The sequence below is a fragment of the Triturus cristatus genome, chromosome 3_1, assembly GCF_964204655.1.
Source record: "Triturus cristatus chromosome 3_1, aTriCri1.1, whole genome shotgun sequence".
Classification (NCBI taxonomy): domain Eukaryota; kingdom Metazoa; phylum Chordata; class Amphibia; order Caudata; family Salamandridae; genus Triturus; species Triturus cristatus.
Genome location: NC_140583.1, coordinates 474,045,797 through 474,117,885, shown reverse-complemented (window position 1 = coordinate 474,117,885; position 72,089 = coordinate 474,045,797).

The following is a 72,089-nucleotide window of genomic DNA, read 5'->3' as shown; positions in this document are numbered from 1 at the left end:
CTTGTCACAGGCACTAGGCCTACCCACACAAGTGAGGTACTATTTTTATCGGAAGACTTTGGGGAATGCGGGGTGGGTGTAATTTTGTGGATCCACGCAGATTCTAGAACTTTCCATCACAGGAATGGGAGAAAAATGTGCTTTTTTTGTTTGCATAGTTCGAGGTTTGCAAAGGATTCAGGGTAACAGAACCTAGTGAGAGCAACACAAGTCACCCCATCCTGGATTTCTCTGGGTGTCTCATTTTCAAAAATGTATAGGTTTGCTAGGCTTCCCTAGGTGCCGGCAGAGCTAGGGTTCAAAATCTACGCTAGGCACTTTGCAAAAAAAGGGTCAGTTTTCACAGTAAAAATGTGGTGTGTCCACGTTGCATTTTGAGCTATTTCCTGTCATGGGCACTAGGCCTACCCACACAAGTGAGGTACCATTTTTATCGGGAAACTTAGGGGAACTCGGAATTGTAGAGCAACTGTTATTACCTATTGAATTTCTATGCATTTCTGGCTTCCTAATGCAAGACAATGTGTAAAAAAATAAGTCACTTTGAAAAATGTCCTACAATTCACAGGCCAGTATGGGTAACCACACTTTTGGGGATGTGCACATTGCTACTGTTTATAAACTCTATATTTTTTTTTCTTTTCGGAAATACACAGGTGTCTTTGATACCTATTTTTCACTCTTTATATTTTACCAAATGAATTGCAATATACCAGGTACTTAAAGAAAAACCACTACAAGACGCTGGTCAGTTATTGGCGCTGGGTTCCTCGGGTTCTAGGTGAACCTACAAGTCCTATATATCCCACAACCAGAAGGGTCCAGCGGATGTAATGGTATGTTGCTTTTAAATATCTGCCATACTTAGAAGAAGTTACAGGTGAAAACGTTGGCATAAAAGGCTGTATTTTTTAAACTCATTTTCAAATTTTCTTTTTTTCCACTGTTAGTTTATATAGAAAAACCTTGAAGGATCTACAGAAATGACCCCTTGCTGAATTCAGAATTTTGTCTTCTTTTCAGAAATGTATAGCTTTACGGGATCCATTATTGCTTTCATACTGATTTCTACCACTAACTGAAAGGAGGTTAAAAGAATAAAAAATAGCCAAAATAGGCTATGTTCCATTAAAATGTTAAATTTGTGTAAAAAATATTGGTTTTCAAAAAAAAATTAGCTTGTCCCTGAAAGCTGGGAAGATGATGATTTCGGCATCAAAAACCCTTTGTACATACCATTTGCAGTGGAAAAACCAGACGCATTCTTCTGCAGCACTTTTTTCCCATTGCTGTATTTTGGCTATTTTCTGGGTCCTCTCCAGGGGAATCCACAAACCCTGGGTAATTGTAAAATCCCCATGATGTTTGAAGAAAAGGGCATACATTTTGGCATGGATACCTTATGTGGACAAAAAATTACAGGGGACTAAGTGCAAACTACCTCAAAAAGCCTAAAAAAGGCTTAGCATGGGGGGAAAAGACCTAACAGCTAAAGGGTTAATAACTTGGATTCCCCTTTTCTTAAATCCATTGCTACCCTCTATAGCTCATGTCACCCAAGTGTCCAGATGAGCCGAGCTGGGTGAGAAAAAGCATGTTGCCGAAGCCAGGCTTTCCATTTACTGACTCGCTGTGACCCATAGTATCTTATAACAACTAGGTTGTCTAATGTTTAGATACTATGATAATACAAAAATCCAATTGGGAAGCGAAAAATGTCTTCCTAATTTTACAGTGAAGAAGCTCAGAACGTAACTGTAGCTAGACAGAAATGAACTGGTATTACTCCTACTTGCAAATTATTCAAAACCTTTTGATGTGATACCTATAAATTACTTTGCAGCTCATAATCAACATGGACCTCAATTTTATACCAGAAATAATATGTATAAGATGGAGGAGGCACCACATGGGAGCAACTAAATGGGAACAGTAGTGTACTATCCACTGTACCATGGGCTTCTCATTATTGATGTGATGCTCCCTGATGTATGCAGGATTAGGCAGTGGTGAAGATGTCCTACAAACATCTCACTCTACACTAGCACTGTATGGACACCGTATATATACACTGTATATATAAATATATATATATATATATATATATATATATATATATATATATATATATATATATATATATATATATATATATATATATACACATATATCAATATCAATAAATTCCTCAGTGTGAACTACACACACACAAGCACATACTCCTTAATTTTCGGTGCTCGGTTATTTGAGTTTTATAATTGCATGTACAGCGTGTTGCCCATTACGCATTTCGGCCACTTCCTGTGGCCTTGATCACATGATCACCCTACAATCTGGTGCAGTATTTAAAGTGACAGTGCACCTCATGTTACCATGACACAACAACTAAAAGTGAAGAAATATTCATTCAATACGGGGAAATGAGCTATCAAAAAGTACACAGTTTTCACAAATTCATAAATGTGCATAAATGCTTTATCCATCTAACGGAAAAATAAAAGCAGATAAAAGTACTCATCTTACATGATGTATAACTTGTAAAGATAGATGTATACGCGTATAAAATATTATAGATCACTTGTACCTATTCAAAAAATACTTAAAAATATTGTCTTAAAAATTATTGGTAAATATTCAAACAATATTAAGAAGTATTGCGAAAAATCTTCCATAGATTCACAATGCATGAAGCCAACAATTCATCAATTATACAGGCATCCTATGTCAGTGGTCTCTGTTCAAAATTGCAGTTCAAGTATTGGTAAATTACTGTGCAAATACTGCTAAACATAGGATGTTGTTTTCATTCCCTTATCAAAGATGTATACCATAATAAAAGTGCAATCGTGTATGAAGTGCTGAGTAATTTTAAAGTGCCATGAATTCTAAAGTGCTATTGCAAAGAGTTACCAAAAATGTCCATTACAAACAATGGGGTACTATCTCATAAATATACATATATACAGTGAACCAATACAGTTTAGGGAATAATAAATATGCAGTTATTCATTGATGCACAAGGGACCCATTCTTAATATTCTACATGGCGATGTCAAAATTAATGAATGCTGTCAAGCTACTGGTCAACTGGGATCGCTCTCTACCAGTGTAGAAGAATATAAAAAGCTTATAAAAAGTTGTGCAAGTCATCACCAGTATTTAACCCCACCGGGGTTTTTGTATCGAGTAAAATAAATCTAGTTTCCAGCTGTCTGAGTGCTTTTTCATGGTTTCCTCCTCTTTTGTTGCCCTGCACAGCTTCTATGACAGAATATTGAATGCTGTTAAGATTGCTGTTGTGTACTGATTTAAAATGCCTAGCTACCTGATATTTGGGGTCCGAGTTTACAATACCTCGCAGGTGCTGCAATATTCTGTCATGCACCTGTATTTTCATACTCCCCACATATCATAGGCCACAACTGCACTGCAAGACATACACTGCATACTCACTTCTGCACGTGTAATGCCCCTTTAGATTGATGATGTAGGCGAGAATGCTGTGCAGTATGAGGAGGTATTAATACTAAATTTACAAGCAAGACATGTTCTGCACTTGAAAAAGCCATATTTAGGAGATAGCCAACTAGATTTCTTGTCAATCTCAGGACAGTTTTTTACTAATTCATTTCGCATTGAAAGTGCTGCGCGAAATGTGAACACTGGTCTGTCAGGTAACACTTGCCTAATTGTGGCATCCATATATATATATATATATATGTATATATATATATATTCACTGAAAAAACGAAGTTCACGGGCACTTTATAGCTAGGCTCAGATTTCACTCCTTCAAAACCATAGAAATTCATCAGCTTTATATACCTGAGCTAACTATAACATTCGCCCCCACAATCCACTGCTTATTACCTAGCATAGTACATCACTAGCGACATGGTCAGTGACATCACTGTTGAAATCACCAATGACTTCTCAAATGACATCACTGATGACATAATCCAGTAACTAAAAGTGTTTCGTAATTATTAATTAAAGATATATACTAACTGATACAGTTTCTAACCTATGTTATCTGAGTGTTTTTGTGACTGTCTGTATCCGTCTGTGAATGCATGTGTGAGTGGCTGTATGGCTGTGTGAGTGGGTATGTGAGTGGCTTTATGGATGAATAAGTAGGAGTGTGAGTATCTGTATGGGTGAGTGAGTGACTATGAGTGGCTGTATTGGTGAGTGGATAGGTGTGTGAGTGAGTGGCTCTATGGGTGAGTGGGTGGCTGTGTGAGTGGTTGTATGGGTGGATGAGTAGGTGTGTGAGTGGCTGTTTGAATGGGTTTTTGGTTAACTGAGTGGGTGTGTGAGTGGCTGTACTGGAGAGCAAGTGTCTGTGTGAGTATCTTTGTGGGTGAGTGAGTGGTCATCTCAGTGCTTGTAAGGATAAGTGAATGAGTATATAAGTGGTTGTGAGTAGGTGTGTGAGTAGTTGTATAGGTGTGTCAATGGGTCTGTTGAGAAGCTGCATCTGTGAGTAACTGGCTATTTGAGTGTTTTTATGATTGATTACGTGGGTGTGTGAGTAGATGTATGGGTGATTGTATGGCTGTGTAAGCTTTTGTATGGGTCAGTAAGTGGTTGTATAAGTAGCTGTATGAGTGAGGGAGTAGTTGTGTGAGTGGCTGTATGGGTGAGTGGGTATGTGAGTGATTACATGGATAACTGAGTTGGTGTGTGATCAGTTGCATGGATCTGTAAATAGGAATCTGAATGGTTCTGTGGGTGTGTGAGTGAGTGTATAAGAGACGGCATGGGGTTTAAGCGGGTGTGTGAGTGGTTATGTGGATGATATCATCAGTGATGTAATTTGAGATGTCATCATTCAAGTAATCAATAACCGTGGGCAGAGAGCTCCGCTCTGCCCATGGAGTGTGCAGAGATTTGCCTACTCTGAGTTCCGCGGAGAACGTGGAGTAGGCAAATCTCCGCACACTCTGCAGTGGAGCAGAGTTGACCCACCACCCAGCCTCCACCCCCTATTAAGATATAAGTACAGTAATTTAAAAAAACTAAAAAACACTTACCTCTTTACCGCGGCGTTCTCGGGCTGCCCTCCTCCTCTTCCACGCCATACGGGTACTGCTTGAGAAATGCACATGCATTTCTCAAGCAGGGGGGTGGAGGGGTTGAGGGGTGGAGGCGGGTGGTGTAGCGGAGCTCCACAGAGTTTGTTTCCAACTCCGTGGCCCTCCGCGAAGCCCCGCTATGCACACTACGCCCAGGGTTAGCCATAAGTGATATCAATGACCATGTCATCAGTGATGTAATATGTGGGGTCATAAGTAGTGCATTGTGGGGTGGTAGTTATAGATAGCTCAAGTAACTATAACTGGTGAATTTCTATACTATTGTACCAGTGAAATCTGAGACTAAGAATAACGTCCCTGTAATCTTTGGTTTTCAGTGATTTTCTAAGGTTTTTTGCATTCTATTTCCTAACTATAACATCCCTATACCTTTTCAGTGAATATCTGAGGTTTTTCACATTGCATTTCTAAAATATTATGTCATTCTAATGTTAACTTTTTTAGTTAATTGGTAGGGTTTATTTTTATTACAAATAATTTTTTTAAATATTTTTCACACTGTAGATATTTTTTTACTAAAAAATGTTTTCTGTTTTAAAATATAAAAATCACATATGTTCTTATTGTAAAGTAGATGAAATGATTTAATAAAATTAAAAGAAAATTTATTTTTAAAAATATTTTTGAGATACCGCAGTATCTTAGCGGGTCCGGAAATATAGACAGGCTGGTATTCTATGATTTTTACTCCCGAACAGAAAAAAATCAGTGAAACTGAAACCGCAGATTCCGTAAAAAAAATTGAAATTACTGCACAGATGTACACCCCTCCATTGTCATTAATAACATCATTGTGAACATATTTACAGATATATATATAAACCACCTTAGATCTGCTTTTCAAACAAGTTAGCCATTTTCCCAATTTTGTGAATCTATGAATTTAAGGGATTGCATTCGCAAATTCACACGGAAACACACTCAAACCATGCCTTCTGATTGGATACAATACCATACCCCAACCTTCCACATGGAAAACCACACCCAAAGGCAATAATTACTTGTCCAGTAAAGCCTCTAGAAGGAGGATTGAGAAGCAACAAATCTGTGCTTTTAGACAATGACTGAAGCTACATCATCCGTCCAAGATAAGGATCCACAACTTCTTGTGGATGAAGAAGACACACCACCTTGCAGTAAAAAAATGATGTTTGAAAGCACTTTACTATACCTGCTGGGGAAAAGATGGTATCACCAAAATAAGGCAAGTACACCATTTGTGACAAGCAGTTACCAAGAGGCACTGCAAAGAAATATTTGCATGGGACAAGTTCAATTTGGAAGCACCTAAAAACAATTCATCACAGGATCTACAACCAGATGTTGCAAGAAAAAGCAGGTGCAATAGGGCAGTCAACCTCTACAGTAGCCTTGGGAGAACCTTCTTCATCGGTTGTCCTTACAATACCAGCTGAATGTGAGGAATTGAGTGGCATGGTTATTCACTGCACAAAATGCCACATGCTTGTTCCTGTAAAAATGTCCTCTGTGGGTGCATTCTTGGATACAGTGAAGAAGCATCCCTGTTAGGTCTTTTTTGCATCAAAGACTGCATAATGTATTTTGAAGAGAGAAGTCAGTTGTTTCTTTGCATTTCCCCATCCTTACCATTTTGCAACCTTGTTCCCACATTTTGTACAAAAAAAACTGTTAAAATTCCTTGCTAGAAAAAAATGCTTCTTGTTAGAATCACCATCTACTCAAGCAAAGAGCTAACTCTATGTTTCTAATGTGTCAGTGACTATATCAGTGTGAGAGTGGGTGTATCAGTATGTGCATGAGTATATGCCTAGGTTTGTTAGTGTATGCATTAATGATTGCCTGGGTGTGTTAGTGTAAGTATCAGTATGTGCCTCGTTGTGTTAGCTTATGCATTAGTTTTGCACGAGTGTGCTAGTGTCTGCATTGCTGTATGCCTGGGTGTGTCAATGTCTGCATTACTATGTTCCTGGGTGTGTCAGTGTATGCATTAGTGTATGCCTGGGTATGTTATTGGATGCATTCATGTTTGCTGGCTGTGTCCGTCTCTGAATTGCTGTATGCCTAGGTGTGTCAGTGTCTACAGAGGTAAGTCTCTGGGTGTGTCAGTATAAGCCTGGGTGAGTTATTGGATGCATTAATGTTTACTGGTTGTGTCACTGTCTGCATTGCTGTATGCCTGGGTGTATGCCTGGATGTGTCAGCGTCTGTATTGCTATGTCCCTCAGTATGTCAGTGTATGCGCCAGTGTATGCCTGGGTGTTCTATTGAATGCAACAATGTTTGCCTGGCTGTATCGGTGTCTGCATTGATGCTTGCCTGGGTGTGTCAGTGTCTGCATTAATAATTCACTAGGTGTGTCAAAGCATGCCTGGGTGTCTTATTGAATTCATTAGTGTTTGGATGGATATGTTGCTGTCTGCAATGTTGTATGCACGAATGTGACAGTGTCTGAATTTGTAAGTCTCTGGGTGTCTCAGTGTGTGCATCAGACTGCACCTGGGTGTGTATTGGATACATGACTGTTTGGCTGGGGTTGTCAGTGTCTGCATTGCTGTAGGCATGTGTATACTAGTGTCTGCATTTAAAAGTATGTCTCAGTGTGTGTCTGAGTGTATTATTGGATGAATTACTGTTTGGATGCCTGTGTCAGTATCTGCCTGGCTGTATTCCTGGTTGTGTGAGTGTCTGCATTAGTAAATCCCGCTTAGTGTCAGTATGTACCTGTGTGTGTGTTATTGGATGCATTAGAATTTGGCTGGATGTGTCAGTGGCTGTATCAGTGTGTAGTTGGGTGTGTTAGTGACTGTATCAATGTGTGTCTATGTGTGTCACTGGCTCTACAAGTGTGAGCCTGTATCTGTTAGTACATTTGTCTTTGTGTAGCTGGATGTGTGAGTTGTTGTACTCATGTGTACCTAGGTGTGTTAGTAACTGTAGCAATCTGTCCTTGGGTGTGCATCCTCAAAATGTAAAGCTATGGAACATCACTGAAAGCACTAAATAGTAAAGTGCATTACTCCAATAGATGGTGCCATTGCTCTGCATAAAAGGCACAACATAGAAGTATGTATTAGATTACAATTTATAGAATGCAAAAGTATCTTACAATTTTAACAATGTAGAAAGACATAATTTAAGAAATAACTTGCTTCCCTTTTTTACTGTTCTCTGCTTGTTTACTCATACACCATAAACGATGTACTTTTTAAGCACACATCATTGAACAGTGGGGAAAAGCAATCATAAAGATTTTAGAAAAATAAACAAATCTGTCTTATTGCAATTAAGTAACACTGTGGATTGCACTCACTGCAAAGAAACAAATAAGCATAGCTATTATTAACCCTTATTAGCTATTTACCAATATAGTTTTCTACACAATCACTTCAAACACATGAATGTATATCTCTACAACAGCACAAAAGAAAGGGATGTTTGGAAGCAGTTTACTATACCTTCTGGGGAAAAAGGTAACAACTAAATATGTGCAGTGGAATATTTGTGGCATTCAGTTACCCAGCAGCCCTTGCAAGAAGTATTCAACTCTGCTAGATGTGATAGTGCAGAGCTCTCTCCTCCATCCTTATTTCCTTGTAGTAGGGGACTTTAACATCCATATGGATATAGAGGACTGCACTCCGGCTGAGACACTACGGACCACTCTGAATGCTGCCAATCTCAGATTAATCAATGAGGGTCCCACACATAGAGCGGGTCATACACTTGATTTAATCCTTTCCAATATTGAAAATGTGACGATGGAAGTGGCGCTGCCTTTACTTTGGTCTGACCACTTGCTTATTCCATTTATAATAAAATTGGCGGTTGACAGACCAGCACCAAGCAAGCATGTTTTTATGAGAAGACAATGGAGGAAACTAGTCCCTACCAATATGGGCCCAGTATTGGCTCAGAACTTACCAACTTTAACCTTGAATGCCAATACTGATGCACAGCGGTTTCATGACTGGATTGGGAACATGGTATCATCTATCGCTCCAGCAAAACGCGCTATGTCCAAGAGGGAATCCCCCTCTGCTCCTTGGTTCTCACAGGACCTTAGAATAGAGAAGGCAACATGTAAAAGGTTGGAGAGGCTGTGTAGGGTAAATTATGGGACCTTGGAAAAAGCTCAATATAAGGAAGCCTCTCATAAATTTCAGAAGGCTGTTAGAAAGGCAAAAAAACAGTTCTTTGCGGCTTCTATTCAACAGGCAGAACACTCAAGCAAAGAAGTCTTTAAGGTGGTTCAGTCCTTTTTCAAACCTAGATGTATTGAAAGGGAGATACCACCATCGGTTACTTTTTGTAATAAAATCTCTGACTTCTTTGACCAAAAAATTAAACGCGTCTATGACTCATTCGGCCCAGAGGAAAAGACTGTGAAGACTGATCAGACTGTCAAGGAGATGACAGGTGGTTCTATGGCTCATTTTCAGCCGATAACTCTGACTTTGGTCATGAAGGAATTAAGCTGCTGTAAGTCAGGATCTCCGAACGACCCATGCCCCACCAAGTTGTGGAGCATTATGGTGGATTTTGTGGCTCCCTCCCTAGAGCACATCTGGAATACGTCCATTTCTTCTGGGGTGTTTCCGGAGATATGGAAACACGCCACCCTCCTCCCACTAAAGAAAAAACCCAATGGGGATCCCACGGATCTTAGCAACCTTCGTCCAATTTCCCTGCTGGCTGCCCCGGGCAAAATGCTTGAGAAAGTTATCCAGCGGCAGCTCAGTAAATTCATAGAGGATAATAAGATTCTGCATGAGACACAGTCAGGTTTTAGACCTGGCTTTAGCACTGAGACAGCACTGATTGAGGTGGCAGAGTCAATAAGATGGTCGCTGGATTCGGGAGACTCAGCTATGCTGGTGCTCCTGGATCTTTCGGCAGCTTTCGATACTGTCGACCACGCAAGGCTGTTGAAGCGACTGGCAGAAGTGGGCCTGCAGGATCTAGCGCTGGACTGGATACAGTCGTACCTGTCCCAGAGAACCCAGAAGGTGGCACTGGGAACTGTTTCCTCAACACCCAAGGCTCTAAGCTGTGGCGTTCCGCAGGGTTCTGCACTTAGTCCATTATTATTTAATATTTACCTGGCCCCGCTTTTTACGCTAATTGCCAATTGGGGGGTCAAGGCAATATCGTATGCCGATGACACCCAACTGGTTTTTCCATATGCAGAGGTGTCAGAGGCGGCCTTGTCAAGCTTCAAGGGCTGTCTTCAAGATGTTGCGCGTTGGATGAACACCAACAAACTAAAACTAAACGCAGACAAGACGGAGGTGTTCTTCTTTGGTAAAGGCCCCCCTCTGAGTATGGTGGCCGATAGCAATGGGCCCGGCCCCTTCTCCTAGCCAATCGGCAAAAAATCTGGGGGTATGCTGGGACAACAATCTGTCATTTGTTCTCGCACACCCAACAGCTGGTTGGTGGCTGTCTAGGTAAGCTGAGGAATCTCCGAAAGATTCTGCGACTTCTACCAGTGAGTTGCAGGAAAACTGTAACATGCGACAGCAACTTCAAGACTGGACTCCGCGAATGGCCTGTATCTGGGTTTGCCTAAATATCTAATTCAACGTCTACAATTGGTCCAGAATGCGGCTGCGAGACTGTTAATGCATATTCCATTCAAGCATTCTGTCTCTCCGCACCTTCTCTTCTTGCATTGGTTACCAGTAGCCAATAGGATCAAATTCAAGGCACTCACGCTGGCCTTTAGATGTTTGTTTGGCACGTGTCCAAAATACTTGAGAGATCGGCTGCCGAGATACACTCAGTCCCGCTCCCTCCGCTCTAACTGCCGGATTCAGCTAGCAGTTCCGCGAATAAAAAAGGCACGGCTAGGAGGAAGAACTTTCTCGGCCAATGTGGCTACATTATGGAATTCACTACCCCCTGAGCTTCAGCAGGCCCCTTCTGAACCCCGCTTTAAACAAATGTTGAAGACTTGGCTCTTCTCCCAACCACGCTAACTGTTTGATTCGGTATATGTATCCCTGCCTGTGTTCTAGCACCGGGACACCTCCGTGTGAGGTAGCTGTTCGCGCTCTACAAAATTCTGTATTATTATTATTATTATTATTCACATGGGACAAGTTCCAATTGGAAGCACTTAAAGGCAAGTCATGAAAGGGAGTACAACTGAATGATGCATGAGAACCTAAATGCAGTAGAATAGTCCACCACTAGGGCACCCTTGGGAGAATGTTCTTCAGCTGCGGTCATCAGAATACCAGCAGTCTGTGAATATTTGAGTGAGATGATTACTTACTGTGCGAAATGCCACATGTTTGCTGCTGTAAAAATGTCTTATGGAGCTCCATTTTCCCTACTACTGGAGGAGTGTGAAGAATTGTAAAGTTGTGTGGATGTGTTTGTGACCCTTACAGTAACTTCATAATAATAAATATATTTATAACTTTACAAGTATATTTTTTAACATATTACAATACAATTTAAAACTAACAATTAACAAACAAACAGAACATAACTTATTGAACTATTCACAAATACAGAAACACACTGAAATTTGAATTTTTACAACAAAAAGTAGCACCATAGGTAAAGATGAGGTGATTCCTAGAACTGTAGAGGAAAAAGAGGTACAAGGCAGGTGTAGACATACTCCTGTGTATATATGGGAGTGTAGCCGTTTTTGTATTAATTGCCAAGATTACATTGATACAATAGGACTCCACACATGTGTTTGTAGTGCTGTTGTCTATTTACATTTGCTCTGCAAATATTGGGACGAATGAGCACTGGTATTGTCATGTTGAACTTAAGTACATGTTGTAGAATTTAGGAAAACTAGCTTGGTTTCTAACTCTAAGTTGTGCAGAATATCCATGGGATCATTAACATTGCTTTCTAAGAGAAGCAAACTCTAACATTAAAGGTATCCTGCACTGAGCTTCTGAAATGGTCCAATTGTGTACTTTCCTTTAGATGTGAAACACTATATTGAAACTGTGGGTGTAGTGACAGATTTGGAAGAACCACTTGCTATTCTAGTGAATGGTGACCCCACGAAAAACAACAAAATCTGTCAGAAACTAGTGGCTGTATTAAGTTGAAGAAAGCTACATTATATCTTAAACACAATAATGTGTACAACGAAGATGTAGATGTTCTCTAACATTGAAGTGGCATGATGGAAGAAATTTTGCCTACAAATGGACAGTTTGAAAAAGTAGAGGAAGAAATGTATGAACTTTGCCATATCAATCTACTACATTTAAAGGAGATTGTAGGGATGTCATTGCCCTGTATCAGATGAATCAAGCTGAAAGAACTCCAGTAAGTGTCTGGAGAAAAGTTTCCTCAAGTTGCTTCTTCTCTGTTCTCTTTAAAAAAAAAAGTATAAAACTGTTAGAAACACCTTATTAAAAACCAACAGTACATTTAACAAACATTTCAAAACTACCCCAAGAAATGCTCTCAGCAGTAGTGACACAGTTTCTGACTAACCCTGAATTTCCTCTCTGGGGTTAATTCATACTTACTGATAAGAACCTCCTTTACAGTGGGATACATCAACCTCTTCCCCTTCAATAGAACCAGAACCTTGTCCCTTCTATCACCACAAATATGACTCCAAAACCATCTCTTCAATCCTCCTCAGAGATCTGCTGCACCTCTACTTCTGATGCCAGATATAACCTGCCTATATCAACTCTCTCCTCAAAGTGAGGGGCCAAGTCTCTGAATATATGAACTCTTTCTTCGGCACTGGACATAGTAGTGGAGATCATATCTTTTCAGCTACAGTCTAACATCTATTTGGCCTTCAAGTGGACCTCCTTAGCACTCCAGCCAGCACAACACTTTTCTACTCCAAGGTTCTCTTAACCTCACCTATTCTCTCCTCTGCACCCTGCTGGCCCAACTGTGGCCTCAGCCTGTCTGTCCTAGAGGTCCTCAGGGGACTGAGTTCGGGAGGAGACAGTACTTCCTTCACCATATCCAATAGAGAAACTTTTCGCTGGGGATCTACTCTGTCCTCTGGAAACTACCCCCTTATTTCTCCACTGCGCTTCCTCCTTCTGAAACCCACTACCCTTTGGACCCTGATTCTGAGATTAACTACAATAAGGGTTCTCCCTTTCCAAGAGTGCTGAAGAAGTCCTCTTCAAACTCTTCATGTGGTGCAGATTGCATCCTACGCATGTCCTCCCAGGTTCTAAGGACAAATTAGTACTCAAACTTGGATGTAAAGGTGAGTAAATGGGTGTGTGTATGATGCTATGGTTGTGTGACTGAAGTCACTATCTGGCTATATGAGTGGTGGATACATAAGTGCTTTTGTGGGAGTGAAACTGTATATGTGTGCCTGCCTGACTGTGTAAGCATGTGCAAATTGCAAACTATCAAATTACATACTGTAAGCAAACACCCAAATCTAATTTGAAACACATTCATTTATTCATTCATTCATTCATTCATTCATTCATACTGGCTTAATAAAATCAATATGCTTTCAATATACCAATTTTTCTTTCTCATCCCTGCTAACTGTATTTTGACTTAATGTTCTTATCTTAGCTCCTATATATTTGCCCTTGTAGTATAGTCTCTAGAAGGTACACATTGTCTTTTACATGCACTCACAATTTTTTTTCTACATATCCTTTTATATACTACAAACTAATTAACATACATGTAAAAGCTCTTTGCTGTTCTTCCAGTTTTATTTCAATCTCCGATCCCATCTGTTTTCACTCCAAATGTCCATTCAGAACTCCAGCAAATCACCTCCTCTCTCAGTAGTAAAGCAGGTACAATGGCTACTCCTCACCATGTGCTCTTACTTATGCTGCTCTAGTTAACAAATCGCAAGATTCCTTTCATCTTTCTTTTTTGCTATACCGCTTCCAAATGGTCAGTACTTCTTTAACCCTTTCCATGCTTCCTTTGAATTTGGTTGGGTTTTTCTGTGAATCTACAAATCCTCAGTGACATTCAGCGCTGCCCACGGGTAACATTGCGTCACGGTTTGCAAATTTACATGCGGGACCCACTGTGACCCATGACGGCTCAGCAGATTTTGCAAGTGACTAAAAGAAATGTTTTTGGACATATTATTTTGCATTAAACATGCTTTCACCTCAATTAGGACACACCCATAGGGTCTGGGTACCTCTTCCCCGACCCCTTTATCTGTTTTACATGCTTCTTTTCAGCTCCGGGCTCCGTTTCTCGAAACATAAAATGGCAGCGACAACCTTTATCTCAGTTTGCAGCCAACTAATCAGGGCTCTGCTGTGACGCATAGCCGTGGATACACCACCATAGGGTCCTTGTCCCAAGATATACAAATGTGATTTTCAGTTGATATCTCTAAAACTGCTGAACAGATTTACACTAAATAACAAAAAGCTAGCTTTTTGCCAAATTTGTTGTAATTCTGTTCAGTGGCTCGGGCTGCAGTTGTGTCCAAAATCTCTATGGGAATTAACTTGGAGAAAATTAGTTTTGGGACCCCCCCTTTTTCTCTGCCCCACTTGATGGATCGCCTAAAACTTTTCATACAGCATTAAAGATAGTATCAAATTTATTTGGAAACATTTGTGAAGGTTCGTCAAATTGCACCAAAGATATAGGCAACTAAAAAAAATGCTTTCCTTATGGAGAATAGGTACTATCTATAACTACCTACTGGCAACTGTCAGTAGGTGATATATACATATATTGATTTGCCCAGGGCCTCATGGCCTGAAGTGATATATCTGAGGAAGGAACCAGTGGCCCATCAGATAGTAGTGCAAAAAAGACAACACATTTTTAGGAGGAGCTCAGACTGATTGGATAAGAAGAAGCTAGCAGTACTGGAAGAAGGACAGAGGGAGAGGAAGAAGAAGAGGCAAGGGCTCAAGAAGACCAGGAGAGGAAGACAAAAAAAGAACATTGTCCCCATATTGGTATTGTAACAAGGGGAAAGAAGGCAAGTCAGTGATGAAAGACACTACAAATGTGGTAAATCTCTCTACCCATACTCTTAATGCTACCAAAGTGGAGGTATTAAAATTTGGATTATCATTTTGTCTAGCCACCAAGCTCAACTATGCCCACAGCTGTATTGATCTATTTCATGTTATAAGGAAACTGAAGTTACATAAATGGTTCTTTCTAAATGGAAACTCCAAGTCTAAACTTTTCAAATAAAATAAAGTTGTTAACTTCACTATTAGTGGCAGTGACACACTGTTCACATTAGCAGAACTTGATTCCGAATCCACTCACAAAGGTAACAAATTCATGAACCTTGCTGACATGGGAAGTGATCTGCCCATATGACTTCAAAGTCAAATCCATTTTCAGCCCCAATCTCAACCATGATGCCATTGATACATTTGAGTTCATGGTAACAGAATACCTCAAGAAACTAGCTAGAAAAAACACCATTGGTACTCTGAGAACTTCAAAATGATATTAATATAATAATCTGACAATCAACAAGAGAGGCAATTTAGTTGCCTTAGCAAAAGATCTATAACTCAAAGAAGGTTATGGCCAACTCAATGACACCGAATGTTATGAGACTACCAATCAGAACAATATATATGACTCTAGTGTACTTTCCATGATAAACTGGTCGAATGGAGGGAGAAGGGGCTAATTGAATTGGATGAATTTAAATGTCTGTACTGTGAGCACCCCAAAATACCTATTCTCTCTTTATTGCCTAAAATGCATAAGAACCCCACTAATCCACCAGGGAGATTGATTGTGTCCTCCATAAGCTCCCCCTTGGAAAACATGTCTCGATATGAAGACTATTTTTTACACCCTTTTGTGACGGGTCTACCATCTTATATTCAGGATAGTAGGGAGTTCCTGAATAGCATAGAAAACGTAATGTGGGTATATTACTTTTTAGAGGTATATAGTCTTTACAAAAGTATGAGACATTTGGATGACATTGTAGCATGTAAGCAGTTCTTGAGAGCAAGATCCCCATCATTCTGCCTAGAAAATAATTCCTTTATTTTTTAGAACAAACTCTTCAGGCAGAAACAGGGCACAGCAATGGGTACCTTCTTTGCTCCCAGCTACACTAGTCTCTTCATAGGATGGTGGGAGCAGCAGGTAGCCGAGTCACTAGAGGGATTCAACACCAAGTAATCATGTGTATTCACTACATAGACCATCTTTTCATGATATGGAAAGGGACCACTGTAGAAGCGAAGGATTTGTGGGTAGATTGAACAGTAACCCTTTCAACATAGGCTTAAAATCACAAATACATGACAGTAAATTTTAATTCCTACTGCGGGAAACACCTTACAACATGCATCCAACAGTCAACCTAGAGCTATGATTGAAAGTATCCCCTATGGCGAACTCCTCAGAGCCCGCAGAAACTGTAGCACAGAAACAACTTTTCAACACAAGAGCACTGTCATGCTGCAATGATTTGAACAAGGAGGGACAAACCAGCAATTTTAAAAACTGCGTTACAAAGGGATCAAAAAGTGAGGAGAAGAGCTTTAGATCCCGAAGAAAAAGCATGAAAATGAATCTGGTGTTAAAAGCAGGTTCATTACTACATATACCAAAAAAGGCAGGTGACTTGAAAAAGATCCTGCACAAACATTGGCCCATACTATCGAATATATGACTTTACAACGCAAACAATTATAATGAATGCTTTTACAACGCGGTTTTTACATCGCAACTACCATTGCATCACATGATTTTACGACGCATTTTTAAAAGCTACCATTAGAATGCATTCCATTACAACACATACCATTACAAAACATACCATTACAATGCATAATACTTTTAGGGCAATAGTAGGGTAAGTGTTGGATAGTGTAGGGGTAAAAATAACTATTCCCACTCCAGTGAGTGCAACAGTAGGGTAAGAGTTGGATTGTGTAGGGGTAAACATTACTGTTCCTACTCCAGTGAGTGCAACAGTAGGGAAAGTATTGGATAGTTTAGGGGTAAAAATTACTATTCCCATCTACCCCAAAACCCATACCTACCCTAAAAGTAAAAAGTCTCCATATCTTACCTTATAATGCGTTGTAATGGCATGTGTTGTAATGGCATGCGTTGTAGTGACATGCTTTGTAATGGTATGCGTTGTAATGGCATGCGATGTAAAGGCAGTTGTGTTGTAACAGCTGCGTTGTACAAGCAGTGCGATATAATGACTGCGTTGTAATGGATGTTTCCCATACTATCAATCAAAAATTGCCTGAGCGGTTTTATAGATGAGAGCCATGGGGTAACTTTTAGGAAAGGCACCATGATCAAAGACAAACTTAGCGAAAATGATATCAGTAAAAACATCAACACACGCATAGCTATAAAGGGTTTCTTCCAATGCCTAAAATGCAAAGCCTGCAACCACAATACAGCTATTGCTGAACCTCTATTTCCCCTAACATGTTTGGTAAAGAAAATAAACCAACACTACATTTGCACCGCAGATTTTGCCACTTATGGGCAGCATGACACATCCCACCAACAAGAGAATATTAGAAGATGCTAGAGTGATCAAATACGTAGATCAACAATACCCCGTAGCTCACTATTTCAACACTTTTACCAACAGAGACACCTCCAAGCTGAAATTCTATGTTATTGACAGAGTACCAGCAAACAAAAGAAGTGGTGACAGAGCAAGGGCACTCAGGAAGTTAGAATCTATAAACATTTTGGAACTCAACACCAAGATACTTAATGGCCTGAACATGGACAAGAAAATGTACAACAATTTAGGTTGGTCAGACGTGTCAAATAGTGGGTGTGAAATTGCATATATTACTTATCTGGTTTTCTCCTTAGGTTGGTATCTGTACATAATATTATATACTGTTTTATCTGGTTTTATTCAATAACAGACATATTCTCTGTTTTGTCTCTTCTCTTTATCACATCTGTCTTCACTTTTTATATATTAATCTTTTCTCTTGCAGGGCTGTGAAATTTAGGAGAGTTGGGCATGTCCCTATAAGACAACCATCCAGTTATGATTTTTGGTTTGTTCATTTATTTTGGACTATTTTGCCAACTGGGAAAGTATGGTGCTCTGGGGAATTATAATCATGAGTGCAATGGAAACTAAGATTAGATGGTGCATAAACGTGTTTAGGAACTTATGAAGTTGGTCATTTGCCACTGGGCAAATTTGTGCCATATTGTTGGACAACTATCTCGGTACCCAGAACCCATTGGTTAAACAACAGTTACAGCTTGTAGAAATGCATTTTGTAACCTTTGACTTAAATCATTTTGCAGAGAGCAACAATGTATAATATTTAATATGTATCTGATTTTGGTTTGGATGCACCAGTGGAAATGCTATTGAATCTGTACAATGTTATCCAAGTTTATCATTTTTAATGTCGCCCACTGAGGCAGTATTGCCTAGCACTGTAACGGAACCACGGCAATATGCATACCTACTATTTTGCATACAGCACATAATTATTTATATCTTGTGTATTCTTTCATCAACTACCATGTAGAAATAGCAATCTGCCGAATTATCATGTTTGACCATGGACTTATTGGTCTCTCCCAACACTACAATGTTTATAGCCCACTTGGGCATAATATTAATGATTGTCGGTTTACAACATGGCCACTGAAATATGAAGCACAAATATGTATTTATCATGTAATTTCATGTTTGCGATCGCAATTACCATGTAAAAATAGGAATCTGCTGTATGATCGTGTTTGACCATAGACATCCAATCACCATGGCACTACTCATAGTCTCATCTGATCACCCACACTCTACTCAGGCACTCATCCAATCACCCTGACACTGGACAGACACTCATCCAATCAATCAGGCACTACCCATGCAGTCATACAATTACCCAGGCTCTACCAATGCACACATCCAGTCATCCAGGCACTACTCATGCACTCATCTAATCACCCAGGCACAGTCCATGCAGTTATCCAATCCCCCAAATGCTACCGATGCAGTCATCCAATTACCCTGGCAGTACCCATACACTGAAGCAATCACCCAGGCACTACCTAAGCACTCATCCAATCACCCAAGCACTACCCATGCAGTTATGGAATTACCTAGCCACTACCCATGCACTCATACAATCACCCAGGCACAACCGATGTACTCATAGAATCACCCGGGCAGCACTCTACCACTCGTTCTAACATTCACAGACTACTTATACACTCATTCAATCATCCCTGCACCACTCATTTACTCATTCTAACATCCATACGCTGCTCCAGCACTCATTCATTCATTGAACTTATCTTTTTGTAACCAGAAAAGGCGGTTCTGAAAAGAACCATTTTTTTCTGAAAATATTTTTTTTTCTTCATTTTTTAATTTTTTTAATTTAAAAAAACAAAAGAAATCCAATGAAAATAACAGAATTGTAAGCACTAACTAAAAGTTGTAGTTGAAGTGCTGCAATAATAAGCAGCAAAATGAACAATTATGGTTTTTCACATTCTGCAAAATTACATTTCCAGACTGCTCCCCGGCTGTTATGATTGTGTTACAGCTGATGCATAAGGTAGCAAAACGTTTTAGCTCTTGTGACATTTCACTGCATCTTTTCTCAACTTCAGGTGGAACTTTGTTTCCAGGAACAGGGGATGGAGATCTGGAGGCTGATGATCCTTCTCCTTCTCTCTCTCTGCAATTTTAAGTTGCTTCTTGTGGTATGTTTTCAAGTGTACAACATACTTGTTGTACCACATGAATATTTATTTGCTGTGCCGCAAGATAATGTCTTCTTACATATGCTGTACCTCACCAATTTAGCTGTGGTCTTCAATTCACCAGATGGAATAGTGAAAAAATACCAAGCTATGCTTTATTTCTTCATTGGTGGTTCTTCATCAGAAGACTCTTCTTGTGCAGTTGTGACCTCCTGCTCTTGAACAACATCAACCAGTTTTAGGTCTTCCTATGGTTCTACTAATGGCATTTTATTTTTGCAAAAAACTGCACAATGTTGAAAATCAGTTTTGGACAGCACCTATAATAAACTAACCAGTACCTGGAAAGTTCCGGAAGAGAGAAATGGGTGTGTGCTTCCTTTCATAAATGAAACTGTGTAAATCAACTAAATTTCTTTATTTGGTAGTCACATGCTATTCCAGAGTCCCAGTGTCATTGCGACTTCTGGCGTTGCAGCAAAAACTGAAAGTTTTTTTAGAGAACTGCTCTTTTTGACAAATGCATTGAGAAAATAAACTTAAACCAATATATTACTAAACAGGTACAGTCAAAATTTGTATGAATATGTCTGTATGTGTGTTTCACACTTTACCAAAAATACAAGGTATTCATGACCACTGACGTCATCGCGACGGTCTGGTGTCACCGCTAACATTTCATTTTATTTTTAATATCAATCTATACCATGATTAAATACACAATAATTCACTAGAGGAAAACATCCAGGCACACAACGATGGTAAAAAGTCATGCGACGGTTAAAAGTAGAAAAGCATATTAGAATAGAGATGATATACATATATAGTCATTCATAAATATAGATTATAGTCTTTCATATGATCGATCACGGGGCTCCAAATCTGAAAGCCCATTTTCTGCCTACATGACCCCATGAGAGAGTAAAGGTTATATTCAAGGTTATAAGTAGCATAAAATCTAGCTCTCCAGAGCTCAAAGGTAGGGGGTTCTTTCTGTAACTACATGGAAGCTATACATAACCCTGCCATGACCGAGGCTATACAAATCAAGTATTGGAACTTGTGGGTCACCTGTCCCTCTACAACACCATCCCCTATACCTAATAACATTGGAATTGGCATAATTTTAATTCCCACCCCTGTAATATCTGCTAGGAATTTTTCAATATGCCCTACTAACTGAGTTAGCTGTCCACTTGTATAAAACATGTAAAATATCCGCCTCCTCTGCCCCACAACGAAAACATTTCCCGTCGTTCGTCCAACCCCATTTAGACAGTTTAGCAGGTGTGTGACAAAGTCCGATATGGTCTTAATATGCTGTGCTTTTAAATAAGCAGAAATCAAAATCTTCTCGGCAGTAGCAATAGATTCTTCCAGCAAAAACCCTTGCCGTTCACATCGATTAAACCATTTAAGATTCTGGGCATCTAGATCATCTTGCTGTGTTTCCGCCAGACAATTATATAAATCACCAATCTTCTCCTTGAGTCTAATGGCCGCAGCCAAAGGGTTTGGCTCTATCACCCTCTGCCTTCTATGTTAAAAATCCAGAATCTGTAAAAACTTACAAAATGTGGTTTTAGGTAGGAGATGCTTACCAGCCAGTGTTGCAAATGAAGAGAGACCCTCGTCAGTATAAAAGTCACCTATCTTTAGTGTTCCCTTTGCCTCTCCATCCGACCATTATCCTATCCCTAAAACTAAAGGGTAGCAGTGTTGCGGTGGCTGTGGGCGCATAATAACAAATCCCCTCAATCTGGAAACATCTCTGTACCGCCTTCCAAACCTTAAAAGCTGTTAATAGAGCCTTAAAGCGGATTGTTTGGTAGTAGCTAGGCTCCAGGATCTTAAATAAACAATTCTTAGTTTCGGAGCTTAACAACATTTGATAGAAGGATGGGGCCTCAGCCATATTTGCCACTTTCTCTCCCGTTAATAAGATCCGCATATTTTGTAACATCCAAGCATAACAATACAATGTGAAATTAGGTACGGCCAAGCCGCCGCGCTTACGAGGTAGCATCATAAATCTCATTGCTCTACGTGGTTTCCCCAGTTCCCATAAAAATCTACCACATAAAGACTGTAGCCTTTGAAGGTAACTACATGCAAGTTCCAGTGGTAGTGATCTACAATAATATAAAATTTTTGGAAAAATATTCATCTTGAGAACATTACACCTTCCCACCAATGAAAGAAGGAGACATTCAATCTTGTCTAGATGTTGTTTAATACTAATAAGCAGAAAATCCCAATTGACCTCTACCAGCACTTTCAGGCAGACGCTGATTTTAACCCACAAGTATGTGACCTCATCTGGGGAAACTGCGTTTACATCGCATGCCATTACAACGTGATAGTTACAATAACCGCGTTGTTACATCGCATACCATTGCATCGCAAGTCGTTACAACGACTTGCTGTAGGGGTCAGAAGATGTTGGATTTACAATCCAACACCCTCTCTGCTGTTGCACAAACTGGAGTAGGAATAGTAAATTATACTATTACTAATTCCAGAGTGCCCCCTACATCAAGTCGTTGTAACTACTTGCGATGTAATGGTTTGCAATGTAACAACGAGATTGTTGTAAGGACCACGTTGTAATGGCATGCGATGTAAGGCATGCGTAGTAATGACATATATTCCCTCATCGGTCACCCTAGGTGCACAGCTGAAGGCTTGGTTTGTACTGATGACCTGTGTTTTGGATGAGTTGAGTTTATATCCAAATACAGACCCAAACGTATGGGCCAGTCGTCCTATCTCACAAATAGCTGTAGTAGGATCAGAGGTAACAACAGCTATATCATCAGCCTAAGCCAATAGCCTGAACTGTTTCTGCCCACAAAGCACTGATTTAATCTTTGTACTCCTCTCCAACATTGTTAAAAAAGGATTAATATATAATGCAAATAAAAGCTAGGAGCAGGGACAGCCCTGCCTAGTGCCTCTAGCAATAAACACAGGCTCAGACTCTAGGCTCATTAAACATACTCTTGCACTAGGGTTCCTATACATGACCTGAATGAATTTGATGAAACCTGGCCAAACCCCAAACGCTGCAAAACCACACATAAAAAGTCCCAGGAGAAACGGTCAAACGCATTTCGGCTTTAATAGTACCAGGCCAAAAGTGGCTTGTTGCACATTTGCCCTATCTAACAGAGTCACCACCCTGTTGATATGGTTGACCATGCTCCTGGCAGGTATAAACCCATGCTGTCGATTTGAAACCAATGGGGTAATAACCCTAGCCAAACGTGAGGCCAAAGGTTTGGCATACATCTTCCCATCACAATTTAGCAGGAATATGGGTCTATCAGACCCCAGCAGATATAAGGGTTTATCTTTTTTTTTTTTTTTAAACAATAATGTTGGCCAAGATGGCGGCAGATCGCCGAGTTGAGCTGCTTGAAACGTGGCAACATATAAACTTTTAATTCCTGAAAAAACGTTTTATACAATTCTAAAAGACGTTTTTTGGGTACACTGGTAAGCATATTTATTGCCTCCTCAAGGTCTTCCATAGCAACAAGTAGGCCTGGGCGGTAAATTCCGTACCGCTCGCAGAATTTGCGGAATTTGGGTAATTTCACGTTCCGCTGAGAACTTTTATGCTTGTTCGCGTTCTCAAAATGCGTGTTCTCGAGATATTTCTCCCCGAGCATGCAAACAGCATTTGCGAACAGGAAAAAAGCATCGCGAACAAGCAATTCCGCATGTTCGCAGAATTTCTGCTTGTTCGCAGAGATTTTTTACTGTTTTGCGGAGCTTTACGCAAATTCTGCCCACCCCTAGTAATAAGTGCATCTAACATTGCCGATTCATCTTGGCCTAGCCGTTCACTACATAAATTCTGCAGCAGAGCCTCTCCGGTCTGCGCACCGGGTATTACACTCAGTATAAAGTGTCTCAAAGAATGAATGGAAAACACTTAATATCTCAGAAGGGGTCTCCACTATCTTCCCCATTGAATCCGTCATAGTGGCAATTCTTTGCGCAACTTCCTTAGATCAAAGTCTCTGTGCCAAACACTACCCCGTCGCCTTCCCATATTCATAACTCTCTTCTCTTTATACCTTATATTTAAGGGCAATTTCTTTAGTCCAGTGTAGGTTAATCTTTGCCTTGCATCGTGCAACCTCAGTTAGCAAAGGGGTAGTGATAATACCAGCATGTACACCTTGTATGAGAATCTCTTCAGCCTTTCTAAGCTCTTCATAAAGGCCTTGCATCACCATTTTACATTGCCTCTGTTTATACAGTCCAAAACTATGAGCCCTGCCTTTTAAAGCATCCAACACCAAAGCACCTGAAGTTGAGTTACGATTAATATCAAGAAATTGCATGATCCAACTTTTTTCATATGGCTGACAAACAAGGTATCCAGCAGGAGTTTTCTATCTGCTCAAGATATTCTGAGACAGCGAGATTTATATGTTTCTCTAATATTTTTGCGGGTAGAGGAAGGAGAGAGATGGGCCAGAAGTTCTTTTCTTCATTCGAGTCCAATGTGGTTTTTTTTAACAGCGTCAGAATTTATGCTTTTTTCCAGTCTAATAGTAGCTTACGTGTGTTAATAATGTTGTTGAATAGGGTGGTAAGGGATGCAGTTACTTTGCCTGCAATCTCCTGCAAGAATGAGGGATGACAAGGATCAGAGAGAGCACCTGAGTTAGTCAGCATAATAAGTTCCATCACACTCCCATTAGAGAGAGGGCAAACGTAAGGACCTTAGGACCAGGCAGCTCTACAATATTTTCCTCAATATTGGGGATAGTAGGGTCTATAATTGCCTTAAAATCCTCGTAAATGGTTTATACAATTTTTTAAAATTAAATGCCCCTAACTTGTTACAAAACTTTTGGCTAGGAATTAAAGAGCTTCTTGCCAATATACATTAAAGCTCCTGCAGCGTCTTAAAAAGTTGTCTGGATACATTTTTTGCTCTGTTAATTTTCTCTGTACAAAACTTGGTATTTTCCTCTTCAAGCAGTGCTTTATTATTTTCAGATAGCAGTTTATATTTTATTATCTCATCAGTAGAATATGTACTTTTCCAGACTCCTACAGTTCTTTTTCATTCACCTAAGCTTAGGGGAAAACCAAGGTGCTGAAGGAGAAAATTAAAACCAGAACCAGAGATAGCATTGTTTGGGTTTGTAAGGCAGAGTTCTAATGCTCCAGTCTCCAAAGGGGAGAAAGCATTTATAGCGATTCCTGCTTTAGTGGCACAGTCCTTAATCCATCAGAATTGGAGGACAACCAAAGTTCCCGCCTCCCTAAATTGGCATAAAAAAAATGTTACGTATCAAAACCTTTGAGGAAGCTTATGCAAAAAGGGTAGGGGCTATTAAGAAATTCTTAGTAGTTTGGAAATTTATGGATTAAACAAAAAGTAAAATATTTGGGGGCATATCAACAAGGGATTTATCTCTGCTTTTTTGCTTTAAAAGCCAAAAAAGCAGAGATAAAACTAGCGCCCTATCAACAACAGGGTGCTAACACGCAAATTTGCATGTTAGCACCCTTTTACTCTACGCTTCCCCTTGCATCTCTAATGAGATGCAAAGGGGGCGTTCCAGAGTAAAATAATAGGAGAAATGTCGCTAAGCGACATTTCTCCAATTATCAAGAATGTCGCTAACCCTGTTAGAGACAAAAAAAGCAGCGCTAACCGCGGTTAACGCTGCTTTTTTACGTCTGCTAATTTTCAGACTTAGCCATGATATCCTATGGAAGGAGGATATCATGGCTAAGTTTGCCTGTCCCTATCAACAAGGTAACGTGTGATTATCGCTGGGTTTCCAGCGATAATCACACGTTAGCCTGTTAGCGTGTAGATTTTTATCGCTATTGAGATAAGCGTTGCTAATAGCACGCTATCTCAGCGATAAAAATTCACGCTAGCCGGCGATAATTATCCTCACGCTAAGAGCGCTGAGCGATAATTATCACCGGTTGTTGTTGATATGCCCCATAGCTCCTTAGACTGAGGCAGGATGGTTAACTCTTGCTTTTGCTCATAAATTTACTTCCTTGGGAAAGGAGGAAAAGATGTGTGGATTATTAAGGAAGAGAGGATTCAAAATGTTATTTAATGGATTTTATCTGCAATGATTAAATTAATGGTCTAATTATGTAAAAGCTGCTATGCACCACACTTTAGTTTCTGTATTTAGGATAGGTGGGAGATTTGTGCCTTTAGTAAGCTGAATTTAATAACCTGATCATGTCAAAGCTGCTCTGCACTACACTTTACTATCTGCATTTTGGATTCGCGCAGGGTTTGCACCTGTATGGGATGAAGTTGCGGGAAATGCTTGATTCCAGCCATGAGTTAGGAAGAAGCTTTTAATTTTATAAGGTATTAACAACTATATGTATTGTGAATGGTCTAACTGTGTAAAAGCTGCTATGCACCGCACTTTAGTTTCTGTATTTAGGATAGGCGGGAGACTTGTGCCTTCAGTAAGCTGAATTTAATAAACTGATCATGTCAAAGCTGCTCTGCAATGCACTTTACTGTCTGCATTTTGGATTGGTGCGGGGTTTGAGCCTGTATGGGATGAAGTTGTCGGAAATGCTTGATTCCAGCCATAAACTAAAAGAAGCTTTTAATTTTTATAAGGTATTAACAACTATATGTATTGTGAATGGTTCTCTGTCTCTGTTATAATTCTGCTCAATAAAAAAAAAGGTGGTAAGGGACGGAGTTACTATGCCTTCAATCTCCTGCAAGATTGAGGGACGACAGGGATCAGGTGGAGCACCTGATTTAGTCTGCATAATAATTTCTATCACTCTCTTATTAGAATGAGGGCAAAAGTGAGGAGCTTAGGGCCTGGCAGCTCTACAAAATTATCCTCAACATTGGGAATAATAGGGTCTATAATTGCCCTAAAATCCTCATAAAAGGTTCAGACTTTTTTTGAAAACAAAATTCCCCTAAATTGTTACAAAGATTTTGGCTTGGAGTTAAAGAGTATAGGAAAGTTCCTGCTCCATCTTAAAAAGTTGTCTAAAACTTGGTCTTTTCCTCTTCAAGCAGAGCTATATAATTTTCAATTAGCAGTTTTGTTAGAAATACAGTCCACACCAATATAAGATAAGACAAAGCATTTATTGGTATTCAGTTTCCAGCTCTCGCCTCAACTCCTCTCGCCTCTGGCTCCTGTCAGATGCTTGAGGATGCCAACATTCTATCGTGCCCTCTCTGAGCTGGGCAGAACCATGAGGATAGAAACAGGGGGGAAAGAAGGGAATATACCAAGGGAAGAAAAGGTGGAATGAGAAAGGGAAAAAAACACCAAGATTATCACACATCTTCCTTTCCATAGAAAATTATCCAAACAAAAGGAAAAAATTACAGCTTATTTCAATACATAGTCTTTCTGCCATTCTGGTGATCTTACTGTTCTTTCACTCCGTTTAGTGTCCAGACTACTCAATCCTGCGCCTGGCACACTTCTTGGCTTGTTGCTCATGGCTTGAACAGGAAATGGAACCAGTCTGTCCATGCTCCACTTCCTACCATCTGCCATGGTGACTACGTTCCTACCAACATCACTTATCTCTTCAGGATCATAAAATGTCTTGTACCTGCTTGCGTTGGAAGCAGGCTTCTTAACCAATGCTTGTTGGCCAACTTTCCAATCGCATGGCTTGGTTCTCCATCTAAGGTCATACTCCTGTTTGTATCTATTCTGATGGCACAGGATCCACTCTTGAATATTTTACTTGTTACCCACCACAGTATTGTCTTCAAACAACCAATTAGACGTAAGTTTGGATCCTGGTTTACGCCCTCTTAAGAGACAAAACGGGGAGTAGCCGGTTACACTGTTAGGGGTTATGGCATGCGACCAAATCATGTCTTTTATGCATTGGATTATGGGTCTGTGAGCAACTATAGCCAGCTGTAAAGCGTCTTTTATCATTCTGTTGCAGTGTTCTACAAACCCATTTGGACGGGGACAATACAACGGGGTAGTAACGTGTTTTATGGCCAAGCTGACCAAGAACTCTTTCATCTCTTCTGACACGAACTGAACCCCATTCTCAGTAATAAGAGTATGTGGTATATCTTCATTGGAAAATATGTCTGATAGGAAAATGTTAATAGCCTTGGTGTCCACCTTGTTGACAAACTTGATGGTGATCCATTTGGAATAATAATCAACTGACACCAGAGTGCATTTTTCTTGCAACCCCATTATTTGTAAAGGCCCTATGATATCTAAACCCAGTTTCTCCCAGGCCTTAATGGGAATTTGTACAGGTTCAAGGGGTGTTCTTCTGGTGCATTTAGTCGTATCACTGATTCCACATGCATGACAACCTTTGACCAATTCTTCAATATGGATGTCCATGCCTGGGAACCAATGACCAGAGCGTAACTTGCTTTTTGTAAGACTCCTCCCCAAATGGCCTTCATGAGCCAGATCACATATATGGTTTCTGAGGTTGTCAGGAGGTATTATTTTGTCAGATTTAAAGATGTTGGAACCTATGCAGGGTGCCGTGGCTATTTCTCTTTTGAGATTAGAGAATGCTTGGTCATGAACTGGTAACCAGACATATTTACTGTTTTTTTTCAACAAATCTCTAATGGGTTGTACCAAATCTGAATTTTTTAAAATAAATTTAGACATACATTCTGCTAAGCCTAGGAATGATTTGATTTCTTCCTTGCTTTCTGGCATGGGAGCTTTTACAACTGACTCTATCAAGTCCATTTTAGGTTTAATCCCTTCACTGGAGAGTGTGTGTCCCAGGAAATCTACTGAGGCCACTCCAATCTTGCATTTTCCTTTTTTTAATGGTAAGACCTGCTTCTCTGAGTTTGTTACATACCCTTCTCAAATTTAAATCATGTTCCGTCTCACTGGACCCATAGATAAGAATATCGTCCTGAAAGCATAAGGACTTATCCACGTCTGCCAGAATATGTTGCATTATTCTTTGGAAGGCGGATGCGGCAGAAGCCAATCCAAATGGCATTCTCAGAAATGTATATGTGCCAAACGGTGTGGTGAATGAAGTTAGAGCTTGAGATTCTGGATGTAATGGTACCTGATAATAGGCCGATGTGAGATCCAACACCGAAAAAAACTTAGCTCCATTTATGACTGACAACATCTCATTGATCTTGGGGAGTGGGTACCTGTCAACCCAAATACTTGCATTTAAACTTCTAAGGTCTACACACATGTGAATATCTGCACTGTTCTTTTTAGATATGATCACAATGGGGGCTACCCATTCAGAGTTTTCTACGGTTTGTATGATTCCCTGTTTCACTAATTTCTCAAGTTCTTTTTCCAAAGGTTCTCTCAATAGCAATGGTACAGATCTGGTTTTATGTGCTACAGGAACAGCATAATTTTTCAGTTTTATTTTGTGTTCATAATTTTTTAATACTCCTATCTGGTCAGAAAAAACTTCTGGGAATTCCTCGCATATACCACCACCAGTTAAGGATCTGTCTACTAGTAAAACTTGTTCTTTGTTATTGAGGTCTAGAGTGATGCCTAAATCCTTTTGGTGTTTCCACCCCAAAAGGTTGCTCCCCTTCTCAGTAATGTACACCTTGCCATAAGTGTGTCTATCCTTAAACGTGATGCGCATTTTCACCATACTTTTTAGTGGAACGGGTTCCTTATTATATCCCCCAGGGTGTATATCCGGTTCCTCTAGTTTGTACTCATTTTCATGGAACAACATATTCAAAGTTTCACAATCTACTAGAGTGTATGGAGAACATGAGTCTGCATAAACATTAACTATCTTTCCATCTAAATGTATCTCACATACAGGGTAATTGATTTTCTCTTCTAACTCTTGGTCAGTGACTTGAAAAATAAACTTATTGTCTCTAGACACCGAAACATGTTCGTCATGAACTAAGTGTACCTCACTTTTAGCCTCTTTAGCATTGCACATTTTGGAATAATGACCAATTTTGTTGCACCTTCTACAGTTCACTCCTCTTGCTGGGCACCTGGGAAAATTGGCAAGATGATTGGTATTACCAAAACGAAAACTTCTTTCTTAACCTTTAGTTTGTTTAATGTGTGAGCCTCTGCAACCTTTAATACATTCTCATCCTCTTTGATCTCATTATCTTGTTTTTCATCATGAGAACAATCTTTACCAGTTTTCATTTCTTTAACACAATGCGCAGTATGCTCTATGCCCTTAGCAATACTTATAGCTTCATCCAAATCAGGATTTTGGGTTAGTAGTCGTTCTTGCACCTTGTGGTCATTGGTGCAGAGAACTAGTTGATCCCTTATTAGTGAATCAGTAAGTGCACCAAAATCACAAGTCGCAGAAAGGCCTTTCAAGGCCGCAATGTATGATATTACTTTCTCATTTTTACCTTGTTCCCTCTTAAAAAACTTGTGCCTTTCTAAGACTACATTGATTTTATCTTTGAACTGAGACCCCAATTTTCTTAACGTTGTGGTGAAAACATCATCATCCCCTTCCCCTCCTTCTTCTGCAAGGTCCTCATAAACTTTTCTAGCTTGAGTACCCAAATTATGCAGGAGAATATGTTGTTTTCTTACAGAAGAAAATTTCTCCACCCCTATGGTGATTAAATAGGAGTGTAACATTTTAACCCATCTGTCCCAAGGTATGTCTGGTTCCCCTTCATCGTTCAAGAATGAAGGGGGTTGACTCATATTTGCAACAGACATGCTTGTAAATTATGCTAAGCCAGGTGAAAAAGAAAGGAGGGGGAAGCAAAGAGAATACGAAACAAAAATAGATAGGGTCCAATATGTGACACCTTACAAACAGAAATACAATGTACTGCAAATGTAGTTATCAAAGATTGAAAGAAATGGAACACATAGAAGAAAATCTGTGAAGACCAAAAACGGAAAACTGTAGGCTTTGATTGCTGTGCCCATCAGCGTAGGACCTGTGGAGGAAAACTGTGAGTACTTAATGTCTTATAAATGTATTTCTTATAGTCAATACTAACAAACTGGAATAAATTTGAAAATTAGCATTGGAAACTGTAGGCAAGCTGTGCCTGTCAGCGTGAACCGAAATTTCACTCCTTAACTTTTTAAACATGGAATATTGACTAGCCTTGTCTCAGGAAGGATATATGCATCACAGGTGCAGTAGGAGGCAGAGAAATGAGGCGCTGTCAGCACATACGCTTATGCTGCGTCATGCCTAAAGAACTTGGGAGCGTTAATTAACCTCATCACACCTGACTGAAACTGAGGAAAGAGAGCGCTGAGGTTGACGACCAGCGCAAACAGCAGAGCTGCCACAGTATAATGGAAAAGAGGCGCAGAGGAAGCACGTTGGCGAAAACGCTAGTGCTTCACGGCAACTGGGAGCCCTTTAACACACAGCAGGCTGCACGGAGGATGAAGCGCACAAAAAGGAAACGTGTCACCTGTTTTAACGAGCATTGGAACACGGAGAAATCACCAAAGGGTGGAAGTATCCGCAGGATCTCTCACATCCTTCCGCAGCTGGTAGAAAGAAACTGCCCAGGTTACTTCGACACAGGAAGAAGGAGGAGCACAGGGGCGGTGCCACCCCGAACCTTCACCGGCAGGAGCAGGAAAATGAAACAGCACGAAACGGAGCAACTCACTGCAGGAACACTAATTCCCTCTTCTGATGGGGGTCAGGAGACCTGGGTTGAAGCCGGAAGGCGCCGAAGTGGAAACACTGCCTTTGATCCATTGACACTGCGCTGAGGAGAATTCAGACGCTCCTGCTGAGACCACTGAATTTCTTGAACAGTATCGAAGGGAGGCGCTGAACAAAGAAATTAGGAGGGATCCTCAAGCTGAAGAGTGCTCCGATTCACAGGAGAAGGTACAGAGGGAGAGCTTGACAGAGCAAATTTTGAAAACACAGGGGGGAAACTGATGCTGTCCCCTGCAGAGCTTATTGTCCTCGTCCCCAAATTGTTAGAAATACAGTCCACGCCAATATAAGATAAGACGAAGCGTTTATTGTTATTCAGTTTCCAGCTCTCGCCTCAACTCCTCACGCCTCTGGCTCCTGTCAGATGCACGAGGATGCCAACATTCTATCGTGCCCTCTCTGAGCGGGGCAGAACCATGAGGATAGAAACATGGGGGAAAGAAGGGAATATACCAAGGGAAGAAAAGGTGGAATGAGAAAGGGAAAAAAACACCAAGATTATAACAAGTTTATATTTTATTTTCTCAGCAGTAGAATACGTACTTCTCCAACTCTCTCCTGTTTCCTACAGTTCTTTTTCAATTCCCTAAGCAAAGGGGAAGACTAAGGTGCTGAAGGACATTTTCTAAAACAGTTGACAACTCTAGCAGGAGCCAATTTATCAACTGCTGAATGGATCCACTTTTGGTATCTGGCTGTAGCTGAATTAGGATCTCCCAACAAGGATGGCTGAGCAGAATCTAGAATCTCGATTAGTTCTTCCTTATTACTTTTATTCAAGGCCCTCACTTTCTTGACCTGGCCAGCATAATTGACTTTAGGTATGCTGGATCATAGTTGAATGCTAAACACCACTGCCTTATGATCAGACGAAGAATATCTTCCAACTGTAAGTCTGGATGGTTAGAAACAATACCATCCAAGATGTGTCCAGCAGAGTGAGTAGCAGTATTCACTAGTTGAATAACATTTAAACTAGCAAGGTTGTCAATCAAAATTGTAGACTCTCTACTATTTACATCTTTCAAATGGAAGTTAAAATCTCCAATGATGGTAAAATTTGTACATTGATTAACAGATTCTAGAAAATTGTTGGAAAGTGGGTTATATGTATGGGTAAGCATGCACCTACCATTAGTAATAAAGCCACTGAAACGGTATAGGGTCCAGTAAAGGTCCCAGTAAATTAGCCCCTTGCTCAACCCTGGGTAGTTGACAACAAGCGGTCAGGCCTAACCTAGGAGACAGGAGTGTAAAGCATTTAAAGACACCAGCACATCAAATAGGTAAGATGCAACACACAATAAAAAATCCTAAACCTATCTATAAAAATAGGAAATATATGTATGAACAAATAGACACCATAACAACAAACAATCAATGTAGGAAGCTGGAGATATGAAGTTTTAAAGATTAGCCACTTTATAGTGCTTACAAAAATATAGCACTTCTTTGGGACATCTGGTCGCGCTTGACTGGGACAAAGTCAAAGTTTGAGGCTGACCGAGATGGAGCCCTGGTTATATACACTAAGTGGGAGGCCCCAATCAAAATGCTACCTTCAAACTTTTCTGTTGCATGTTCTTCCCACGTTGTTCGACCCTACACAGCGGGCTGGATTCAGAGAGGGTTCCCCGGCTTGACTTGCCACAAAGCCCCAGTCAAATCTTGGAAATCTGGAGCTCCGGAGCTTTAAGGTGGACAAACCTGAAATCCAGGCCGGGTTGCGGTTGAAGGTAGTCATCTTGACTCTCGACATCGGGTCAGCCACCTCATGGAGAATTTCCACAATAGTTCTCCAAACATTAGGAGGTGCTTCCTGAAGGTATCCTCGTAGGTTTCAAGAGTCCCAAACACTAATTCAAAGGTTTGGAATCTCTGGGATGTCTGGACTACAATTCCCACATTGCACCTGGCCAAATCCTTAAAAGTCCACTGAAAGCACTCCAGGATGGGGACTCTTGGTGGAGATGATCCTGGTGAGCTCTGTTTGCCTGTAGCTTGCAGGTAGTCCACTCCTTAATCCTTCTAGAAGCAATATACAGTACACAGGGCTTTAGTACCAGATTGTGCAGCAGGTACAGTCAGTCAGAGTTCAGGCCTTTGGGTGTAGTCCAAATTCCAGCAGGGCAGTGCTTCGTCTCCTTGTAGTTTCAGGCAGCAAATCTGAGAGACTATACAGCTCTCACATATGTATTCGGTGTTCTGGGGTGACAAGCAGGGGGCACCTCTGTCCAATGGGATGCTGGGTGCCACCCAAAAGCATGACATCTTCCTCCATAGTGTGGCATCTTCTTGTCCCACAGAGCACTGCACTTCCAAAATCCAACATGGACGATTTCTCTACAGATGAGTAAGATCTATCTAAACCAAACCACAGTGTGACTCATTTCAATTAGCTGTCCTCCCCCTGACCTAAGCAAATGCCTGTCCTAAGCCTGCCATCTGGCTGGGGGCACAGGATGTGGGGTTAGGTAAACCTGGCATTCCTTACTGATCTGCTCTCTCTTTGAGTTCTGTTTGATTTCCCCAGCCCCCTTTTTATGCCCTAACCTCCACAGCTTCAGAGCTCTCTCCATCCAGGCCACTTCTCACCTAATCAAAGCAACCTGGTGAAGCCTGTTAAGGCTGACCAATCAGCAGAGACTACTAGAAGGCTGGATGTTGACTTATAGAAGAGAAGGTTCTATAACTTTTTTTCTGTACTAGTTATGATAATTTAAACTGTGGCACATTGTTGAATTTATCAATACCAATCTCTTAAGACTTTGAATGATATTTACTCCTTTCCTAGCAATAGTTATAGATAAATAAAATATTGCAATGTGAGCCTATGGACCTAAGTCTCTACAGTGGGGAAAAAATGAAATGGGACGTATTTCCCTCTCCAGGGCATATAAAACACCTTTTATAGGATCCCTTCTTATAGTTACATGGTCCCCCACCCCTGGGACACCTAGGGGAGATCCTGGGGTGACTAATATATAAAAAATAAGGTAGATTGTCAAGTTTAAAGTGCCCACATCACCAAAGTCGAATTTGGATACAATTTACTTTTAAATACAGTTTGCAAAGCCAGGCCGCTTTTAAAATGACAGGAAGCACTCAGTAGTGCACACATCAAGTGCACAAAATCTGCTGGGCCTCTAAACTTCCATGCCTTATTATATACAAGGGTCTTATAGGCAGTTAGAATCCCCTATCCATATTTTATACCAGGCACTTATAGGGTCTGTCAATACCAATTGCGAGAATGTACTTTTAAAGACAGGCTACAAGGCAGGACTGCCTTTAAAAGGACAGCAGGCACACAGCAGTGCACACCTGCAAGTGCAGGAAATCTGCTGGGCCTCTAAACCTCCATGCCCTGTTATACATGAGGGATTTATAGGTAGATTGAACCCCCTGGTCCTATTATCTACTTGGGACTTATAGGGTCTGTCATTGCCAATTGTAAGTGTACCCTATTACATGTACCGCTTTAAACATAGCACTGGCCCTGGGCCTGCTTAGCAGGTACAATTAGAGTCAATTACCACCAGTATCATTCAGCCAAAAATGGGGGTGAACAGGGCAAAAGGATGACTCTCTAACAAAAGTAATTGGTAAATTTTACTTTAGGGCCAGGGTGTCTGTAAATTAATACCCCATAGAACAAGGAGTTGTTACCCAATTTACATTTGAATGAGAGTGCCTCACAGTCTTCTATCTGAGGTGGCTCACACGCAAGGTTAGAAACACCATGAAAACTGACCGCTAGGCCCCCCCCTCTCTTTCCTTCCCGATCAATTCTAACAATATCTTAGCCTACAGGTAAGGTTGAGGCCATATCGGGTTCAGAAAAGGCATCTGCCCATGTCTCTGTTGAGAATACAATGTCAGGCCCATATAAAACTATATGATTGAAAAGTTCAAGTTTATGTTTGATGGCTGCCCGGGTATTCAGCAACATACAGTGCAGTTTATTAATGTGTCCAAACGGGGTGGGTAGAGCAAGGTCTATGGATGAGCTTTCTGTTCATTGGCAGAAATTATTGTTAAAAAATAATGACCATAAAGCTAAATGCTGTCAGTGGTGAAGTAGATATAACTGCTAACTGAGCAGATGGGAATGCAATACCAGGGACTAACTCACAAACACAGAGAACGTTACCTCTGCCAAATGGGCTCTTGAGCGATAACAGGGAAGGAAGAGTTGTCCTTATTGATGTGTCTACTGTACCAAGAAGTATATAAGAACAAACATTGGAAATTCAATAGGTTTCACATTTGTTGGAGTTGGAACTATTGGCATTATAAATGCCAATGATTTTTTACGTACGCAATAGACATGCCCTCCCCACCTTAATAAAATAAAGAACTCTGTAGTGCTTTTTATTATGTAGTTCATCTACAATGGTGCTGTAGCGCTGGCAGAGAAAATGGCAGTTCCGACTCCACCTTAAGACAAGCAGTGTTGTGAAGGTGCAGTATGACAGGCTGTCACTAGGTGTCCATGGGACCTCTTTTGGCCACGTTTGGTACTGCACCCTACAACATGACTAGGCAAAGGATATGGTGCAGCGGTGAGAGCTGCCGACTAGTGATCTGGGGATCCGTGTTTGAGTCTGCTGTCAGGCTCAACATCCTGTGATAATGGGTTTATTGTTTAATTTCCACAAGCCCATGGCTAGGTATGCTATATAAATAAGGTGAGGGCTTCCTAATTGCATGTAAGTAAACAATTAAATAAATAAAACGAATTTCGTAGCGCGCGCTGCATCGCATTTTGCGATGCAGCGTGCGCTACGAAATTCGTTTTATATATTTAATTGTTTACTTACCTGCAATTATCCATATTCCGGTTTTTAGAACCCCTCACCCTGCCCCTCCCACGCTTACCGCCCCACAGAACTCCCGCCACGGGCCGCGGCTGCTAGGGGCATATTCACAAGAGAATGGTGAAGCATGGCATTAAGAAAACATTGCTAACACCACATTTTGCCAGTCTGAAAACGCAAGGATGCGCAGTATTCACAGGGATCTACGTTGGGGGGAATGATTGTTTATGTGCAGGAATGTATCCCTTCTGGATCGTTTATGTGCAGGAAGGGACACCTTCCTGCACATAAACAATCCAGAATGGTGAATTGTGCAGCATATAAATTGCAAATCATTATTTTTTAAAAGATTGTTTATGTGCAGGAAGGGACACCTTCTTGCTCATGAACAATCATTCATGGTGATTTGCTGTTTCTATGTGTGCTGCACAATACAGCACACAAAGAAACAGCAAACATGAGGAGAAATTAAGCATTTCTCCTCTTTTTGGCATGTTAAGAACAGGTTTTCCCTGGTCTTGATTTTGGTGCTGCCTTGAATAGATGTTGCAGCAGAACAACACCCATTGTACGCTCCTTTCACGCTTAGTGTAGTGTGAAAGGGGGCCTTGTTAAGGGTTAACAGGGTTAAGCCTTAAGTGGCTGAGCACCGCCTTGTAAATAAGGTGAAGGGTCTATCACCACAGGAACGTCATAAAAAGTGACATTCCTGTGTGGCAATAGGGGTTTGTATTTATAAATAATCCCCCTTGTGTATTGATCCCCATTGCTCAAAGACTTGTGGCTGTGACACGTCATTTGACTTTGACTCTCCCTATAAAGCATTTATTACAATTTTCTAACTATTTGTTTCTGCTGGTTCTGTTCTGCCACTGTTATTCCCCTTCCTTGCACCTCTGAATACAGCTAGCCAGCTCTGCCATTGTTGCATCCCCCTTTATATTTTATCGCTTTGATAGTTGCATCACTTCGCCAAAATAATTGGCATGTTTGCACTGATGCTAGTGCCCTTGGCATTGTCCAGATAGTATTTTGTTTCACAAACTATTTTTCTATAGGCCTTTATGTAATTTAATTTTGAATGTTTTTATTGCTTACTTTTGGCGTGAATCTTCATCTTCTTTAATTACAGCTTGGTGTCAGTGTGCTGATAAATGATTTAACTTTCTCACATATGAATTGCCATAGAGAAAGATTTGGAAAAGTGCTAGGTCTGGAAAAATGGGTTCGCATTGCCCTTAATAATGTCGACTATAACCGCATCATCCAAGTGTAAAAAAATAAACTCAAAAATAATAAAACTGCTCTATATGTGTTGCTATTGTACATTCTGTACGAAGAGCATAGAATGATCCTCCATTTTCGAAGGAAAAATAAGAACCAAAGGCCTCAGTTACAGTGACGGCATGAGTCATTCAGTTTAGGGCATTCCTTCCCATTGTAAAATGGAAACCAGGAGTCTAACAGTGACAAAAACACCATCACTATTTTCATTTTCAAATTCCAGAATTAGTGTTAGACCTCATGAAAGGATAACTCCAAAAGTAGCATTATCAAGGCAAAAACTCTTTAATAAGTCTAAATTAATCCTTAGATTGGGTGCACCAGCCTCTTAGAAACCTTGGGGCAGATTTATGTTCCCTGGCGCATCCCTGCAAATCAGCATGGATGCGCCAGGGAAGATGCGTCACGCAAGTTTACCCTTGCGCCACAATAGATGCGCCGCATTTAATGCAGCGCATCATGGCGCAAGGATAAACAGATGCGTGACGCATCTGATGGTGCAAAGGCGGCGCATTGCTGGAGTTGCATCGCAAGCGCGACGCGGCTCCTGCAAGGCTTGGGGGTGCCCTATTGGTACAATGCTGCGTCAATCCTTACGCCTGCTTCAAGCATGCGCAGGGATTTGACGTAGCATGGCCGGAAAAGTGACTGAGTGAAATCTTGTAGATTTCACTCAGCCACTTTTCGGAGGCATTCCTGCGCCGGAACGCCCCCCCCCCTGTGAAGGTACGCCCACATGTGGCGCAAGCTTTACAATGTGACGCATCTCCCTAGATGCGTCACGTTGTAAATCTGCCACAGCATGGCGCTGGCTTTGCGCCGCCGCTGCATCACAAAAGTGGCGCAACGGCGGCGCAAAAGTGACGCACAGGGCTTATAAATCTGCCCCCTTGTATGCATGCACTAGACAGCATAGAGCGCAGTAATTAAGGTATTCCTTTACTCCCACTTGACTTAGTATTCTTGGAGGACTTTTTTCGAATCAGTAACTAACATTTTCTTATGGTAGTCAGTGGTTCGCTTATTCTCTTTTATTCATTTCCGTCTTTATTCTCAAATTTATGTCTTTGTTTAAGAAAGTCTGGGGTCGCAAGAAATCTGAAGCCTCAATCGAATTTAGGGCGTCGCGAACTAAGCAATTTATATTATATTTCACAAGACGTGGCATTTTGTGCTACATTAGAGCATAAAACAATGCACAGTGCTTCAGCATGTAACAGTGCTTTGCAGCATGGGTAAATGTGTGCCAATGTTGCAAAATACCAGCCTTCACATGCGACTGCGAAAGAAACCATTGTGCCTTTCCCTTTTCTGTCACCAATATATGTGCAACATAATACGTCCTCTGATGATGGATAGCCCCTAAATCCACATATGAAAACAGCGTAAAAGCAGGAATTAATCACATCTGATTGTCTGAGAAGCTGTAATAATTATGTACTTTTGGCGATTTAAAGACTATCCTCTGGAGTGAGAATGTCAGAGTAATTATATTATGGCAATGTCTCAGATCTGCAGTTTGCAGCCTGCTACTGAAATGATCACAGAGAATTCATAAAGCTCAACCAAGCTGGCTTCAAACTGAAGTAGCTGTGACTAATCACTTGCAAGCCCACTGGGAGTCTGACTACCAGATGAACATAGCGTTTCCCATAGACATAGTGATTCTCGGTGACAAGAGGCCAGCACCTGGATTTTCACCAGACCAGCTTTTACTGGCCAGAAGGTCCAGCCACCACAATCACTTAGAGCTTTGGCTGGAAGAGAAACCCATCCTTGGTCATCGGTATGAATGTAAGTTGTTAATTTGGCTGGATATTTCATCTGGAGTCATTTTGGTCATTAAATCGAGAGAACTTTACATTGAAAGTTATTTAATCGGGAAAGACTTTAATTTGAAGGTACATTTGTAAGTACTCTCGTAGCGAAAGGAACCCACCACTCACAGGGATAGGTTGCAGCAATTACTAATTTATTTCGTAGCGCAGCAAAACAGACGCGTTTCGGAACAAGTCCTTCATCAGTGTTTCAGAATTCATGTTCGTGAGGTGCCCTATTTAATACACGTCACTCATTTGGGTGTTGAAACAAACGAGGGATGGCCGCTAGCATATTGCGCGTGCCATATTGTAATGATATATATTTCGCATCTTTGCATACACACGCTCCACACGTCAGCACCAACGAGACTCGAAACGCAGAAGAAACTGACAGACTGACGCGGAAGTCAACGATTCTAAAACGCAGGTATGCCCCGCTGCCACATCTTCGCATCCAAGAGTAAGAAGTCATACCTTCCCCAAGCTAACTCGCCTCTCAACCCTTTACAGATTCAAGGACAATTCAAACGGAGATTACATCATTACCTAAAACCCTGCGCTCAGAATAGACGCGCCCCCACTCGGTCACACACTAAGGTAAATAATTCAATTTCCTAAGATAAATATCGTAGCTATCAACCATGTTCCCCCAATATACTCAACAAACTTCTTTACTCTATCTCCAGCACTCTAACGACGACCACTTCAACTGAACAGATACTATCGTTCCACTTCAGTCCTCCACACTGAGAAGTAAGCCATTTTTCTAACGAAGTGCATACTTATGAGTCAGCCTTTAATGGATGTGATTACACTTCTTTTTTCACTCTTTTTCACCCAGGTTTCCCCACTATTCTAAAACGTTCGTCTCCATTCAAACAAAGGTAACTTTATTTTCACAGAAACGAACAATCAATGCAAATGAGGTATAGGGGCCCTCCTGAAACTTACACAGGCTTCTTCTTCCTTACCTTACAGGTCCTGATGAGAGGCCCAGTAAACCAAGGGTCTCGAAACGCGTAGACCTTGTACAAAAGACCACAAGAATTAGAAAAATCTACAAATAAGAATCACTTATAGATATATATGTCTTTCTGAATGTTCTTTTTCTGTGGTCCAAACAGAAAAGAGTGTAAAATACGTTTTTTTCTTTGCGTTCATTTCCTGATCAAAATAGCCTGCGCGAACGTATGAGTGGACAAGAGTGTTTGGTATGTGAGATCAGCATGCTAGTTGTGAGTGAATAATTGGTGTGGTGTTACTATTATGAACTTTTTGTCTATTTTCATTTTTGATTCTCTGTTTTTAATAAATTGCTTCGGCAATAGGAAGGTTTAAAACTTCTTAAGAAACCCTATTAAATACTGATTAATTCAAGCAAATGAAAAGCCTTTGACACTTTTTGTTGTATTTTCAAAATGTGTTCAGTCACTCCTGGCAGCACAGCAGTTCTTCTGTCAATGTGCAGATGTAGAGCCAGAAGTGTCTGGTTACAGGTCGAAGAATATCTGATTAGATGGGGTCAGAGACCTAGTACTTGTAACCAAAAGTCCCTTTGATGTGGGGTGATTTCAAAAGAACTCTCTGAAGTTTACAGGTCCCCCTGCAGCCCAGTCCTGTCTGCCAGCCCCGCTATGGGGGTAAATCAGCCATTTGTGTGGAGACAGGATGCTACCTATTCAAGTGAAGTGTTACCTCCTCTCCTGCCCTGGATGCCCTATCAGTATGCAGATGTATGTAGATACAGTTGAGTGTCCTGTGTTGTGGCTGTCTAGACGGAATGCACAAATGTAGCTGTCACCCAGCCCAGATGTGTATTGGAGGCAGCCTGTCAGACACAAGGAGCAGTAAGTGCAGAGAAATGTCCACTGTCTAAAAGTGGCATTTCTAAAATAGTAAAGTTAAATCTAACCTCACCAGTAAGTAGTATTTATAAATACCATTCCAAAAATATGATACATCAAAAAGCTACTCTGCTCTGTTCAGGAATTGCAGCTTAAAATATTATTAAGTAATTACCAATGCTACACCACGAGAGGGGTAGGCCTCACAGTAGTGAAAAACAAAATAGGCTGTTTGTCACCACCAGGACATGCAAAACATAAAGGTACATGTCCTACCTTTTACTTACATAGTACCCTGCCCTAAGGACACCCCAGGGCCTACCTTAGCGGTGAATTATATGTAACAAATTTGGAGTTTAAGGCTTAGCAAGTAGGTTTTAAATGCCAAATTGAAGTGGCAGTAAACTGCACACACAGGTCCTGCAATGGCAAGCCTGAGACAGGTTTGAAAGGCTACTTGTGTGGGTGGCACAATCAGTGCTGCAAGCCTACATGTAGCATTTAACTTATAGGGCCTGGGATCATGGTATAGCACATTACAAGGTTATTGCACTATAGGGGACCCCCACTAAAGGTTATGCTTTCAGGCTATGGAGAAGAGGGGAAAGAACCAAAGACCACTAAATATGCTCCCTTATAGCCTATCTGTGCCTTACATCAAGGAGTTGCTCTCTCTTGAGCTATCTCATGCATATAATTACAACAGTGACACTAAATATTTAAATGTTCATTACTCTTATTATTTCATTGCTTTATATATTTTATAACATTTCACTTTTCTTTTTATTTTTATGTATATCTTTTTTTCCATTCAAATAGAAAAGACTGATTATGAAAATTCATACAAAAAACAAAATCATCACTATAATTACATAAAATTTCACATGTACAAATCCATTTAGTAGAAAAACAACCTCAGGACTAACTTCAATAAATACATCCATATCACAGTCATTTGAACACATACATACTCTCACAAACTTCATACAACCAGCATCTGAACAAGGTAGAGGTTAAGTGTGACGCGAAAGTACTAATTGTTTTTTAAATCATAAGTTATTGATTGGACCAAGCATGAAAACATATCTGAAGCTTTAAATCAAGAACCAACCTCACAGTTTTACTGCTCCCACTAATCACCAATGGGAGCCCAAAAAAAGTTATTCATACCAACATTTATTAAGCATACCATAGTGTGACCAGTGGTAGGAAAATGTGAACATAGAAAAACTGTAGAATACCAACCACCAATGTTGAAAGTAGCTACCACCATATTCTAGTGATCAACCATTTCGCAAGGAAAAAGATAAGGTAGACCATGTCATTTAGAACTATCCATTTCAATAAACAAAATCTAATAACCCATTTATCAGCCAAATTCACATGATTACTCACAGGGTCAAAGGATATATAGAAAATTGACAAATGGCAGCTATTCCTATAGTCTCGTTATAAGCGGAAGAATCCTCCCTTATTCTCGGCAAGTACTGCCTATATTTCTGTATGGAAAACAAAGTATGTTATTAGTATTAAATACGTATTTAGGGATAAATGCAAAGTGCTTATTTACACTTCAAACTCTAGTATCCTTACCCAAGGCAAGTTCCTTAGCAAATGAGTGGTTTCAATATGTTTTAGTCCTGGGGCCCAATGCGCGAGGAAGCCAGGCTTTTTCTAAAAAAGGGGGAAACATCACACTATCATGTCACAGCTCTAAGAATGAATTAACAGAGTCCAACTAACATATCCATAGTGACATAGTTGATATCGCATACTGCCACAAATACTGACCCAAAAGTTGTTGATAGGCAAGACCATAGAAGACCTTCTACATTTTCTTTCATCAATTTGTATTCCTCAATCGATTTTTTCCTTCTTCCCCCACTTCTATCTGTTAGAGTTTCAGAGTTGTTACACGACTCGTGCGTTCTGCCAAAAAGAGAAAGACCATCCGGTTTAATTCCTTATCCAAGACGTGTCTGATGTTACCTTGTAAACGCCTGATCTAGTTCTCATACCAAACCGGCACTGAGATACGCTCACTAATTTGAAAAACGTGCCCCTCTAATATGCCTTAGTTACTGTCTGCCTACCGTATGATATACTAGACAGTGACGGAGGTAGCTAATTTGTCACAAAGACAGTATCATGTCGAGTTAGAATATATATAAATATCCGACCTCAAATTAACTCACCGGTACACGTATAAAAAACTTTTCTCTCAACCTCGATCAGGCCTCTCCAGCCACCCGGATTCACAGCTTCTTTGTTGGCTTGGTTCATGGGCAGCTTCTGTTCAACTCCTGGAAGTCTTGATCCCCGGATCTTTCAGCAGGATAAACCTGAAGTCCATGCCTGGTCGTGGTGCGATGTAGCCGGCTTGACTCCCGATGTCGGGCTGGTCATCTTATAGAGCCTTATCACAAAGTTCTCCAAGCTTCAGAAGGTGCTTCCTGGAGTTCCATTTTGCGGGTTCAAAGTGTCCACAAACAAAATCCAAGGTTCCAGACCCTTGAGTGGCTCCTCAGAAATTGAGACTACAGTTCCCACAATTCACCTGGCCAAAATATTTAAAGTCCTGCTGAAAGCGGTCAGCTGGGGTCTTCTTGCTGAATATGATGCAGATGAAGCTTTTTTAACACGTTGCTTTCAGGAAGTCCACCCCTCCTCCTTTTCCTTTTAGAAGCAAGGCAAGGTCCTTAGGGCTGTAGTTCCTTAGTGTGCAGCAGGCACAGTCATTCAGAGTGCAGTCCTCCGGGAACAGGCCAGAGTTCCAGCAGGGCAGTCCTTCTTCTTGTAGTTTCAGGCAGCAGATCCAAATTGCTATGCAGCTCTCACATATGTATTCAATGTTCTGGGGGGACAAGCAGAAGGGCACCCCTGGTCAATGGAATACAGGGTGCCACCCAGAAGCATGACAGCTTCCTTCAAAGTGTGGCATATTCTTTTCCCACAAAGAACTGCACTTTAAAATTCAAGATGGATATATTCTCTCCTTGAGAGTAAGAGCTGGCTAAACCAACCCACTGCAGCTGCAGAGCTCCCGCCATCAGATAACCTCTGCATCTATGCAGGCCACTTATCACCTCATCAAAGCAGTTTGGCTAAGCCTGTTAAGGCTGGCCAATCAGGAGAGGCTGCTAGAATGCTGGATTTTGGTTCACAGAAAAAAATCAATACGTTTTCTTCTATATAAGTTATGATACATTTAACAGTGACAAGTTGTTGGATTTATCATTACCAATCTTTTAGGTCCTTGAAATATTATTTTAGCTCACTCCAGTCAATAGATATACTATGTTGCAGTATTGCCATGTTAGCCTATGGAGCTAAAAGTGCTACAATGGGGAAAACGCAATTTATAGTTTTCCTTCATTTGGGCATATAAAGCATCTTTTCAAATGTCCCTGCTTATTTGTGCATGGCTCCTTACCCTTAGGGGACCTTAAGGGTGGAGTATATATAAAAATAAGGTAGTTTAAAACTTTAGAAGTACCTTTAAACCCAAAGTGGAATTTACATGTTATTTCAATTTAAAAGCAGCTTGAAAAGTAGTGCTGACTTTTAAAATGACAGCAGGCAACACAGCAGAGCACGATTAAGTGCTTCAAATCTGCTGGGCCTCTAAACCTACATGCCCTGTCAGATACTAGGGACTTACAGGCAGGTTTTCTGTACCAATTGTAATAGCACCCAATTACCATTTACCTTTTTTAAGTCGGGCATTCCCTCTTATATGTGTGTGTACTTTGTGGGCTCTGGAGATCAGCCCTCGACTTGTCTGCTTCCGCTTGGGGACTGTTTTTCTGTTCAACTGCCTCTATTTAACTGTTTTGATAGAAAAGAACCAGTAGAGGTCAGTAAAATACCAGAATTGCTTTCTGCTGAGGGACTTTCTTTTTTTATTTTCCTGACAACTGCCTCTAATTAACTTTCTTGATAGAAAATGACCAGCAGAGGTCAGTAAAATACCAGAATCACTTTAGCATTATGTAGAATCCAGTCCATAGAATTTGTCTTCCACGAGCACCCGTAGACAATAATAGTTTTTTTCAAATCTTGTATGTTCAGTGATTTGACCACCGAAGGCCCAGTTTTTATATTAAAAATAGAGCTTTGGTCTATATCATTTTCCCGCTGAAAGGCAATATTTCTCTCCATGTGTTCCCACACCTGGCGTGTCACGCAGTGTGGTGCTTAGTTTCTCTCCATGTTAAAGAACAGTAGATGTTTAAGCACCCAGGCTAATGTGCTGCATAGCTAAATACATATAAGGTCCCAAAGGCGAGACCGATTGCATTGCAAATGCTTGTTAATCAGAGCACTGGCCCTGGGCCTGGCTAGCAGAGCCCAAGGTGCAGTCAGTTGCCACCAGTATCAGTCAAAAAACGGGAGTGATCAGGGCAAAAAGAATGTCTTTCTCACATGCTCCCCGAAACGAAAGGTGATGGGTAACTAACCTACACTCTGGTAGTCCTCATTAACTAAGTGGAAAAACCTGGAAAGTCCATCTGCATTGGAATGGACAGTCCCTGGTCTGTGTTCCACAGTGAGGTCTGTCCCCTGTAGAGAAAGGGACCACCTCAATAGCTTTGGATTCTCCATCCCTGATCTTCATGAATAATCTGAAAGGTCTGTGGTCAGGTTGACCACAGAAGTAAGTACCAAACAGGTATGATCTCATCTTTTTCAGGGACCAAACCACAGCAAAGACTTCCCTCTCATCAATGGCACTCCAACTTTGTTCTCTGGGGAACAGTCGTCTGCTAATGATGGCAACTGGCTGATCGAGACCCTCCTCCTTCACTTGTGCCAACACTGCCCCAAATCCCTTGTTCTGAAGCATCTGCCAGAACCTCAAATTCATTTGTGTAGTCAGGGGCCAGTAACAATGCTGCTGAACACATAGCCTTTTTCCCAGTGTCAAATTCCTTCTGACACACTAGGGTCTACATGACTTTCTTTGGATGCTTTTTAGAAGTGAGTTCTGTCAGGGGAGCCTCATGGTCCCAAAGTTCTGAACGATCTTCTATAATACCCAGTCAGACTAAGGAAGGCCGTGACCTGTGTCTGGGTTGAAGGAGCTGTACAATCCAAAATTGTTTGGCTTTTGGCCTGGGTAGGTTGTACATGGCTTCCACCTAAAAAGTGGCCCAGGTACACAAAGGAACTCTGCCCTAGTTGGAACGCACTGGCTTTAATAGTCAGGCCTGCCTGCTACAGGGCCTGAAGCACCTCCTTCAGGTGGCTTAAGTGATTTTCTCAGGTGGAACTGTACACCACTATATCATCCAGATAAGCTACACTGAACTGCTCCAGCCCAGACAGGAGCCTGTTCACCAACCTTTGGAATGTGGCAGGTGCATTTTTAAGCCAGAGGGCATTACTTTGAACTGGTAATGTCCCTCTGGTGTAGAGAATGCTGACCTATCCTTTTCTTCTTCACTGAGGGCAATTTGCCAGTAGCCTAAGGTGTAATCAAATGTACTTAGGTGCTTAGCAGCCCCTAACCTATCAATGAGCTCATCCGCTCTAGGTATAGAGTGAGCATCAGTCTTTGGGACTGTTATATTTCATATTGGTACCCTGACATAGGTTTAGAGAACATCGTACTCTTTCCCTACATAATCTCCCCTTCATTTCATATGAATGAGCCTTATAAGGACATAACTCCAAATAAGGACAGAATGCCTCATAGGGACTGAACGCCTTATAAGGACTGACGCCTTTTAAGGACTAAACCTTTCACCTAGTTCTATGATGAGGGTGGGTGCTGCCCGATCGATATTGCTAAGACATCATCCTTAGCCCATATGAATAATTTAGGAGTACACTCTCCGGGGGGGCATACTTCACCTCTCCTATATACGCACCAAGGTTTAATTCCACAACATCACCCACATACTGAACAATGGCTAACACATGTACATAGACTGTATAAATACACCACCTCTTGCTATCAGTAAGCAGGAGGGAACCGAGACTTCAAGGCCGACACACCAACCAGAGACGCTGCGGCTCCGGCATGCCATCGCTCCAGCTGACAGTGGTCTAACTATCCCTGACAGGGTGTCCAACTCAAGTCCAGGACGAAGTCCCACACTCTCAATATTCAGGTATGGGGGTTTGACTAAATCCTTGCGGGATTCTTGGCGCTTAGATTCTGGGCTATTAGGCTCATTAGCTCTTTCGCACCTACTCACATGCTTGGTACACTCAGGTACATCTAGACAGGCATCTTAGGAGTACGCACTTTATTTTATAAATGCATTTCATATTCATGTATATGTTTGTGACTATTGGTAGAACAATGCTATTTCTTTTTATTCACTGAACTGCTGGTTCTATATCTCTGCTATTGTGTTACAGTTGTAACAGCGCATTTATTTTACATGAGAAGACCTACGGTATAATAAACTCTTATTGTAAAAACGCTCAACTGTTTCCTCTCTGTATCTCTGTGAGAGCAAAACAATCAAGCACAATTGACTGTGTGAAAAGTAGTATATTGTTTCCACGAGTCTGAGGTTATTGTGTTCTGAGGTTGCCAAAAACAAATTTCATTGATAACAGGAGATTCTAGTGGCACTGCAAGCTAGCTAATGAAAACCGTATGCTAACATATGCGGTGGGGGTGTACCGACTCAGTTTGCCACCAAGCCCACAGTATATGTTATCCGTAAACAGCATAGGTCCTGCATGACAGGGTACTATTAGGACTACACTACATGACTGCATTCAGTACTCTGTAGCCCATGCAGAACCGCAACTTTTCCTTTCCCCCCCGGTGATTAAGTTTGGGTACCAGCACCACTGGGCTGGCCCATGGACTGTCAGAGGGCTCAATTACCCCCAACTCCAGCATCTGAGCTACTTCAGCCTTGATGCTGGCTCTAATCTAGTCAGACAACCCGTGCAACTTGTTCTTGACATGTAGGCTGTCACCAGTGTCAATGTTGTGTATACACCAGCTGGTGATTACTGGGGTCAGAGGGAACAGACCAACAAACTGCTCGAGCACCTGCTTGCAGTCTATGTGTTGTTGGTCTGTCATTTTGGGTGAGAGTACAATTCTATCCACTGGTCCATATTGTACATTGGTAGAGAGGAGATCTGGCACTGGCTCAGTCTCCTCCTCTCCTCCCTCATCTGTGACCATCAGCATGGTCATGTCTGCCCTGTCTTGGTTGGGTTTCAACCTATTGACATGCAGGAACTGGTGAGGACTTCTGGGGGTATTCAGGTCTCCAGGTAGGTAACCTCACCCTTGCTCTCTAGGATTGGATAGGACCCAATCAACTTGTCCTGGAGAGCCCTAGGAGCCACAGGCTCCAGTACCCACACCAATTGACCTGGAGTGTACTCAGGCATGGTCCTTGAGAGCCCCAGGAGCCACAGGCTAAAACACCCACACCAATTGACCTGAAGTGTACTAAGGCATGGTAGCCCTCCTGGTACCTCCTGTAAGTCCTACACAGCGGGATTTGTGAGAGCTGGTCAGAGCCCACGCCCTTACCCCACCATTCTGCATGCATGATTACTATTTAAACAACCAAAGAAATTCACTGTAAAAACCAAAGCTTACAGGGACATTATAGTAAGGAATTAGCCTTTAAAAAACCTCAGAAACTCACTGAAAAAAAACAAAGGTAACAGGGATGTTATAGTTGGGAAATTGAATAAAAAACCTTAGAAATTCACTGGAAAAAACCAAAGGTTACAGGAACGTTATAGTTATGCTCAGGTTTTACTCGCACAAAACCAGTGAAACTCAGTAGTTATAGTTAGCTGACCTAACTATAACTCACACCCCCACAATGCACTGCTTATGACCCTACATATTACGTCACTCATGAAATGGTTAGTGACTTCACTGATGACATCACTGATGACATCATCCACAGAATTTCTGATGCACCCACTCACACCCGTAAATAACCTTTCATACAGCCACTCTAACTTCTACACTAGCATTCTCTAAGCCATTGACATATTCATACCAGTACTTACACACTCACTCACTGATTCATAGGTCTACATACACATCCACTCAGTTACCCATACAGCCACTCATACACCAACTCACTAATACAGCTACTGGTATATACACTCATACACCCATACAGTCATTCACACACAGTCAGTAACTCATAGGGCTACTCACACACTTACTCACACATCTATAGAGTCAACCACAGCCATTTACTCACCTATACAGCTATACACTGTCACGAACTTGATTCCCCACAAAGGAACAATACTGACCATAGAGCGGCAGAGGAATGGTGGACCGCCCCTTCTGAATCTGATTTTGCCCTCTCTCCCCAGCAGGATGAATGGGTTAATCCAGCGGAGACTACAGAGGAGGAAGCATCGGCGTTTACAGCTCCAGGTCCCTTTAACTGGGAATCCCCGTTGGATGACACCTCCTGCCATAGTGACGTCACAGCCTCTGGGCCAATCAGGGAGATGCTGATGCTGGGGATGGTACTGCAAAAACCAGGAAGACTGCGTGAGGAGGCGTGGACTGGAACCTCGAGGGAGACCACAGAAATGCCAGCCGACGAACGGGAAAAGACACGGAGAAGTACTGAGGAAAGGAGAGACCCCGGAGTGACAGGAGCCCAATGGTCCCGCGCTGTGCCCAGCCCACTTCAGGAGGAGCGTGGCTCCACTAGGTACAAGACCGCATTACAGGGTGGGTTGGGAAGAAGGAAAGGGCTGACGAGTAGGGCTCTGCATATTCCTCCTCATACTCTTGTGCCTGTTCTTTGTCACACTTATGCCCCAGATGAATTGTTGAGCACCAGTGACCCCTCACACCCTTCCCTAAATCACCACGTTAGGATGATACACTGACACCCGCTATTTGCTTTTCTGTTTTACCGAGGGACTGACGTATGCTCCCTGAGGACAAGAGAAGACCCCCGAAGCACCAAGAAAGACGCAAGAGGACCGGATAAGACAAATTATCCACTGTATACTTGCAATAAATTCTGGCTTCCAAACTTGTCTACAACAAAATAATACCACGTTTATACCAACCTTGTCCCGACCTCTATCCTTGCTCTATGCCACATACACACACCCACTCATTTATTCTTACAGATACTTATACATACTCACTCACCTATACAGTCACTGACACAAGCACACACTCACCCATACAGCTACTCTCGCAATCACTTAGTCACACATACAGTCACTCATATACTTCAACACTCACCTATACTGACTTTCACAGACGCAGTTACTAACCCATATACCACTGACACATCCATTCAATCACTAACACAGCCATACATACACTCTCTCACCAATACAGCCCCTTACAGACACACTCACTAACCCATAGAGCCACTGACTCACCCATGCACTCATCCATACAGGCAGTTTCATACCCCCTACTCCACCCACACAGGCATTGAAACACCCAGGCATGTAATCAGACAACCAATCACTGACCCATACAGAAACTCACATACCCACTCACATAACTACACAACCACTTAGAAATCAACTGACAGACAGATACAGACATTCGCACAACACGCCAACCACCCATACATTCACTGAGACATGTAATCACTCACCTATACAGTCAGTCACACGCCCCCTGAATCATTCATACAGATATACATACACCCACTGATTCCTCAGTGCACCTTGGTATATATATTGAACACTCATAACCATTTTGAAAACACTCACAGTCACTGCATGATGTCACCAGTGATGTCACTGACTATGTCAAGAGTGATGTAGCACGTGAGGTCATAAGCAGTGCATTGCGGGGAAGTGAGTTAAATTTCTCTGGTTTTGTGCTTGTGAAATCTGAGCCTAACTATAACCTCCCTGTAACCTTTGCTTTTTTTCAGTGATTATCTAAGGTTTTTGTTTATTCTATTTCGTAGCTATAACTGTCATGTAACCTTTGGTTTTTTCAATGCCACAATTATAAAATGCATAATCACTGCTATTCACTTTTCACTTTATAATTTTATGAGAATATCGCAAAATATTTCCTTTATGTTTATGTGAACACACTGTCTGTCACTTTAAGAACAGCAGGAAGTAAGGACTTGCCTAACCCGTGACCAAGGAGTGCGTGAACTCCGAAACACGTTGAGTTTTCTAATTTGTTTGCCGTGTGTGGATTATCAACTATACGCTTTTCAAATAGAGTACCGGCTCTGTGTTATTCTTTGTACTGAAAGAGTTGTGAAGAGGGTTACAGCTGTGTTGGGATATTAGAGGTTCGCCACCTCACCACATACTCCTCATTCCTAGAGGGACGAGCTAACGCGACTTTCCTGGTGGATACATATAGATATATATAGATACATACATACATACATTTATATATACATATATTGGGGTAATACTTACCTGTTACATTTTTATCACGCATATGCCTTTACCATACCTGTGTTTACAACGAAATTTCAGCATATTCATGGTAAAGACTTGCGTGGGAAAGCTTGTATGGTAGTGTCGCAGTCGTTGTAATGACAGCGTTGTAAAGTCATGCGTGGTATTGGTTTGCGTGGTCCTGTTATATAACCGGCACAGGAATATAAGGAAAGACTTTCCGGATTGTCCTGATGATATTAAAGCAAGAAGATACATTTTGGTTAACTTGCAGATCAATCATAAGATGTTGATCTACAAGGAGTCACACATTTTATATCGAATGGGTAGGCAAAAGCAGGGTTCCCAGTGCATCTGGCCACCAGTTATGATTTCAAATTGAAGGTTGACCACCAAAAATAATGACCTCCGTCTTCGCTGCATTTAATTTCAGACATTAGACAAAGGTCACTGTTTTTTTTGTCTTTCATTCTTGTCTCACAATGAGAACATCTAAGAAAGACGTAGCAGACCCGACTCAGGACCCACGCAACCAACTCCCAAGCCAAGAGTGTATTTATTTTGGGAGGTGTCACACGTCAAACACTCCCTCTGAAGCTATGCCCCTGGATAAGTGCATTTCTGGTGCTCTACAACATATAATGCATCATTATTGAAGACGTTCTGTGTTATATGCATTTTCGAAATTAAGATTGCAGGTCTTGAAACAGTTCTAAGGAACGGTGTTTTAAAGCCACCCAGTAAGAAAACATAAACTGCACATGAATGAATTTATGAAGACTGCAGTTACAAATGTAGTTCTCAGGCCACGAAAGGATTGCACTTGAAGAGCCTACCAGATGTGAGACTATAACGAAATTGATAGCATCGTCTAAACCATATATTTGATTTATGTGAGCACAGAGTGCAGAACTTCAGCCTCAGCCCTTTCTTTTAAAGCTACAGATGTTTCCCACATCCTCACCCCCTGGGCTGGACATGGTGCATTACAAAGAACGGCGATGACTGCAGTCTAGCGTCTGCATATAAAAACATCAAGTGTTTGTAACTATTTTTAAAGTGCATGTCACATTCTGTGCAGCAGGTTTTTCCAAACTTCATTTAAAAGAAGAATAAAATACCATCTTTATGATGATCTTCCTGATTCCTTACATAAGTTTGTTTTTCTTTCAATGTCCAAAATAGCATATGACTACTTATGATTCACTCTCTGTGATGACATTTTTATTAATATATTTTTATTATACACTCTATCAATTTTATGGTCTTTTTAAGTGTGAACAGACCCAATGTTGGTCGATATCATAAGAACGGACCTATTTAAAAAGTTACTTGCAATAGGTTAGCTAGGAGTCAGTCTTCTGACCTAATGTACAAGAATATGGGTGTGTGTACTGCCTAGGAAACCAGCAGGTTTTGAAAAAGAACCCTCACTCACCTACCTAGGTGCAGGACGACAGAGGCAGACTTGGTATCAGAGGGTGAGATACCTTGAGGAAAGTTTGACTACAGGGTCCATTCCCTCGGCTGATGTCAATTGGCAATTAACCACCATCGCTAAAAATTAAAGCGACACGGAGTCCTTCAAGTGGATTGTAAGTACAATCCACATCATAGCTGCTTGTCTTAGCATGTATGCAAGCTTGATTCGGTCCTGATAAAAGCCATATTGAACTTATGGGGCACATAAGAACATGGCTGAAAAAAGTAGACCCTTCACAGGATAAGAAGGATCATAATTATATCCTTCACATATCCACCACTTTCTTTTAACATTGACCAATACTCTCAATAATAAAATTGAAGCTAAACAGACAGAGTATTTGAGCCAATTTTTAAAAGAAACACACCTCTCTTGAGCACTTTTCATGCACCACCACCACTTCACTCAGACAAAAAACAGCTCCCCTGTAATCAGGCATCGCAGCACACCTTGGAAACATTCGGTGACCACGGTGGGAACCCTATGATGAAGCATGTCACCTACTAGGTAGGTAAGTGAAGGTTCTTTTTCCAAACCTGGGAGTTTCCTAGGCAGTACACACACCCACAGTTTAGACTAAGGTGTGTGCCTGATAATTTACCTGTTCTTTTTGTTTGGATATTATTATTTGGGAAGAGGAACGGGCTAGTCTCCGGACTTCTCATTCTCATTTTGTTGTTGAGAGCTAATGTGCAAGAATACATCAATCGTAGCATACACCTGGCACACAGAAATATTGCGTAGGTCCAATTGCAATCCTGTAGTTATGGTTGACACCTCTGTGCATAGGACATGCTATCCTTGCCTGTTGAAAACTTAGGAGCTCCAACAAAAAAGTACTGGCACACTGTAGCAGAAAACTTTCTTGTTACTCTGGACTGGGTGGGAGGGAGTGTGCGTAATCACAGACCTCCAATGCTCGTTCATAAAATCTAGAGACAACCCATCCAGAATGCTACAAACTTAACAATTAAAATAGATAGAAAAGTCAGAAAAGGAGAGTGTGTAGTCAGTCCACAAACAAATACACTCTACAGACACCCTCAGATAGTGACGAGGTGAGAAAATATGTAGAGAGAGAGAGAGTACCTCACGTGCGCACCACCAGAGGAGCTACTGGTTGGTTCTCACCAGCTTGCCCACGTTTCTTTCATCATCGGTCACTCTCTCTCGAGAAAAAAGGGGGTGTACGGTGTCCAATAGAAAACACAAAACACAAGACAGTGTCATGTGAGAAACGCAACAAACAAATAAATTGTGCAAACAACGACAAATATAAAAATAGTGAAAGTGTCTAGACTCACAAATGATTGTTTTATTCTGGTTAGGAGTCTATCACTCTGTTAAAAACCACAGCATGTTGCATACCTTAACAATGACGGCCAACATGTTTCATTGCCAATATAGTTTGTGGCAAATTCATCAGGGCAAGAAGGGGTCAAAGAATCACCTTCTCAGGACACACACCCTAAAAAAGACTGACACACACAGACAAACAAACAGCATAGTCAGAGCGGGGAGGGATGAGTTTAACAACCAAACAACGGCGGTGGATGGTAACACCATTTGGTTCATTACCTGGTTTTGGCTATGGGCCCACGTACCAGCCACCAACCAGTTGCAGGGGCGTACTAAATTTTAAACTATCGCGGTCCTGCTCAGCAAAGCACGACCAACGTTGGTGCCTGCACCTGTGGGAACAAGTATAGATCATCTATACATGACTCAATTTAAAAGACACACTGTGTAATCACTCTTCCTCGATGTTCCAGTGAACTAACACCTCGTGTATTCGAAAGTTCTTACAGGCACAGGACCCTTTTAAATATATTATACCACGTGAGCACGCCCTAGTGCCGATATCGAACTCACAGCACAACTGCCTTCAGGAATCCCCAGCGTCTAGTTTGATAATGTGTCAAAAGAACGAAAGCCCACGTTCTTCGTACCAAAACAATCACAAACCAAAACCGGAATGAGAGCGGCGTTTGTTCAGTATCTCGTCCGTCCCCGGGCTTACCCTATCTCTTGTATAACCAGGCGTCACCTCAGCACTGGAACACCTCTACGCGCGGCTGCATTCTATTTCAACAAGAAGCTATGACAAAATCTCGCGTGATTACGCGAGTCGAGGGGGTGTGTCAATTGCAATATAGAAATGCCGCGGCCATTTTGGAGTGGTCATAGCTAAGACTTGCAACACAGAGGAACCAAGCTCCGAACTCGGTCCTTTGACTCTAAATAAAAAATGGTACTAATGCAAACTGTTCATAAAACACTTGTTTGTTAAAACACTTGTTTTTTAAAAAAACCAAACACCATACGTCCACCACAAATAAGGCCGGGCCCAATAGGTGGCACGTATGAGGCAATCCCAGCCCGTATGTAGGCAAATTTCTTGCACTCACACGACCCATATGTCAATCATCATTATCAAAGGGCGATGGTCTATCGGAAAACAGGGACGTAAGTCCGCAATTACGGCGATCAGGATAGTTAATAGCCAACCTCCAGGATGAAACAAGACACGCATCTGGTTACCGTCGTCCTATTTCATACACCGCCCAACCCAATGGCACCATGATTGAACTATACCCATGGCCAATGTGTCATCTGGTGTTTGCCCTACGGAGCTGGAACATCTCGACCAACCCATTGCAGAACATGCGGAACCACTTTATCAAAGTTGTACTATATATCAGATGTTAAGAAGGGTTTCATCAGGGGTAAGTGGAGGTAGTGTATTGATAATTTGTTCAAATACTCAGCCTATCAATAACCACCTATCTACTTACTTTATTCCACTCGATCTGGTCATTGAGGCCAACGATGTCCCCCTTCTCAGTGAAAATCCAACGGGCCTCCTTTACAGCTAGTCTCTTATCAATATCACCCAGATCGCCCCACACCTTTTCCAGGACAACCCACTTAACAGATCTAAATTGGTGTCGCTGCTCTTTGTAGTGTTGGACTAGTCGAGTGGTGAGCTTACCAGCCCTAATGGTGCTCAGATGCTCCTGAATGCGTACCTTGACCTTTCTAGATGTAAGCCCAATGTAATGTAGTCCACAAGGGCATGTCAACCTGTAGATTACATGGCACGTATTACAGTTGGTGAACTGACGGAGAAACCAGGTCCTCCCGCTACCTAGTGTGATCTCAGTAGTTTTTTCCGTCAGTTCGCACACTGAACAGCTCCCACAAGGATGGTGACCTGAAGGTAGATTTATGTTCTTCTGAGCATGGGCAGGTCGTGTATGCACCAGTCTATCCTTCAGGTTTTGGGTCCTTTTAAATGCAAATCTAGGCTGAGGCATCTGAAAGTCACTGGTAGATAACAATGACCAATGTCGCCTGATTATTTGTCTGATCTTATTAGACAACGGGTCAAATGTAAGGACAACTGGCAAACTCTCCTTGGATTCCTTTTTGTTCCTCTCCAGCAGGGCCTCCCTAGGTGTGTTGTGCGCCCTTTTACGGGCTCTGGTAATGATCCTCTTAGGGTAAGCACGTTGTTCTAATTTCGTGCTCAACACCTCAGATTGATGTAGGTAATCTGATGTAGAGGAACAGTTTCTACGATATCTAAGAAACTGCCCCACTGGGAGGTTATCCCTCAGAGCTCTGGGATGGTACGACTGATAATGTAAAAGGGAGTTTTTATCAGTGGGCTTATGATGAACACTGGTAGTAAGTTTGTCATCCAACACAGTGATATCGAGATCAAGGTATGTCACCCCCTCCCTACTAAACTGCCAGGTGAATTTCAAGCAGGTGTCCAGAGAATTCAGCCATTCAAGGAACTCACACAGATGTTGTTGAGTGCCCCTCCAAATACATAGAACATCGTCTATATATCTCTTCCAGAGGCAAATGTGCCCCTGGAAGGGATTAGAGGGGTGGTCAAGGTAGTTTGCCTCGAATTGGCCGACGTAAATACACGCCAGGCTCGGCGCAAAGGTAGCGCCCATCGATGTCCCCGAGATCTGTAAGTACAGGGCATCCTTGTGACAGAAAAAATTACGAGTGAGAGCCAACTCCACACATTGCATGACAAAGGACTGGGGGGTATCATAAAACCACTCCTGAGCTCCCAGGGCGCGAGCTGCTGCCACCAGCGTCGCGTCCTGGGGGATGCTAGTGTACAAGGACTCGATGTCAATAGTCACAAGTAACTGCTGGGATGAGTCAAAGGCCATATCATTAATGATGTTAAGAATATCGGTCGTATCCTGCACATAGGACCGTTGGGTGATTACCGATTCCCTGAGGAAGAAGTCGGAGAACTGGGAAAGTGGCTCCAACACCGAGCCAATGCCCGATACAATGGGGCGGCCTGGGGGTGGGCGCTGGGCCTTATGAATCTTCGGCAGAATATAAAATGCCGGTGTCCTAGGATTGAGGTTAACGAGGAACTCCGCCTCTTTTGCAGTGATCCACTTCTTCTCTCGCGCCTGTGCCACAATGATGGTAATCTGATGCAGCAATTCAGCCGTGGGATCACGTGCCAGAGGACGGTAGTTCCTCCTGTCACTCAACAACCTCAGAACTTCCGCCTCATAGTCGCAGGTATTCATAAGGACCACAGCGCCCCCTTTATCAGCAGATTTGATAGTGAGTGCGGTATTATCTTGTAAGGATTTGACCGCAACCCAATCCAACCTACTCATGTTGTTATAGGTGTTGGCCTGTACTGATTCCTCTAAAAGTCTGATCTCGTTCAGGACCTTGTTCTCAAACACTACCACCTCAGGACCCACAGAAGATGCTGGGGGACAAAACTGGGAAGGACGATGCAAGTCCGTGGAAAAGACTGAGGTGGGGATCTGTTCTTTGTTTGCAAAGAATTTCTTAATTTTGATTTTTCTCACCATTTCATGGAGTTCAGTACGGCATCTGAAAGGGTCATGTTTAGGAGTTGGAACATACCCAAGGCCACGGTTTAGTACTTTCAATTGACCGGTTGTTAACTCATGTGCTGATAGGTTTACAACGATATTATTCACATCTACATCGGGGCTCGGCCTCGACTGCGGGTCTGGCGCGGGGAGAACATCTGCCAGTTCTGAGACTGGTTCTGTCTGGCTCTGCCCCGTCCCCTGTGACCTCCCCCTCTGTTGCCTTGTTGGGCCTGGCCCAAAAAAGAACGAATCAAGGAGCCAAGTTCTTGGTTGGCCTGAGGTTCCAGGTTGAATCTCACCTTCCCCTGGGCTATAGGTGGAGCTGCCTCATCATCCTCGCTAGAAGTATTATCGAAGGTCCAGTTGCCCGGGGTTCTCCTGGGCGGTTGACGCCCTCCTCTCTGAAATCTAGGTTGAGGATTACTGTCACTACTCGCCTGATAATGTTTCTCATCCACATACGGGAAGGCCCACTCATGTGTGTACCTCTCTAGATTTCTTTTGAGACCCTTAATTTTCTGATTGACCATGTAGTTTTTATATTCGGTCAAGTCTTCCTGGATTCTCTGTAGATGGTCCTTTGTGTCAGTGAGTGTTGTGTCATTTTTAATTACCTCCTCCAGATCAAGGATCTCTTTCAAAAGGGCGTCACTCAGCCTTTTAGCAGTCTGAATGATTAAGATGAGCCAATCCCGGGTACATTTATTAGCGATGTAACTCCAATCGACCCGGAATTGCTTATCTTCTAAGAAAATTCGCGGCTCAATCCTCACCAGTAAACTAGCCGGGGCAGCCCCTGCCCGATAATATTCGGTCATTAGGGCCCCATGTAATGCAACCCTCACCTGCCTTTTCTTTAAACCACTTAGCTTATCCCATTCCTCTCTAGCAGAAAGTGTATTAGATAAGGAAGAGTCTGGGAAAAGTGATGGTCCAGACAAAATTGCCGCAATTTGGTCATCAGTGAAAGCCAAACAATTTCGGTCCATTCTTAACACAATGAGCACCCCTCAATCAAGAAGTTCAGAAAAAGAATTTGGGGGATAGAGGAAAATCCTCTTGGTGATTCCACCCCTTGAGGCAAAGACAAATATGACCAAAGCAAAGTTTTTCACACAGTTGCAAGCACCAACGAAGACCAACAGTGAGCGTGTGCTAAATGAACCCAATCCCAACCCAAAAACAACCAGCGGATGTTTGACAGAAGTAAGTTATTAAAAAACATAAAGTGTAAGCTCTCACGGCTGATCCGCCGTTCGACGTATTCAATCAAACAAGGGAGCTAAAGAGGGAACAAGTGCCAGGACGCCCTCCAATCAACAATAGTTCCAACAAAAAAGTACTGGCACACTGTAGCAGAAAACTTTCTTGTTACTCTGGACTGGGTGGGAGGGAGTGTGCGTAATCACAGACCTCCAATGCTCGTTCATAAAATCTAGAGACAACCCATCCAGAATGCTACAAACTTAACAATTAAAATAGATAGAAAAGTCAGAAAAGGAGAGTGTGTAGTCAGTCCACAAACAAATACACTCTACAGACACCCTCAGATAGTGACGAGGTGAGAAAATATGTAGAGAGAGAGAGAGTACCTCACGTGCGCACCACCAGAGGAGCTACTGGTTGGTTCTCACCAGCTTGCCCACGTTTCTTTCATCATCGGTCACTCTCTCTCGAGAAAAAAGGGGGTGTACGGTGTCCAATAGAAAACACAAAACACAAGACAGTGTCATGTGAGAAACGCAACAAACAAATAAATTGTGCAAACAACGACAAATATAAAAATAGTGAAAGTGTCTAGACTCACAAATGATTGTTTTATTCTGGTTAGGAGTCTATCACTCTGTTAAAAACCACAGCATGTTGCATACCTTAACAATGACGGCCAACATGTTTCATTGCCAATATAGTTTGTGGCAAATTCATCAGGGCAAGAAGGGGTCAAAGAATCACCTTCTCAGGACACACACCCTAAAAAAGACTGACACACACAGACAAACAAACAGCATAGTCAGAGCGGGGAGGGATGAGTTTAACAACCAAACAACGGCGGTGGATGGTAACACCATTTGGTTCATTACCTGGTTTTGGCTATGGGCCCACGTACCAGCCACCAACCAGTTGCAGGGGCGTACTAAATTTTAAACTATCGCCGTCCTGCTCAGCAAAGCACGACCAACGTTGGTGCCTGCACCTGTGGGAACAAGTATAGATCATCTATACATGACTCAATTTAAAAGACACACTGTGTAATCACTCTTCCTCGATGTTCCAGTGAACTAACACCTCGTGTATTCGAAAGTTCTTACAGGCACAGGACCCTTTTAAATATATTATACCACGTGAGCACGCCCTAGTGCCGATATCGAACTCACAGCACAACTGCCTTCAGGAATCCCCAGCGTCTAGTTTGATAATGTGTCAAAAGAACGAAAGCCCACGTTCTTCGTACCAAAACAATCACAAACCAAAACCGGAATGAGAGCGGCGTTTGTTCAGTATCTCGTCCGTCCCCGGGCTTACCCTATCTCTTGTATAACCAGGCGTCACCTCAGCACTGGAACACCTCTACGCACGGCTGCATTCTATTTCAACAAGAAGCTATGACAAAATCTCGCGTGATTACGCGAGTCGAGGGGGTGTGTCAATTGCAATATAGAAATGCCGCGGCCATTTTGGATTGGTCATAGCTAAGACTTGCAACACAGAGGAACCAAGCTCCGAACTCGGTCCTTTGACTCTAAATAAAAAATGGTACTAATGCAAACTGTTCATAAAACACTTGTTTGTTAAAACACTTGTTTTTTAAAAAAACCAAACACCATACGTCCACCACAAATAAGGCCGGGCCCAATAGGTGGCACGTATGAGGCAATCCCAGCCCGTATGTAGGCAAATTTCTTGCACTCACACGACCCATATGTCAATCATCATTATCAAAGGGCGATGGTCTATCGGAAAACAGGGACGTAAGTCCGCAATTACGGCGATCAGGATAGTTAATAGCCAACCTCCAGGATGAAACAAGACACGCATCTGGTTACCGTCGTCCTATTTCATACACCGCCCACACTGTGTGTGTCAGTCTTTTTTAGGGTGTGTGTCCTGAGAAGGTGATTCTTTGACCCCTTCTTGCCCTGATGAATTTGCCACAAACTATATTGGCAATGAAACATGTTGGCCGTCATTGTTAAGGTATGCAACAGGCTGTGGTTTTTAACAGAGTGATAGACTCCTAACCAGAATAAAACAATCATTTGTGAGTCTAGACACTTTCACTATTTTTATATTTGTCGTTGTTTGCACAATTTATTTGTTTGTTGCGTTTCTCACATGACACTGTCTTGTGTTTTGTGTTTTCTATTGGACACCGTACACCCCCTTTTTTCTCGAGAGAGAGTGACCGATGATGAAAGAAACGTGGGCAAGCTGGTGAGAACCAACCAGTAGCTCCTCTGGTGGTGCGCACGTGAGGTACTCTCTCTCTCTCTACATATTTTCTCACCTCGTCACTATCTGAGGGTGTCTGTAGAGTGTATTTGTTTGTGGACTGACTACACACTCTCCTTTTCTGACTTTTCTATCTATTTTAATTGTTAAGTTTGTAGCATTCTGGATGGGTTGTCTCTAGATTTTATGAACGAGCATTGGAGGTCTGTGATTACGCACACTCCCTCCCACCCAGTCCAGAGTAACAAGAAAGTTTTCTGCTACAGTGTGCCAGTACTTTTTTGTTGGAACTATTGTTGATTGGAGGGCGTCCTGGCACTTGTTCCCTCTTTAGCTCCCTTGTTTGATTGAATACGTCGAACGGCGGATCAGCCGTGAGAGCTTACACTTTATGTTTTTTAATAACTTACTTCTGTCAAACATCAGCTGGTTGTTTTTGGGTTGGGATTGGGTTCATTTAGCACACGCTCACTGTTGGTCTTCGTTGGTGCTTGCAACTGTGTGAAAAACTTTGCTTTGGTCATATTTGTCTTTGCCTCAAGGGGTGGAATCACCAAGAGGATTTTCCTCTATCCCCCAAATTCTTTTTCTGAACTTCTTGATTGAGGGGTGCTCATTGTGTTAAGAATGGACCGAAATTGTTTGGCTTTCACTGATGACCAAATTGCGGCAATTTTGTCTGGACCATCACTTTTCCCAGACTCTTCCTTATCTAATACACTTTCTGCTAGAGAGGAATGGGATAAGCTAAGTGGTTTAAAGAAAAGGCAGGTGAGGGTTGCATTACATGGGGCCCTAATGACCGAATATTATCGGGCAGGGGCTGCCCCGGCTAGTTTACTGGTGAGGATTGAGCCGCGAATTTTCTTAGAAGATAAGCAATTCCGGGTCGATTGGAGTTACATCGCTAATAAATGTACCCGGGATTGGCTCATCTTAATCATTCAGACTGCTAAAAGGCTGAGTGACGCCCTTTTGAAAGAGATCCTTGATCTGGAGGAGGTAATTAAAAATGACACAACACTCACTGACACAAAGGACCATCTACAGAGAATCCAGGAAGACTTGACCGAATATAAAAACTACATGGTCAATCAGAAAATTAAGGGTCTCAAAAGAAATCTAGAGAGGTACACACATGAGTGGGCCTTCCCGTATGTGGATGAGAAACATTATCAGGCGAGTAGTGACAGTAATCCTCAACCTAGATTTCAGAGAGGAGGGCGTCAACCGCCCAGGAGAACCCCGGGCAACTGGACCTTCGATAATACTTCTAGCGAGGATGATGAGGCAGCTCCACCTATAGCCCAGGGGAAGGTGAGATTCAACCTGGAACCTCAGGCCAACCAAGAACTTGGCTCCTTGATTCGTTCTTTTTTGGGCCAGGCCCAACAAGGCAACAGAGGGGGAGGTCACAGGGGACGGGGCAGAGCCAGACAGAACCAGTCTCAGAACTGGCAGATGTTCTCCCCGCGCCAGACCCGCAGTCGAGGCCGAGCCCCGATGTAGATGTGAATAATATCGTTGTAAACCTATCAGCACATGAGTTAACAACCGGTCAATTGAAAGTACTAAACCGTGGCCTTGGGTATGTTCCAACTCCTAAACATGACCCTTTCAGATGCCGTACTGAACTCCATGAAATGGTGAGAAAAATCAAAATTAAGAAATTCTTTGCAAACAAAGAACAGATCCCCACCTCAGTCTTTTCCACGGACTTGCATCGTCCTTCCCAGTTTTGTCCCCCAGCATCTTCTGTGGGTCCTGAGGTGGTAGTGTTTGAGAACAAGGTCCTGAACGAGATCAGACTTTTAGAGGAATCAGTACAGGCCAACACCTATAACAACATGAGTAGGTTGGATTGGGTTGCGGTCAAATCCTTACAAGATAATACCGCACTCACTATCAAATCTGCTGATAAAGGGGGCGCTGTGGTCCTTATGAATACCTGCGACTATGAGGCGGAAGTTCTGAGGTTGTTGAGTGACAGGAGGAACTACCGTCCTCTGGCACGTGATCCCACGGCTGAATTGCTGCATCAGATTACCATCATTGTGGCACAGGCGCGAGAGAAGAAGTGGATCACTGCAAAAGAGGCGGAGTTCCTCGTTAACCTCAATCCTAGGACACCGGCATTTTATATTCTGCCGAAGATTCATAAGGCCCAGCGCCCACCCCCAGGCCGCCCCATTGTATCGGGCATTGGCTCGGTGTTGGAGCCACTTTCCCAGTTCTCCGACTTCTTCCTCAGGGAATCGGTAATCACCCAACGGTCCTATGTGCAGGATACGACCGATATTCTTAACATCATTAATGATATGGCCTTTGACTCATCCCAGCAGTTACTTGTGACTATTGACATCGAGTCCTTGTACACTAGCATCCCCCAGGACGCGACGCTGGTGGCAGCAGCTCGCGCCCTGGGAGCTCAGGAGTGGTTTTATGACACCCCCCAGTCCTTTGTCATGCAATGTGTGGAGTTGGCTCTCACTCGTAATTTTTTCTGTCACAAGGATGCCCTGTACTTACAGATCTCGGGGACATCGATGGGCGCTACCTTTGCGCCGAGCCTGGCGTGTATTTACGTCGGCCAATTCGAGGCAAACTACCTTGACCACCCCTCTAATCCCTTCCAGGGGCACATTTGCCTCTGGAAGAGATATATAGACGATGTTCTATGTATTTGGAGGGGCACTCAACAACATCTGTGTGAGTTCCTTGAATGGCTGAATTCTCTGGACACCTGCTTGAAATTCACCTGGCAGTTTAGTAGGGAGGGGGTGACATACCTTGATCTCGATATCACTGTGTTGGATGACAAACTTACTACCAGTGTTCATCATAAGCCCACTGATAAAAACTCCCTTTTACATTATCAGTCGTACCATCCCAGAGCTCTGAGGGATAACCTCCCAGTGGGGCAGTTTCTTAGATATCGTAGAAACTGTTCCTCTACATCAGATTACCTACATCAATCTGAGGTGTTGAGCACGAAATTAGAACAACGTGCTTACCCTAAGAGGATCATTACCAGAGCCCGTAAAAGGGCGCACAACACACCTAGGGAGGCCCTGCTGGAGAGGAACAAAAAGGAATCCAAGGAGAGTTTGCCAGTTGTCCTTACATTTGACCCGTTGTCTAATAAGATCAGACAAATAATCAGGCGACATTGGTCATTGTTATCTACCAGTGACTTTCAGATGCCTCAGCCTAGATTTGCATTTAAAAGGACCCAAAACCTGAAGGATAGACTGGTGCATACACGACCTGCCCATGCTCAGAAGAACATAAATCTACCTTCAGGTCACCATCCTTGTGGGAGCTGTTCAGTGTGCGAACTGACGGAAAAAACTACTGAGATCACACTAGGTAGCGGGAGGACCTGGTTTCTCCGTCAGTTCACCAACTGTAATACGTGCCATGTAATCTACAGGTTGACATGCCCTTGTGGACTACATTACATTGGGCTTACATCTAGAAAGGTCAAGGTACGCATTCAGGAGCATCTGAGCACCATTAGGGCTGGTAAGCTCACCACTCGACTAGTCCAACACTACAAAGAGCAGCGACACCAATTTAGATCTGTTAAGTGGGTTGTCCTGGAAAAGGTGTGGGGCGATCTGGGTGATATTGATAAGAGACTAGCTGTAAAGGAGGCCCGTTGGATTTTCACTGAGAAGGGGGACATCGTTGGCCTCAATGACCAGATCGAGTGGAATAAAGTAAGTAGATAGGTGGTTATTGATAGGCTGAGTATTTGAACAAATTATCAATACACTACCTCCACTTACCCCTGATGAAACCCTTCTTAACATCTGATATATAGTACAACTTTGATAAAGTGGTTCCGCATGTTCTGCAATGGGTTGGTCGAGATGTTCCAGCTCCGTAGGGCAAACACCAGATGACACATTGGCCATGGGTATAGTTCAATCATGGTGCCATTGGGTTGGGCGGTGTATGAAATAGGACGACGGTAACCAGATGCGTGTCTTGTTTCATCCTGGAGGTTGGCTATTAACTATCCTGATCGCCGTAATTGCGGACTTACGTCCCTGTTTTCCGATAGACCATCGCCCTTTGATAATGATGATTGACATATGGGTCGTGTGAGTGCAAGAAATTTGCCTACATACGGGCTGGGATTGCCTCATACGTGCCACCTATTGGGCCCGGCCTTATTTGTGGTGGACGTATGGTGTTTGGTTTTTTTAAAAAACAAGTGTTTTAACAAACAAGTGTTTTATGAACAGTTTGCATTAGTACCATTTTTTATTTAGAGTCAAAGGACCGAGTTCGGAGCTTGGTTCCTCTGTGTTGCAAGTCTTAGCTATGACCACTCCAAAATGGCCGCGGCATTTCTATATTGCAATTGACACACCCCCTCGACTCGCGTAATCACGCGAGATTTTGTCATAGCTTCTTGTTGAAATAGAATGCAGCCGCGCGTAGAGGTGTTCCAGTGCTGAGGTGACGCCTGGTTATACAAGAGATAGGGTAAGCCCGGGGACGGACGAGATACTGAACAAACGCCGCTCTCATTCCGGTTTTGGTTTGTGATTGTTTTGGTACGAAGAACGTGGGCTTTCGTTCTTTTGACACATTATCAAACTAGACGCTGGGGATTCCTGAAGGCAGTTGTGCTGTGAGTTCGATATCGGCACTAGGGCGTGCTCACGTGGTATAATATATTTAAAAGGGTCCTGTGCCTGTAAGAACTTTCGAATACACGAGGTGTTAGTTCACTGGAACATCGAGGAAGAGTGATTACACAGTGTGTCTTTTAAATTGAGTCATGTATAGATGATCTATACTTGTTCCCACAGGTGCAGGCACCAACGTTGGTCGTGCTTTGCTGAGCAGGACGGCGATAGTTTAAAATTTAGTACGCCCCTGCAACTGGTTGGTGGCTGGTACGTGGGCCCATAGCCAAAACCAGGTAATGAACCAAATGGTGTTACCATCCACCGCCGTTGTTTGGTTGTTAAACTCATCCCTCCCCGCTCTGACTATGCTGTTTGTTTGTCTGTGTGTGTCAGTCTTTTTTAGGGTGTGTGTCCTGAGAAGGTGATTCTTTGACCCCTTCTTGCCCTGATGAATTTGCCACAAACTATATTGGCAATGAAACATGTTGGCCGTCATTGTTAAGGTATGCAACATGCTGTGGTTTTTAACAGAGTGATAGACTCCTAACCAGAATAAAACAATCATTTGTGAGTCTAGACACTTTCACTATTTTTATATTTGTCGTTGTTTGCACAATTTATTTGTTTGTTGCGTTTCTCACATGACACTGTCTTGTGTTTTGTGTTTTCTATTGGACACCGTACACCCCCTTTTTTCTCGAGAGAGAGTGACCGATGATGAAAGAAACGTGGGCAAGCTGGTGAGAACCAACCAGTAGCTCCTCTGGTGGTGCGCACGTGAGGTACTCTCTCTCTCTCTACATATTTTCTCACCTCGTCACTATCTGAGGGTGTCTGTAGAGTGTATTTGTTTGTGGACTGACTACACACTCTCCTTTTCTGACTTTTCTATCTATTTTAATTGTTAAGTTTGTAGCATTCTGGATGGGTTGTCTCTAGATTTTATGAACGAGCATTGGAGGTCTGTGATTACGCACACTCCCTCCCACCCAGTCCAGAGTAACAAGAAAGTTTTCTGCTACAGTGTGCCAGTACTTTTTTGTTGGAACTATTGTTGATTGGAGGGCGTCCTGGCACTTGTTCCCTCTTTAGCTCCCTTGTTTGATTGGAAAACTTAGGAGCCCCTGAACAAATTTTAACATACTCAGTTAAGGTTTTTTCGAAATTCAACTATTGGCACTGCAAAATGCAGTGCAGATTGGTCAAAGAGTTTGAAAGTTAAAAGAGAGTCCCTAAAATTTGGGAATTTTTATAAAAACATGAATTTTCCTTCCAGTCATTTTGTGTGCCTGTTATTAATAAGCCACTGAATAGAATTATAGCAAATGTTCATGATATGGGGGTGTTGTCACCATTCAATGCCTTTTGGAGAAAGACAAACCTAGCTTAGCATAGGCATAGCCAGTAGGTCAACTTTAATGTGTTGAAAAATGCAAAGCCAGGCATGCACAAATGTTGTTAGCATGAGCACAAGCTAGCGCTTAAAAGAACATCTATTTCTGCAGCACATAAAAAAGCATGTTCCTTTTGACTGATGCATTGTAAACCAATAATGAATGAAACCAGAGAGCTTGTCCTGAACTCAGGCGTCAGAGAACATCTAACAACAACCAATGATAACCTACAAAACTATTTTAAGATGTATTGGAGTCTGTCCTAACACTAAGGGGCATATTTACAAGAACTTAATGCTGCCGTAGCGTCAATTTTTTGACGTTACGGTGGCTTTTTTCTTATCGCCTTATTTACAATTTTCCAGCATAAATGGGAATTTACAAGATCGCCACTTCTGTTAGCGGGACTTACCAAAAATGAAATGCAAGGTGGTCGTTCCCGTGAAAAAACTGCAGCTAAACACACTACGTGATATTTACAAGGAGTTCCTTCTATGTTGACAAACCAAAATAACTGCTGCTAAATCCAATTAGAGGCATTTATTAAGACCAAAAATACCTAGTCTTAAAATGTGTGAAAACACTTGGGACCAAATATGAAATGTTTGGGTGATGGACAGTGCTGCAAGGAATATTACTGCTCTGCCCTGCACCAGAACAAAAGGTCAGGAATGCGCCCTATCAATAAGATAGGGCGCATTCCTGGGCGTCATTCATGAAACGTGTTGCATCACCGCGACAAAACAGCGTTGCAACACTTTTCACTGCGCCCTGCTTGCAACATCATGGATGAGCTGTGTTTACTGTACGGTGCTCCGTGTCGCAATCAATGACAGATACGTCTGAATCCTCATGTATCTGTCTGCGCTAAAGTTGTGCATTGCTGCAGTTGTGTCGCAGGCATGACGCAACTCCAGCAATGAATGGGGAAGGCCTATCCCTATAACACTGCATCATTCTTACGTCTGCCATGTGGCAGGCATAAGGTTTGACGGAGTGGTGTCCTGGAATTGTCAAATTGTAAACTGATATATTACACTGCACCACTCCTACAGGGCTTTGTAGCGTGGGAATGCACACCCTGCATACATCATACCTGACGCAGGTATAATGTAGATCAGGGCTTTTCAAGGTCACTCAAATGCATAGATGCATCACATTGTAAATATAGTGCAATGTGGTGCAAAATTCACGCTGCAAGTACATCAAGAAAATGACTCACTAGCGGCGTTAAACTGTCGGAAGGAACTCATGAATAAGCCCCCCTGTATTTTTCCTCTATGCTGACGCACAATGGCTGACATGCACCAACGCAGGCACCCTTGCACTATGGTGCAAGGGTGACTGTGTTGCTGAGTTGATTGGCGTTGGGCAGGAATGAACAACGACCTGCACAAAACCTACCAATCAAGAGTATTTCTTCTTTCTCAGTGTGCTGCAGAATGCTGCACACATGGAAAAAGTGAAAAAAGATGAGAAATGAAAACATTTATCCTCTTAGCGTCTCCCAAACATCACACTTGGAGTGGTATTAGATTCTGACGCATTCTAAATGTTTACAGTTTTTCGTAAACCTGGGAATGCTTCAGATTCCACTGTTTTGACAAAGGATCGCCCACAGCAACACCCATTGAACCAGTGGCGGCTCCTTCGCTATGGCGGAGGAATTTTGCCCCACTGCTTTCAAGCAGTGCGAGAATTAGAAACATTAAAATCCCAATCACTTTCAGTTATCATCATTTTATGTTTGTGCTGCTGTGGGGCGGGCGGGCTGCTCTGCTCTCGGAGCAGGGCAGGGCAGGAGTAGTTTGCCCACTCCTAAGTGCGAAATGACTATTTGATCAGCCGTCTCAGGCTGCCCAAACCAGTCATGCGCACTTTCCCTGTTCTCCATGCAGGCTGCATTATAGCCTGCGTGTAGAGAATGCCCAGGACCCAATTTCCTGGTTGAGAGTCGAACCAGGACATTCAAAACCAATCACAACGCTGCATTTCGGTGTTGTGATTGGTCAGTGTCTGTGCTTCCTGTTCCTTGAGGAGAGAAGGAGCAGAGACGCGTGACCCAGCGGCAAGCTAAGTTATATTTTTTTTATGTATTTTATACTATGTGCACCCTCCAGCAATCAAGACCCCCTTGCAACCTCTGGCGACCCCTCTGCACCCACCCACCCACCCTCACCACCCACCAGCCATGACGGCCGCCACTGCATGGAACACCCCTTTCACACTGTTTAATGCGTGAAAGGGGCACTTATTCACAAGTCCATGAAAAGCCACGTATAGTGGCTTTGCATGGCCTTGTAAACAATTTGTGGCAACCTGAACTTCAAAGATGTGACATCACAGCATTGCAAGTGTGCCGTTAGAGCTTCATAAATGAGGGCCTTGGATAATCAAAAAACTCCAATTGATCCTTGGCAAGGTCAACAACACCATGGATCTCATGCCATTGCAGCTAAGAGCACCATTAAATTAGGTTATCTGCCGTCTGAGGAGTCACATCCAGGGGCTGCACAGACTCTGCACCAGATGACCATGTCACATAGGAGCCCACATCGCTGGACTCCACTGCAACATCAGGGGAAGTGTCGGGATCCTGTCTCTGAGTGCGATGGCGCATCGTCTGCACTGCATGCATTTCCTTACGCCTCTCTTGTACAACCTGCAGAATAATGGGGTGGCTTGTAGTTTTGGCGGCGATGCCTGCTACTCCTACGCCTCCAAGTACAACTGGCTCCACGAATTACAGCTTGTTGCACAGAACCCTCACTCCCTGTCCGCAGCCCCTGGTGACCAGTAGATTGCGGCCAGTACCAGCACTGTTCAGCGGCGTCTATGATTTGCATATCAACATCTGAGATTACCCACAGCCTTTACGGGTAGAGAAGGGAGTATTAGATGCCCAACTCTCGGAAGCATTGCTTAACCACTAGAGACAAGCCCCTTTTCTCTGCACCCCGTGGCGTAGTCAGGGAAGAAAATAACAGTGGCTTATCCACTTTCACCTCCCCCAGCTTGCGTACCTCCCTCAGGACAATATCACAATCCCTGCAGGAGGTGGAAAAGAAAGGTACTAGGACCTGTCCCCGGCAGCGTGCAGTTTACCGGCACTCAATGGGCCTGCTCCACAACAAAGAATGGGGAGAGTGCACCTGCTGGCAGTAGGTCAAGCAGCCATGTCTCAGCACATGCCACTGCATCAGCCCCTTCTGCTCCCTCAGGCAGACCCAACACCCTCAGGTTGCTAGGCTAGGAGCAGCCCTCCACATCCTCCACTGTTCTTTCCAGTGACTTGCTATTAGATGCTACACCTCCAAAGCTGCGAGTACAGAGTCTAGTTTGGAGTCCAGGCTGTCCACTGTCACCTGCCCCGGTCATCAGCAATCCCCTGCCACTTGGTTCACTGACACGGAGGAGCAGCTAAATGTCAACACCACCCCTGTCTGCAGGCGTTGTGCCAGACGCCCAAGAACTATGTGTGACATGCAGTGCAGTGCAGTGTTACCAGCTGGCCTCTTTCCTCCAGTGAGGTGTATGCTATCCAGGAATCTTCATTCGGGCGGCAGCAATGGAAATCCCCAGTACATCCAAAAGCTCACTACCAGGAAGCGAGGAAAGGCAACACCGCCTGGTCCCCTCCTCTGATCTAACAGTAGCATCCAGATTCCGTGTTCCCCAATGCCAAAGTGAGTGACAGCAGATTAAGTGGCACACCCAAGTGTCTGGGACTGAACTGACCCCATGCTCCTGGCACCCGCCGCCACCGGCTGCCAATATCAGCAACTAGAGACAGTTGGTGGAGTCCCCCACCAGTCTTGTGTGGTGCCCTCAGTGATGTTGGTCAGCTGCAGTGGTTGGTGGAGTCCCCCACCAGTCTTGTGCAGTGCCCTCGGTGATGTTGGTCAGCTGCAGTGCAGGGATTGCTCAGGTACAGTGTGCGCCACCCACTGGTACTAGGCCTGGGCCCGTCTCAACTCCCGGGCCTCCTCTGCTTCATAGCCCACCTTCTCCTCACCTGGACATTGACACTGGGATGAATCCGCCATGCTCTCTCCGAATCTGTGACTCAACCAGGCAGAATTTCACAAGTCTGGGTACAGCAGTCACCGCCAAGTCCACTGGGGAACCTCCTGATGCAGTTGATGTAACAGGGCTCCCTTAGGCGTGAAGTTGCAGCACTCCCACCACACAGGTTCAGCGCAGCTCAGGGGCCCCACCCTCCACAGCGTCTGGGCAGCGCCACATCTTTCAGCCTGTGATGCAGAGAGGCGAGGCCCAACATTGGCAATCGCCTCCGTGACCCCCGGTGTAGTGGTGGCACGTGTTATGCAATACAGACCTCCCCACATCAGTGCGCAGGAGCGCCTCTACCGATCAAAGCTCCAATGTGTGCCAAGCGGTCTTCTCACACAGGTCAGCAACGTGTCTCCATGCGACCTGCCAGACTTCACCAACAGGTAAGGTCGATCGCCGACGCCTCAATGATTACTGCCACGGCCTACAGGCTTGGGCCTGACGCAGCCCGCCTTCACCGTTAGGACGCAGCGGCTCCAATGCCCCGCCACCTTCCACTCCAGGTTTCAGAGGCAAACCAGCGAGGTCTCCAGACCCCGGAGACTGTCCGT